At 45.9% G+C, this 72,089-nt stretch overlaps 1 protein-coding gene across 1 annotated transcript; it reads left to right on the forward strand.

The window, feature by feature from the left end:
* The first annotated feature begins 27,449 nt into the window (after positions 1-27,449).
* LOC122926155 (vomeronasal type-2 receptor 26-like) lies at positions 27,450-48,309 on the forward strand. Its single transcript, XM_044277812.1, has 2 exons — positions 27,450-27,466; positions 47,280-48,309. Exons 1-2 carry the CDS (start codon positions 27,450-27,452, stop codon positions 48,307-48,309), a joined length of 1,047 nt encoding a protein of 348 aa, XP_044133747.1.
* The last annotated feature ends 23,780 nt before the right edge of the window (positions 48,310-72,089 follow it).

Below are 72,089 nucleotides of genomic sequence, written 5' to 3' on the forward strand. Positions count from 1 at the left end.
TTAAATACTAATGAAAAAATTTAACATCTATTTGTAGAATTAAGACCATGAAAAGATCACTTAGATATAAAACAACTTTTTGAAAATATAAAAAGAAGATTACACATGAAAGTATGAATATAGATGAATATATACCAGAATATAATGAAGAACAGGAAGAATTATTATCTTTGATGACAGTACACCGTGAGAAAGAAACTATGAGTGAGGAGAGAACATCGTTAGAAAATGATCCAGAAAAAGAATCTGTAGCCCTTAGAACAAGAGAATCACTACCAACTATAACATACAATCGGTATAGCCTCCTTGAGGTTAGTAAGGAAGGAGATGGGGAAGAATCAAGAGTAAGTTTAAGTAGAAGGGGAGGATGTGAGGCAAATAGGAATGAGAATAGCACTAATAAAATAGGAGATACCCCAGAGAGAGTGGTTAGACACAAAGAAAAACGAGACACGGTAAAAAATAAAATCAGTGTCAAGAAAACTGTAAAACAGGATTTTTTCAGGCCCCAAAGAAAAGGAAATTCAAAAGGGGATGTAGAGGAGGGAAATTCACCAAAAAGAAGAAATCACAAAAAATAATAAAGCATATAGGCAAAGAGGGGGGAGATAACGTAACAACGAATCAAAACCTTGGGAAAAAAGCTATAATTTGAGTAATTATGTGTTAAATAAGGGGGAAGAAGAAATTTTAAAGAAAGGGCTAAAATTTGCTCCAACAACGTATTTTAATAAATTTGAGACCTTTATAGGGGTCCGTAAATTTATGAGGCGGATAGCATTGAAAAAATACTATATAAAAAATAATGCGAATAGGGGTTGTAGAGAAGAAACAGAAACCAACAATGACCCATTCACACATACTAGTCTCAAACCCAGGTCTCGGTTCGACCCAATAGATGAATATTCCACAGCATTGAATACTTTTATGAACCTGGTAACGAGAGACATCAAGAAAAAAAAACATATCAAAAAGATCAAAATATATGAGTAATATTACCAAAGCTGAAAAGGAAGAGATAATTAAAATGCAAGAGAATAACCAAATAATCATCTGCCCAGCGGACAAGGGGGGAGGGATTGTAGTACTAAATAAAGAGGATTATGATAGAGAAGCGTTAAACATATTAAATGATAGCAAAACATATACAGTAAATTATTGAAAAAAGACCCTACAGAAATATTCAAAAAAGAACTGAAAGAGCTGGTCCATAAAGCCAGGAATGAAGGTATTCTGCACAAACAGGAAAGTTTTTATATTGATAATAAGCACCCAAAAATGGCTATCTTTTCTCAAAATCCCCAAATACACAAAGATGCTAATAAGCCCCCTGGTAGGCCTATAGTGTCAGGGGTGAAGTGTCTAACTAGTACCTTATCAAAATATGTTGATCAATATTTACAACCTTGCGCACAGTCCTTACCCACTTATCTTAAAGATACGAAGCATATACTCCAAATTTTGGAGAAGTTAAAGTGGAAAGAGAGCTATATAATGGGAACGCTAGACGTAAAATCATTTTATACAGTGATTGAAAACGAAAAAGCCGCAAAGCGGCGCAATATTTTCTGCACTAAAAAGGAGAGCTACCAAATACCCAGATAGAAATATTTTACAAAATACCGGGGTTCGCAAATTTTTATGTTGGTCGGTGGGAATTAGAAGCCATACACCCCAACAACGAGCTCCAGGCGGGCCTCATCCTCTAGCGGCGTTTTATAGACAACGTCATTTATATTTGGGATTTAGGCGAAATTGGTTTAAAAAAGTTTTTACACTGATATTAATAAAATTAATTTTATTTGGATTTTACTCCTATTTATAGTTCTAGAGAAATCAATTTTTTAGATTTAACTATTTATATAAGGGGGGAAAAAATATGTACTAAAACATATGAGAAACCGACTGACTCCAATAGTTACATTTCAAGGAGTAGCTGTCATTTACTTCGTTGGCTGGACAATAAACCCAGGAGTCAATTTCTACGTATTAGGAGGAACTGTACAGAGATGATAGAGTATGATAGAGAAGCAGAAAAACTACAAAATAAATTTGAGTCAAAGGGATATAATGTGAATAAGCTTTTAGAACAGAAAGATGAAATTTAATCAACTGAGAGGGTACAACCTTTAGAAAATACGATGGCAGAAAAACGCCTCGAATGAAACAGGAAGAAAAAGCTGAAAAAATCCCACCTATCATCATCCCATATAACGCACAAACAAAAATTTTGGGGAATATTGTAAGGCGACACTGAAATATTCTAAAAGAAGACAAGGTAATAGGGAATTTTTTTTCCAAGGACCCCACATTTGTATACAAAAAGCAGCCAATATCGGGAATATAGTTGCACCCACAAAAAAATGTGCCCCATAATGAATAATAAAAAATAAAATGACAAGCATCTGTTAAAAGGATTTTTTCCATGCAAAAAATGCATGGTTTGTAAAAAAAAAAAATCGCTGAAAAATAATATTAAATTGAATCAAATAACAAATGGGGACGGTACTTACGAATATAAAATTAGGGACTATATAACATGCAGCACCAAAGGAGTCATTTATAAACAACACATAATGCAACAGCACTCTACAAACCAAATAAAGTACAAAGGTATATTATATTGCTCATGCTATGCTAATAAGTTAGAGATGCTTAGCAAATGCATTTTGTACAAAATTATTTGAGCCCGTCTGCCGCAAGCCAAGGCGATCTCTATAAGACGGGTCCTAACACTAAACTCACCTGTTGGGTGCCATAACAGCGACCATGAAATTCAGGAAGTGTAGGTCCCACATGCATGCTGGGTCCCTTTTGGTTTATATCTCTATGGCGCAAAATGGCCTCCAATGAATCCAGGGACTACAAATACCAGCATGCATGCTAAGCAAACTATGTACTCAAGCTAATTAAAATCAGCCCATGATGCAAAACAGGCCACAGGAGTGCACGACTAAATAGGAGTCAGCCACTACTCCCATACAAACTAAAACAGCACTCTACAAACCAAATAAAGTACAAAGGTATATTATATTGCTCATGCTATGCAAATAAATTGGAGATGCTTAGCAAATACATTTTGTACAAAATTATTTGAGCCCATCTGCCGCACGCCAAGACGATCTCTATAAGACGGGTCCTAACATTAAACCCAACGGGTCCTAACACTAAACCCAACTCGCCTGTTGGGTGCCATGACAGCGACCATGAAATTCATGAAGTGTAGGTCCCACATGCATGCTGGGCCCCTTTTGGTTTATATCTCTATGGTGACAAAATGGCCTCCAATGAATCCATCGTGAGGGGGTAGAATAAAAGGAAGCTACTGAGGGCACTCGAATGATTCCCTGACGAAGAGCAGCGCACTGCTCGAAACGCGTTGGGTGGTTTTTGGTGCTTTCAGCAGCCCGTAGCTGAAGAGGTGACGTCACTGGCTCCCTTTGCAAGCGTTAGTACAAGCGGAGTTTCGCTACCGGCCGGGGCGAACTCCAAACAGCCTGTTTTACCTGCTATAACCTCTGCGCAGAAGAATTTGTATATATCAAAATTCTGGAGAAAGTGGTCCCTTGATTCCACACATGAGAAGCAAGGTAATCTTGATAGTTGAAGCTGAAGTGGACAGGTCCACACAGTCAGAGCCAGAGGTTAATAAGGGTCAGGATTAATAGGCTGAGCGCAGTGTCATTTTACCTTTATACAAGCTTGAAATACTACAATCATTTTCAGAGTTTAAAAAAAACACCCATTTTTTGCAATACCCTCCTTCTGGGGCCTCTGCCGCATTAGTCAGTGTGCAATTTAAGCTAGAAATACAGCTTTAATTTTCTGGGTTTTAAAAAACACCCTTTTTGGGCAAAATACTCAATTTTACAGCCCTTGCTGCATCTGTTCGTGTGAAATTCAAGCTGTCATATTCTGTTATTAAAAAAACACCCTTTTTGGGCAAAGTACTTAATGTTGCAGCCTTTGATGCATCTGTTATTGTTAAAACAAGCTTTAAATACTTCAATAATATTCTGAGTTTAAAAAAAAAACACAAACTTTTTGCAATACCCTCCGTCTGGGGGCCTCTGCCGCATTAGTCAGAGTGAAATTTAAGCTAGAAATACAGCTTTATTTTTCTGGGTTTTAAAAAACAAATTTTTTTGGGCAAAATACACAATTCTACAGCCCTTGCTGCATCTGTCAGTGTGAAATTCAAGCTTTATATAGTGATGTCATATTCTGTTAGTCAAAAAACACCAATTTTGGGCAAAGTACTTAATATTGCAGCCTTTGCTGCATCTGTTATTGTTAAAACAAGCTTGAGTTATTTCAATAATTTCCTGGAAAATACAGCTATAATTACAGCTAGAAATACAGCTATAATTTTCTGGGTTTTAAAAAACACCCTTTTTGGGCAGAATACTAAATTTTACTGCCCTTGCTGAATATGTCATTGTGAGATACACGCTTTAGATACTGCTGTGCTATTCTGGTATTAAAAAAAAATAAACATTTTGGGCAAAATACTTCATTTACGGCCTTGTCAGCATCTGTACGTGTGAAATTCAAGTGTTATATACTGCTGTCATATTCTGGTTTAAAAAAAAACACTCATTTAGGGCATAAATCTTAATTTTGAAACCTTGTCTGCATATGTCATTGTGAGATAGACCCTTTAGATATTGTTGTTCTAGTCTGCTATTTAAAAAACACCTATTTAGGGCAAAAATAATAATTTTGCATCCTTTGCTGCATCTGTCATTGTGAGATACACCCTTTACATACTTCTGTGTTATTCTGGTATTAAAAAACACACATTTAGGGCATAAATCTTAATTTTGAAACCTTGTCTGCATATGTCATTGTGAGATACATCCTTTACATACAGTCGTTCTATTCTACTATTAATTAAACACCCATTTAGGGCAAGATTCTAAATTTGAGAAATATGAGAAGAGCGTCAAATAAAGGACGTGGCCCAGGTCGTGGGGCTGCTGGTGGAGCTCCTGTTGCAGGGATAGGACGTGATCGATCTGTTCCAGCTACACGCACAAGTGAAACCCCTTCCTTAGGTGCGAGTAGGCGACAGAACCTGCAGCGGTATTTGGTCAGGCCTAATGCGGCTCTACGAATGATAAGGCCTGAACAAGTACAGGCGATAGTAGATTGGGTTGCTGACAGTGGATCCAGTTCCTTCACATTGTCTCCCACCCAGTCTCCTGCTGAAAGACCACAGTTGGCACCTGCAGCCGATGTCCATCAGTCTTTCACCTCACCCCCTTGCAAATCAGCCAAGCAGTCTGAGCCCCAAGTCATGCAGCAGTCTCTTCTGCTTTTTGATGACTCTGTTAGCAGGGTTTCCCAGGGACATCCACCTAGTCCTGCCCCAGAAGTGGAAGAGATTGAGTGCACCGATGCCCAACCACTTATCTTTCAAGATGAGTAAATGGGAGGACCATCGCAGCACGTCTCGGATGATGACGAAACACAGGTGCCAACTGCAGACCGACAAGAAAGGCAGGGGTGAAGACTGGGTAGAATGATGTGGAGGACGATCAGGTCCTTGCCCCCACATGGAATCAAGGTCATGCGAGAGGCGGTGGTTGCACAGAACCACCAGCACAGCAGAAGAGGGAGCAGGGTGCGAAAGAGGAGCGGCCGTCCTCTAGACAGTACGCCTCCTACTGCCCACCACAGCAAGGGACCGAGCACACCAAAGCCAGCTCCAAGGAGTTCACTGGCGTGGCAGTTCTTCAGACAATGTGCTGACGACAAGACACGAGTTGTGCAATCAGAGCCTGAAGCGAGGCATAAACGTTCTCAACCTGAGCACAACCTGCATGACCAGGCATTTAAGTGCAAATCACAAGCTGCAGTGGAGTAGACACCTCAAAAACCAAGAAAGGTCTCTGGCTCCTCCTGCTTCTTCTTCTGCTGCAGTCGCGGCCTCTTCATCCACCTCTAGAGTGACAGTGCCACCTGCCACCCCGCAAACAGAGGATCTGCCAGCAACACTAACACCTGGGTCACCAAACATCTCCACAATGTCCCACGCAAGCATTTAGCTCTCCATATCCCAAACGCTGGAGAGGAAGAGGAAGTACCCCGCTACCCACCCGCGATCCCTAGCCCTGAATGCCAGCATTTCTAAATTACTGGCCTTTGAAATGCTGTCATTCCGTCTGGTGGAGACGGATAGTTTTAAAGGCCTTATGGCAGTGGCTGTCCCACAGTACGTTGTGCCCAGCCGCCACTACTTTTCAAGATGAGCCATCCCTTCCCTTCAAAACCAAGAAGGGGACAAAATCAGGAGTGCTCTGCGCAACGCCATCTGTGGCAAGAGGCACCTGACCACGGATACCTGGACCAGTAAGCACGGTAAGGGCTTCCCGCTCTACGCCTCATATGCGACGTGCCCACAAGGTGGAACTCCACCTTGCACATGCGGGCCAGACTATGCGAGCAGCAGCAGCATCGAAATTGGAGTTTCAGCTGCAGCACACACGGGTGAATCGCTCGGCGGAACAGCACCACTTCACCACCAATGACTGGGCCTCCATCCGAGACCTGTGTTCCTTGTTGCGCTGTTTCGAGTACTCCACCAACATGGCCAGTGCCGATAACGCCGTTCTCAGCGTTACTATCCCACTTCTATGCCTCCTTGAAAAAATGCTCCTGGCGATGATGGAAAAGGATGTGGCACAGGAGGAGGAGGAGGAAGAGGGATAATTTTGTAGGGTTTCCGAGCAGTCATTCCCAAGTGGCTCCGAGGGTGGGTTCCTGCACCTACAAACCCAAGGTACACAATTGTCCAGCCAGGGCACAGTTCTGGAGGATGAGGAGGTGGAGGATGAGGAGGAGGAGATGGAGGAGGAGGAACCATGTTCACAGCAGGGTGGCACCCAGACCAGCTAATGGCCATCACTGGTGCGTGGATGGGTGGATACAGAGGACACAGACGATACACCTCACACAGAGGACAGCTTTTCATTACCTCTGGGTAGCCTGGCACACATGAGCGATTACATGCTGCAGTGTCTCCGCAATGACCGCCGAGCTGCCCACATTCTAACTTATGCTAATTACTGGGTGGCCACGCTGCTGGATCCCCTTTACAACGACAACGTACCGTCCTTAATTACGTCACTGGAACGTGATCGTAAGATGCGCGAGTACAAGCGCACACTGGTAGACGCGCTGCTGGTGGCATTCCCATCTGACAGCGGGGGCACAGTGGAAGCACAAGGCGAAGGAAGAGGTCGCCAACGCAACTGGGGCATCGCCAGCACCTCAGAAGGCAGGGTTAGCATGGCCGACATGTGGAAAAGCTTTGTCGGCACGCCAGCTGATATGGAACGTCTTAGCAGGAGGCAGAATTTCACCAACATGGTGGAGCAGTATGTGTGCACACACCTACACGTACTGAATGACAGGCCTGCCCCCTTCAACTTCTGGGTCTCCAAATTGGGCACATGGCCTGAGCTTGCCCTTTACACCTTGGAGGTGCTGGCCTGCCCTGCAGCCAGTGTACTCTCTGAATGTGTGTTTAGCACGGCAGGGGGCGTCATCACAGACAAGCACAGCCGCCTGTCCACAGCCAACGTGGACGAGCTCACGTTCATTAAAATGAACCAAGCATGGATCCCTCAGGACTTGTCCGTACCTTCTGCAGAATAGACATGTATATCGGCACTAAGCAGCCATTGTTATACTGCAGCACAATTGCTCATGTTTGTATTTTGGATATTTCACACTCTTTTGGAGTGTACCTTAATGTTACAAAATTAAATTAAAACCAAAAACCTGTGTTGGCTATCTCGTCCTCCTCCACCGCCGCTTCCACCTACTCCGCTACGTCCACCGCCTCCTCAAACTCCTACTCCATATGGAACTCCACCTCATAAATCCATTTCTTTCTTTTTTTCGTGTTTTATTTCACTACTTTGTTATTTACATTTTCTTGTGAAATTCACACATTTTTGGGTGTATAATACCACTGCTATATCTAGTATGCAGGATAAAAATAAAAACAAATTGTCATTAACATTTTCTGGTGAAAGTAACCAATTTTTGGGTGTATAGTACCACTGCTATACCTAGAAGTCCGGTTAAAAAAAAATATAAAAATTATCACTTACATTTTCTTGGGAAAAAAACACATTTTGGTGTGTATATGTCACGGCGGACGTACACTTTGTACCAAAGATAACACACCAACCAGGCTCTGGACGAGAGACAAGGGAAGGGTCACCTCCTAGCTTATCCCTGACCTCTTTCCCTGCACTTCTCAGCCCACAGCAGGCCTTGAAGGTAGGTGTGCTAGTGTCCTCCAGCCTGGGCTAACAAAACCCTTGAACTCCCTAAGATGGTGAAGTGGGGAGATAGGAGCAGTCTGCTCGCACAGAACCTGGATGGACAAGAAGACACAAACAACCGAACTAGCAATGACACTTATCTCTGAGAGCAGGAACTGACAGCCAACCTTCTCTCCAAGCTTCCCAGACCAGAATGAACAGTATAATCCGCTCAGGACACTGGGCAGTGTGCTATTTAAACTAAAGACCCCACCCAGTGCACCTGAGAGAGGCGGATACAGCACGGCTCCAAAGCAATCACTAAACTCGTGCTGCTATCCTGGCTGACCTCCGCACATCGTCAGAGTGGGGCATGACAGTATAGTACCAATGCTTTACCAAGTAGACCGGTAAAAAAATATATTGTCAGTTACATTTTATGGTGAAATTAACAAATGTTTGAGTGTATAGTACCACTGCTATACCTGGTAGACAGGTTAAACAAAAAAACGTAAAAATTGTCATTTACTTTTTGGGGTGAAATTAACCAATATTTGGGTGCAGCCAGTGTATTGTCTGAATGTGCGTTTAGCATGACTGGAGGGGGTTATCGTGTTTTATGTAATAAGTCATTTCCCTATCCACATTTGTTTGCAGAGCACTTGCCATGCTCTTCACCACATTTTGACTACATTTGCAGCCCTCTAGCCCTTTCCATTACATTTTTTGAGCCATTTTAGTGCTCAAAAGTTCGGGCCCCCATTGACTCCAATGGGGTTCAGGAAAAAGTTTGGGTCCCGAACTCAAACGTTTTTCCGAAGTTCGGCCGAACCCGTCGACCCCGAACATCCAGGTGTCCGCTCAACTCTAGTTATCAGTTATTATCTTATTCACTGCCATAACACTTTTCATCCATTAGATTTCTTAGAATACTTCAAATCAAATATTTCACATACAACTGACGTCAAAAGCACAGGATGGTGGCTACTCGTTTCCACTATTGTACTTGTCTAAAATACAGGTGCGTAACTACATTGGTCATCAAACTTGACCCCGAACCCCATTGAAGTCAATGGGGACCCTAACTTTTGGGCACTAAAATGGCTCTAAAATAGTCCTGGAAAGGGCTGCAAAAAATGTGCTTAAGAGCATGACAACTGTTCTGCAAACAAATGTGGATAGGAAAATTACTTAAAATAACATAAAATACTGAAAAATTAAAAATAACAATCTGGATCTAGGAGTAGGAGGTTGAGGAGGCGGTGGATGGGTGGATGTAGCGGTGTAGGTTGACGTGGCGGTGTAGGTGGAAGCGGCGGTGAGGGAGGAATAGGTAGCCAACACTGATTTGTGTTATTTTTTATATTTAAATTGGGGTATCACCCAAAATATTGGGACATATAACAAAATAAAACATAGAATAAGAGCACTTGAGTACAAGAATGGATGGTTGAGGCTGGTATAAATGTCTATTCTGCACAAGGTACGGACAAGTCCTGTGGGATCCATGCCTGGTTCATTTTAATAAACGTAAGCTTGTCCACATTGGCTGCGGCCTGTGATAATGCTCTCTGCCGTGCTAAACACACGTTCACACCATACACTGGCTGCAGGGCAGGTCAGCACCTCCAAGGCTGACAAAGCTTTTCCACATTTGGGCCATGCTAACCCTGCCTTCTCAGGTGCTGGCGGTGCCCCAGCTGCGTTGGCGACCTCTTCCTCCTCCTCTGCCTTCGCCTTGTGCTTCCACTGTGCCCCCACTGTCAGGTGGGAATGCTATCATCAGCGTGCGCTTGTAGTCGCGCATCTTCCGATCAGTAACAGATATTTTCACAAAATTTAGTTCCCTGTCAGCAATGCAGAGCAGGGGTTCATTCACGGCAAAAGGGGGTTCATGTCACCCAACAATAGAACAGAGGATTTTGAGAAATTTAGGCCCCTGTCACCCAGGCACAGCAGGGGTTTGTATCTGTCAAAAATGGTAAAATGTCACCCGACAATTGAAAATAGGAATTTTTTTCAATTTAGGTCACTAAAATTGGTGGTCACTAAAATGGCTCTAAAATAGTCCTTGAAAAGGCTAGAGGGATGTAAAAGGCAGTAAAATGTGCTTAAGAGCATGGCAACTGCTCTGCAAACAAATGTGGTTAGGGAAATAACTTAAAATGAAATAAAATAACTAAAAATTACAAATTATTAACCTGCAACTCAGAGAAGGAGGTGGATATGGAGTTGGAGGTTGAGAAGACGGTGAATGTGGTGTTGTAGGTGGAGGAAGCAACGGAGGAGAAGGAGGAGGAGGAGGTAGCCAACAATATTTTATTTTTTATTTTTTATTGGGGTAGGTAGCCCCCAAAATATTGGGACAAATAAAAAAAAAGAAAACAAAGAATCATTGCACTTGACTTGAGTACAAGAATGTATGTTTGATGGTGGTATAAATGTATATTCAGCACAAGGTACAGACAAGTCTTGTGGGATCCAAGCCTGGTTCATTTTAATAAACTTGAGCTTGTCCACGTTGGCTGTGGACAGGTGGCTGCGTTTGTCTGTAATGACGCCTCCTGCCATTCTAAATACACGTTCAGAGAGTACACTGGCTGCAGGGCAGGCCAGCACCTCCAAGGCATACAGGGCAAGCTCAGGCCATGTGGACAATTTGGAGACCCAGAAGTTGAATGGGGCAGAACCATCAGTCAGTACGTGTAGTCGTGTGCACAGGTACTGTTCCACCATGTTGTTCAAATGCTGCCTCCTGCTAATACGCTCCATATCAGCAGTTGGGGACGGTTGTTGCGGCGAGGTCACAAAGCTTTTCCACATGTCGGCCATGCTAACCCTGCCTTCTGAGGTGCTGGAGCTGACATAGATGTGTTGGTGACCTCTTCCTCTTCCTCCTTCCCTGCCTTCGCCTTGTGCTTCCACTTGTCCCCCGGCATCAGTCAGGAATGCTCTCAGGAACGCGTCTACCTGGTGCGCCTGTAGTCGTGCATCTTCCGATCACGCTCCAGTGAGGGAATTAAAGACGGCACATTGTCTTTGTAACGGGGATCCAGCAGGGTGGCCACCCAGTAGTCAGCACACATTAAAATGTGGGCAACTCTGCTGTCGTTGCGCAGGCACTGCAGCATGTAGTCGCTCATGTGTGCCAGGCTGCCCAGAGGTAAGGACAAGCTGTCCTCTGTGCGAGGCGTATCGTCTGCGTCCTCCGTATCCCCCCAGCCACGCACCAGTGATGGGCCCGAGCTGCGTTGTATACCACCCCGCTGTGAACATGCTTCATCTCCATCCTCCTCATCATCCTCCTCCTCCTCGTCCTCCAGTAGTGGGCCCTGGCTGGCCAAGTTTGTACCTGGCCTCTGCTGTTGCAAAAATCCTCTTTCTGAGCCACTTCTAAAAGACTGGCCTGAAAGTGTTAGAGATGACCTCTCTTCCTCCTCCTCGTCCTGGGCCACATCCTCTTCCATCATCTCCCAAAGTGTTTTCTCAAGGAGACATAGAAGTGGTATTGTAACGCTGATAACGGCGTCATCGCCACTGGCCATGTTGGTGAAGTACTCGAAACAGTGCAACAGGGCACACAGGTCTCGCATGGAGGCCCAGTCATTGGTAGTGAAGTGGTGCTGTTCCGCAGTGCGACTCACCCATGCGTGCTGCAGCTGAAACTCCACTATGGCCTGCTGCTGCTCGCACAGTCTGTCCAGCATGTGCAAGGTGGAGTTCCACCTGGTGGGCACGTCGCATATGAGGCGGTGAGCGGGAAGGCCGAAGTTACGCTGTAGCGCAGACAGGCGAGCAGCGACAGGATGTGAACGCCGGAAGAGCGAACAGACGGCCCTGTGACGAAACCAACCTCGCCACGGTGTTTAGGAGGGGGCTGGTTGCTAGCCTCTTGCCTCAGGATTATGGCCCATACTAACTTTAAAGAAAACAGACCGGCCGCACAGCTTAAATCTGTCTTTGGAATTGTGTTTTATGTTATTATGCGTTCGGTTAAATTGTATGTTATGTGAGGGCACCCAGATAGCTAATATTATTGTATTCGTGTGGTCTGAGTGCCATTCACCTAATGATATGCACTCAGACTTGAGCTATCTGGGGATATGTTAAATGTCTGTGTTTGCTGTGGGGGTGTGACATTGTGTGTTTGGGTGGTGATTCCTGTCCTGTTGTCTCCACGTGTGTATTGGTGTTTTCCCTTTGTCCTGAGACATAATTGGATTGCTCCTCGGGTGTCGCCAGGCAGAGAGGAGGAAACCATGATGCATTGTGGGGATGTGTTGTGTCTGTGTATCCTGAAATTCTGCATATCTGTCCTGTGTCGCAGTCTCCATTCTGGTCCCCTAAGGGCGTGGCCACCAGATGGGGACCTGCATAAATACGGGCGGGTAGCCCTCAATAAAGTGTTCCTGTTTTATCCTTCATCATGCTGAGACTGGTGTTTGGATAACTGATCAAACAGGGGGATTGCTATACGCTGAAGATTTGCTATACTCCCCTGGCATAACTACGAGCTCTTGTAAGAGCTGTTCCTGCTCTCTGGCTGTAGGAGAGGTTCACCCACTGGAGCCTGGAGCCTTGTGGTAGGTCCAGCGTGGGTGGAGGACGGTGAGACCCCAACCAAGCTGCGGCGGTTCGTGGGGTCTGCAGGGCGTATGGTGTCAAGTGGCGTGCTTGGAGTCCTCGGAAAGCACTTGGAGCATCTATCGACGGAGGTACCCGGTCGGGGTGTTAGGCGTTCCGTTACAGGCCCGCACTTTATGCAGCAGGTCAGACATGTCGGGGTAGTTGTGAATGAATTTCTGCACCACCAAATTCAGCACATGCGCCAGGCAAGGGATGTGCGTCAAACCGGCTAGTCCCAGAGCTGTAACGAGATTCCGCCCATTATCGCACACCACCAGGCCGGGCTTGAGGCCCACTGGCATCAACCACTCGTCGGTCTGTTGTTCTATACCCCGTCACAACTCCTGCGCGGTGTGGGGCCTTTCCCCAAGACACATCAGTTTCAGAATGGCCTGCTGAAGTTTACCCCTGGCTGTGCTGAAGTTGGTGGTGAAGGTCTGTCGTTGACTGGATGAGGAGGTGGTAGAGGAGGAGGAGGAAGCCGAGTAGGAAGAGGAGGCAACAGGAGGCAAAGAATGATGATGCGATCCTTAGCGGCGGAAGAACATGCGCCAAACAGCTCTCCCCCTGGGGCCCAGCCGCCACTACATTTACCCAGTGTGCTGTTATGGAGATATAGCGTCACTGGCCGTGCTTACTGGTCCACGTATCTGTGGTTAGGTGGACCTTGCATATGCTGGAGAGACTGTGCGAGCAGCAGCAGGCCATATTGGAGTTTCAGCTGCAGCACGCACGGGTCAGTCGCACTGCGGAACAGCACCACTTCACCACCAATGACTGGGCTTCCATGCGAGACCTGTGTGCCCTGTTGCACTGTTTCGAGTACTTCACCAACATGGCCAGTGGCGATGACGCCGTTATCAGCGTTACAATACCACTTCTATGTCTCCTTGAGAAAACACTTTGGGAGATGATGGAAGAGGATGTGGCCCAGGACGAGGAGGAGGAAGAGGGGTCATCTCTAACACTTTCAGGCCAGTCTTTTAGAAGTGGCTCAGAAAGAGGATTTTTGCAACAGCAGAGGCCAGGTACAAACTTGGCCAGCCAGCAAGATCGTCTTTATTGGGGTGGCTATTCCGCTGTAGGACGAGCCATACTTAGTAATAGGGGTATTTCTGGTTAAGACCTCCATATCCTAGTTCTTGCTAAACCAAGTGGCTAGTATTAAGTTTGCCAGTAAATGTATGTTTTGCTGGATTAGCTACCTGTACATTGATGATTTTGTTATAGCTATGTGGAATTGCAGAGCCATTCACAGAGGTGAAACTTAAAGAGGTTGTGCAAAAATGGGATATGAAGGTTTGGCAAACTCCAAAGGGGGTGGAGGTTTGGCTGGACCTGTAAACGAAAAAAATTGTTTTGTACAGAGTGTAAAATGTACAGAACATTTAATATAAAACCAGGCATGCCTTTGACTTACCATCAAATTGTGCAGGGGTGGCAAATGGGGTGACACAACCTAAGAAAATTTAATTTCTGCTACTGCTAAAGGTTATTCGGAGCTCAATATTGTGGAGGTCTCTTCCTCCAGCTGACTCACACCAAGTTCAGTTACCAGTCCAGCCAATTCTTCTACATCTAGCAGGAAGGTTATGGAAGCCTCCGCACTAGGGATGAGCGAACCCGAACTGTATACTTCGGGTTCGTACCGAATTTTGGGGTGTCCATGACACGGACCCGAACCCGGACATTTTCGTAAAAGTCTGGGTTCGGGTTCGGTGTTCGGCGCTTTCTTGGCGCTTTTTGAAAGGCTGCAAAGCAGCCAATCAACAAGTGTCATTCTACTTGCCCCAAGAGGCTGTCACAGCCATGCCTACTATTGGCATGGCTGTGATTGGCCAGTGCAGCATGTGACCCAGCCTCTATTTAAGCTGGAGTCACGTAGCGCCGCCCGTCACTCTGCTCTGATCAGTATAGGGAGAGGTTGCAGCTGCGACATTAGGGCGAGATTAGGCAGTTATTAACTCCTCCAAAAGACTACATTCAGTGATCGATCTGCAGCTGTGGATGATTGAACTGCTGATATTCAATTGCTCACTGTTTTTAGGCTGCCCAGATTGTTTTTCATTCACTTTTTTCTAGGGTGATCGGCGGCCATTATGTGTCTTGTGGTGCGCCAGCACAAGCTGCCACCAAGTACATTTAACCATCAATAGTGTGGTTTTTTTTTTGGCTATATCCTACATCAGGGTGAAGCTGTCACCAAGTGCATTTAACCATCAATAGTCTGGTTATTTTTTGGCCATATATTGCATCAGGGGCAAGCTGTCACCAAGTGCATTTAACCCTCAATAGTGTGGTTGTTTTTTGGCTATATCCTACATCAGGGTGAAGCTGTCACACCAATTGCATTTAACCATCAATAGTGTGGTTATTTTTTGGCCATATACTACATCAGGGGCAAGCTGTCACCGAGTGCATTTAACCCTCAATAGTGTGGTTGTTTTTTGGCTATATCCTACATCAGAGTGAAGCTGTCACACCAATTGCATTTAACCATCAATAGTGTGGTTATTTTTTGGCCATATACTACATCAGGGGCAAGCTGTCACCAAGTGCATTTAACCCTCAATAGTGTGGTTGTTTTTTGGCCATATCCCAGTCTAATTCTGTCAGTAAACCTATATCTGTCACCCAGTGCCTAAATAATAGGCCTCAAATTTATATCCAGCTAAATCTGTCGTTACTGTTGTGGCTGGGCAAGTTATTTAGTGTCCGTCAAAGCACAGTTTTTGTTCTGGGTTGAAATACAACTCCCAATTTAGCAATTCTCTAAATTAGTGGTTTCTGCTGTATCAGGCCTACTTTAAATCCATCCCTAAAAGGGTATATCAGAATCAAGGTGCACATAGGGTCATTCTGAATAACTTCACACACACGCTACTGTGCATATCCCAGTCTAATTCTGTCCGTAAACGTACACCTGTCACCCAGAGCCTAAATAATAGGCCTCAAATTTATAGTCAGCTAAATCTGTGGTTATTGCTGTGGCTGGTCAAGTTATTTAGTGTCCGTCAAAGCACAGTTTTTGTTCTGGGTTGAAATACAATTCCCAATTTAGCAATTCTCTAAATTAGTGGTTTCTGCTGTATCAGGCCTACTTTAAATACATCCCTAAAAGGGTATTTCAGAATCAAGGTGCTGATAGGGTCATTATCAATAACTTGACACACACGCTACTGTGCATTTCCAAGTCTAATTCTGTCCGTAAACGTATACCTGTCACCCAGCGCCTAAATACTAGGCCTTAAATTTATAGTCAGCTAAATCTGTGGTTACTGCTGTGCGTGTATTAGTGTTCTGCCACATCCACACGTCCTAGTGTACCAACTACCTCAGGTCCCAGTAGCCACCAGAATTTACAGCGATATTTGGTGGGGCCCAATGCCGTTCTAAGGATGGTAAGGCCTTAGCAGGTACAGGCATTAGTCAATTGGGTGGCCGACAGTGGATCCAGCACGTTCACATTATCTCCCACCCAGTCTTCTGCAGAAAGCGCACAGATGGCGCCTGAAAACCAACCCCATCAGTCTGTCACATCACCCCCATGCATACCAGGGAAACTGTCTGAGCCTCGAGTTATGCAGCAGTCTCTTATGCTGTTTGAAGACTCTGCTAGCAGGGTTTCCCAAGGGCATCCACCTAGCCCTTCCCCAGCGGTGGAAGACATAGAATGCACTGACGCACAACCACTTATGTTTCCTGATGATGAGGACATGGGAATACCACCTCAGCACGTCTCTGATGATGACGAAACACAGGTGCCAACTGCTGCATCTTTCTGCAGTGTGCAGACTGAACAGGAGGTCAGGGATCAAGACTGGGTGGAAGACGATGCAGGGGACGATGAGGTCCTAGACCCCACATGGAATGAAGGTCGTGCCACTGACTTTCACAGTTCGGAGGAAGAGGCAGTGGTGAGACGGAGCCAACAGCGTAGCAAAAGAGGGAGCAGTGGGCAAAAGCAGAACACCCGCCGCCAAGAGACTCCGGCTGCTACTGACCGCCGCCATCTGGGACCGAGCACCCCAAAGGCAGCTTCAAGGAGTTCCCTGGCATGGCACTTCTTCAAACAATGTGCTGACGACAAGACCCGAGTGGTTTGCACGCTGTGCAATCAGAGCCTGAAGCGAGGCATTAACGTTCTGAACCTTAGCACAACCTGCATGACCAGGCACCTGCATGCAAAGCATGAACTGCAGTGGAGTAAACACCTTAAAAACAAGGAAGTCACTCAGGCTCCCCTGCTACCTCTTCTGCTGCTGCCGCCTCGGCCTCTTCTGCTGCTGCCGCCTCGGCCTCTTCTGCTGCTGCCGCCTCGGCCTCTTCCTCCGCCTCTGGAGGAACGTTGGCACCTGCCTCCCAGCAAACAGGGGATGTACCACCAACACCACCACCTCCGTCACCAAGCATCTCAACCATGTCATACGGCAGCGTTCATCTCTCCATCTCACAAACATTTGAGAGAAAGCGTAAATTCCCACCTAGCCACCCTCGATCCCTGGCCCTGAATGCCAGCATTTCTAAACTACTGGCCTATGAAATGCTGTCATTTAGGCTGGTGGACACAGACAGCTTCAAACAGCTCATGTCGCTTGCTGTCCCACAGTATGTTGTTCCCAGCCGGCACTACTTCTCCAAGAGAGCCATGCCTTCCCTGCACAACCAAGTATCCGATAAAATCTAGTGTGCACTGCGCAACGCCATCTGTGGCAAGGTCCACCTAACCACAGATACGTAGACCAGTAAGCACGGCCAGGGACGCTATATCTCCCTAACTGCACACTGGGTAAATGTAGTGGCGGCTGGGCCCCAGGCGGAGAGCTGTTTGGCGCACGCCTTCCGCCGCCAAGGATCGCAGGGCAACATTCTTTGCCTCCTGTTGCCACCTCCTCCTACTTAGCTTTCTCCTCCTCTTCTTCCATCTGCTCATCCGGTCAGCCACACACCTTCACCACCAACTTCAGCACAGCCCGGGGTAAACGTCAGCAGGCCATTCTGAAACTCATATGTTTGGGGGACAGGCCCCACACCGCACAGGAGTTGTGGCGGGGTATAGAACAACAGACCGACGAGTGGTTGCTGCCGGTGACCCTCAAGCCCGGCCTGGAGGTGTGCGATAATGGGCGAAATCTCGTTGCAGCTCTGGGACTAGCCGGTTTGACGCACATCCCTTGCTTGGCGCATGTGCTGAATTTGGTGGTGCAGAAGTTCATTCACAACTACCACGACATGTCAGAGCTGCTGCATAAAGTGCGGGCCGTCTGTTCGCGCTTCCGGCGTTCACATCCTGCCGCTGCTCGCCTGTCTGCGCTACAGCGTAACTTCGGCCTTCCCGCTCACCGCCTCATATGCGACGTGCCCACCAGGTGGAACTCCACCTTGCACATGCTGGACAGACTGTGCGAGCAGCAGCAGGCCATAGTGGAGTTTCAGCTGCAGCACGCACGGGTCAGTCGCACTACAGAACAGCACCATTTCACCACCAATGACTGGGCCTCCATGCGAGACCTGTGTGCCCTGTTGCGCTGTTTCGAGTACTCCACCAATATGGCCAGTGGCGATGACGCCGTTATCAGCTTTGCAATACCACTTCTATGTCTCCTTGAGAAAACACTTAGGGCGATGATGGAAGAGGAGGTGGCCCAGGAGGAGGAGGAGGAGGAGGAAGAGGGGTAATTTTTAGCACTTTCAGGCCAGTCTCTTCGAAGTGACTCAGAGGGAGGTTTTTTGCAACAGCAGAGGCCAGGTACAAATGTGGCCAGCCAGGGCCCACTACTGGAGGACGAGGAGGACGAGGAGGTGGAGGAGGATGAGGATGAAGCATGGTCACAGCGGGGTGGTACCCAACGCAGCTCGGGCCCATCACTGGTGCGTGGCTGGGGGAAAACGCAGGACGATGACGATATGCCTCCCACAGAGGACAGCTTGTCCTTACCCCTGGGCAGCCTGGCACACATGAGCGACTACATGCTGCAGTGCCTGCGCAACGACAGCAGAGTTGCCCACATTTTAAGGTGTGCGGACTACTGGGTTGCCACCCTGCTGGATCCACGGTACAAAGACAATGTGCCCACCTTACTTCCTGCACTGGAGCGTGATAGGAAGATGCGCGAGTACAAGCGCACGTTGGTAGACGCGCTACTGAGAGCATTCCCAAATGTCAGAGGTGAACAAGTGGAAGCCCAAGGCCAAGGCAGAGGAGGAGCAAGAGGTCGCCAAGGCAGCTGTGTCACGGCCAGCTCCTCTGAGGGCAGGGTTAGCATGGCAAAGATGTGGAAAAGTTTTGTCAACACGCCACAGCTAACTGCACCACCACCTGATACGCAACGTGTTAGCAGGAGGCAACATTTCACTAACATGGTGGAACAGTACGTGTGCACACCCCTGCACGTACTGACTGATGGTTCGGCCCTATTCAACTTCTGGGTCTCTAAATTGTCCACGTGGCCAGAGCTAGCCTTTTATGCCTTGGAGGTGCTGGCCTGCCCGGCGGCCAGCGTTTTGTCTGAACGTGTATTCAGCACGGCAGGGGGCATCATTACAGACAAACGCAGCCGTCTGTCTACAGCCAATGTGGACAAGCTGACGTTCATAAAAATGAACCAGGCATGGATCCCACAGGACCTGTCAATCCCTTGTGCAGATTAGACATTAACTACCTCCCCTTAACCATATATTATTGTACTCCAGGGCACTTCCTCATTCAATCCTATTTTTATTTTCATTTTACCATTATATTGCGAGGCAACCCAAAGTTGAATGAACCTCTCCTTTGTCTGGGTGCCGGGGCCTAAATATATGACAATGGACTGTTCCAATGTTGGGTGACGTGAAGCATGATTCTCTGCTATGATATGAAGACTGATTCTCTGCTGACATGAAGCCAGATTCTCTGTTATGGGACCTCTCTCTTCTGCCTGGGTGCCTGGGCCTAAATATATGACAATGGACTGTTACAGTGGTGGCTGACGTGAAACCTGATTCTCTGCTATGACATGCAGACTGATTTTCTGCTGACATGAAGCCAGCTTCTCTGTTACGGGACCTCTCTCCTCTGCCTGGGTGCCTGGGCCTAAATATATGACAATGGACTGTTACAGTGGTGGCTGACGTGAAGCCTGATTCTCTGCTATGACATGCAGACTGACTCTTTGCTGACATGAAGCCAGATTCTCTGTTATGGGACCTCTCTCCTCTGCCTGGGTGCCTGGGCCTAAATATATGACAATGGACTGTTACAGTGGTGGCTGACGTGAAGCCTGATACTCTGCTATGACATGCAGACTGATTCTCTGCTGACATGAAGCCAGATTCTCTGTTACGGGACCTCTCTCCTCTGCCTGGGTGCCTGGGCCTAAATATATGACAATGGACTGTTACAGTGTTGGCTGACGTGAAGCCTGATTCTCTGCTATGACATGCAGACTGATTCTCTGCTGACATGAAGCCAGATTCTCTGTTATGGGACCTCTCTCCTCTGCCTGGGTGCCTGGGCCTAAATATATGACAATGGACTGTTACAGTGGTGGCTGACGTGAAGCCTGATTCTCTGCTACGACATGCAGACTGATTCTCTGCTGACATGAAGACAGATTCTCTGTTACGGGACCTCTCTCCTCTGCCTGGGCCTAAATATATGACAATGGACTGTTACAGTGGTGGCTGACGTGAAGCCTGATTCTCTGCTATGACATGCAGACTGATTCTCTGCTGACATGAAGCCAGATTCTCTGTTATGGGACCTCTCTCCTCTGCCTGGGTGCCTGGGCCTAAATATATGACAATGAACTGCTACAGTAGTGGCTGACGTGAAGCCTGATTCTCTGCTACGACATACAGACTGATTCTCTGCTGATATGAAGCCAGATTCTCTGTTATGGGACCTCTCTCCTCTGCCTGGGTGCCGGGGCCTAAATATCTGACAATGGACTGTTCCAATGTTGGGTGACGTGAAGCATGATTCTCTGCTATTATATGAAGACTGATTCTCTGCTGACATGAAGCCAGATTCTCTGTTACGGGACCTCTCTCCTTTGCCTGGGTGCCGGGGCCTAAATTTATGACAATGGACTGTTGCAGTGGTGGCTGACATGAAGCCTGATTCTCTGCTATGATATTAAGATTGATTCTCTGCTGACATGAAGCCAGATTCTCTGTTACGGGACCTCTCTCCTCTGCCTGGGTGCCGGGGCCTAAATTTATGACAATGGACTGTTACAGTGCTGGATGACGTGAAGCCAGATTCTCTGCTATGGGACCTCTCTCCAATTGATATTGGTTAATTTTTATTTATTTTATTTTTATTTTATTAATTTCCCTATCCACATTTGTTTGCAGGGGATTTACCTACATGTTGCTGCCTTTTGCAGCCCTCTAGCCCTTTCCTGGGCTGTTTTACAGTTCGGGTCCCCATTGACTTCAATGGGGTTCGGGTTCGGGATGAAGTTCGGATCGGGTTCGTATCCCGAACCCGAACATTTCCGGGAAGTTCGGCCGAACTTCTCCAACCCGAACATCCAGGTTTTCGCTCAACTCTACTCCGCACCTGAGTATGTGAATGATACCTTCCTTTTTTTATACATGGATGATCTACACTGTGGTTTTTGCTTTCTAAAGACCATACAGATTGCAACCTGGTGTAAATCATGACAGGGGTATTGGTTATCTGCCGCTCGACCCCCAACATTCTCTTTCACTTACCCACATCCTAAACCTAACTCCACCCATCACTCGACTCCACCTAACCCCACAATGACACACGGACACCGATCTTGGAATAAATCGGCCACAGCAGCCGTCTTTTATTAACAAATAAACATAACAATTTATAAATAACAATTCCCCCCCCGAGGGGAGGTCCTTGAAGCCCCCAAATAACTGCAAGAAACTCCACTGAATGAGCCATCTTGCTTCCAGCCGTTGCCCTCCAGCTCGGAAGCACCACTGAATGGCCCCTTTAAAATCCGTCACCACTGGGAGTCCAGCCCTCACCATGGAGCCCTCCCAGCATCCTCCTCTGTGAATATGACCAACTTCAAGGACCTCCCCCCGCCGTAGCCACCGTGACACTTACACAACCCTGCCTTCCTACAACACCCTAAAACTCACTCCCCTAACCCTATAACCACATAAAAAAGGGGAGGGTGGGCGGGATTCTCTCTGACTCTCCACAAAATGGCCCCTGTCTTCCACAATGCTTCCCTATTTAACCCCTTGACCCCACCCCTACACTCAAACCACCCAATCCCCACACCAGGGGTCTCCCTAAACCAAACCCCTGTCATGATGCCCTCCCCTAAGGCTACGCCCTTCAGTCCGGCCACAGCTTGACAGGGGTATTGGTTATCTGCCGCTCGACCCCCAACATTCTCTTTCACTTACCCACATCCTAAACCTAACTCCACCCATCACTCGACTCCACCTAACCCCACAATGACACACGGACACCGATCTTGGAATAAATCGGCCACAGCAGCCGTCTTTTATTAACAAATAAACATAACAATTTATAAATAACAATTCCCCCCCCGAGGGGAGGTCCTTGAAGCCCCCAAATAACTGCAAGAAACTCCACTGAATGAGCCATCTTGCTTCCAGCCGTTGCCCTCCAGCTCGGAAGCACCACTGAATGGCCCCTTTAAAATCCGTCACCACTGGGAGTCCAGCCCTCACCATGGAGCCCTCCCAGCATCCTCCTCTGTGAATATGACCAACTTCAAGGACCTCCCCCCGCCACAGACGCGAAGACTTGACCGCCTTAAGACTGAGCGTTCCTCCACAAACGCAAGGCCACCTCAATGCCCTCCTGAATAGCCAAACACCACATGTCCAAACCAACCGCATTCAAGTGCACTCCATCAGCCCGCCAAAAACCCCCCACACCCTTCTCCAGCTCCAAATGCCTCACTGCCACCGCCCCATTCCTGGCCATGAACCTACCCATCGCCCGGTTCACCTTGACACGGGCCCTGTTTACACCCTCCACGGACCTCGCATCCCTCCACACCATCCTGGGCACTATATCAGACCATACTGTCACCATCCGTGGGAACAACGCCCATATCCTCAGCAAGTCAAACTTCATGCCCTGCAACAATTCCCTAAATGGCCGCGCTACCAGGTCATTACCCCCCACATGCAAAACTAATACCTCGGGTGCCCTATCCTGCCTCACAAACCTGTGAATCTCCGGCAACACCCCGGCCCAAACCATACCTCTCCGCCCTAGCCATCTCACCACCGCCACGGACCTCGAGAACCCCAGCTGCTGACCATCCGGCCGAACCGCTGCCCGGACAGCCCCCCAAAAGACATAAGAATGTCCGAGGATCCACACTAGGGCCGGCACTGCATCTGTAAAGAAAAAACAAACCAAGACCAACCAATAATAACATTGCATACAGAAAAACCCGTTCCCCTACCAGCCCCCCCGGCCGTTCCCTCACAAGCTATGCAAACGAATATATGATCTGAACCGAACAGATTCCCATCGCCCAATCCTTTTAATGATCTCATCCCCCAACCCCCACCTCGCCGCTTCTGTTGCCGCCCCGATTCTAAATGAATGACTCGAATACCCGTCAGGCCCCAAACCCAACCGAACCAGACATTTCGAAAAAACCGCCGCAAACTGAAAGCGCGACAAAAAAGAATCATCCCCATGCACTAACAACGGCAACGCATCGCTCCTCCTACCTCCCCAATATGCACGCAAGCTCAATACCGGACACATAGCGCACTCCGGGACCCCAAACAACACTACCCTGCGCCCCCGTCCCTCCGCATCAGTCTTAGACCGGCGAATCACGAACTCCAGCCTGTCCTGAAATAACTCCACATCCGACGTCTGCAACCCCCCTGCCTTGCGCACCGTTGGACTAACCAATTCCCCCACCCGCAATGCCCCAAAAAACGCCAATGAAAAAGCTAATCGGAACAAACGCACCTCCGAGGCGGAAGTACATAACACCCCCAGCTGCTCACCCAGTCTCAACAACAACCCAAAGGACACAGGTCTCCTGCTATCCTGCCCTGTACCCGCCCTGCGCCACCCCTTCAACGCCCGCATCACCAAAAATGACTTAGTCGCATCCGGCCGCTGTCTACACTTAAAGCCGAACGCCAATCCGGCCATGCAACTATTCATTTTCGCTATAGATCAGCCCTCCTCCCTACAGTGACCCACAAACAACAACATAGGAACCTCAAGGTCCCCTTCCCCAACCCCCAACCGACTGCACCAATCCTCCCAAAACTGCCACGATTTTAAATACAGCTCCCACGTCCTAGGCGCCAGTGATGCCCGAATGAGACTAGCTACCGTTCTTCCAGTACCTCCCATAGACAACTCGGGCATTCCCTCCCAAACTCCTCCGCGTCTGGAGCCAACTGCCGGAACCGGTCCCACTGTGAACGAGAAAGAGCGTCAGCTATACCATTCTCCACACCAGGCACATGCACCGCCACCACCCACGCATTGATCAACAAACACTCCAGCACCAACTGTTGTAACAACCGCACCACCAACCCTGACGAGGCCGACAATCCATTGATAGCCTGCACCACTCCCAAATTATCACAGTGGAACCGAACTTTTCTGTCACGGAACACTTCCCCCCACAACACCACCGCCGCCACAATAGGAAAAAGTTCCAGCAAAGCCACGTTCTTCACCCAACCTCTTTCCACCCAGCTATCAGGCCACTTACCCGCACACCACTGCCCCCGGCAATAAACCCCAAAACCCTCACTCCCCGCCGCATCCGAAAACAACTCAAAATCAAAGGAATCCACCACATCACCCATAAACAGAGAGCGACCGTTATAACAATCCAAAAAGGAACCCCACACCTTCAAGTCCGCTCTCAACTCCTTCCCCAGGCGAACATAATGATGTGGTGCGACCACCCCCGCCGTTGCCATAGCCAACCTCCTACAAAACACCCTCCCCATAGGCATAATCCGGCACGCGAAATTAAGTTTCCCAAGCAGCGACTGTAGCTCCTTCAACCGCAGCTTTTTTAAACGACACGCCCTCGCTACCTCTCCTTTCAGATCCACCAACTTATCCAAGGGCAACCTACACTCCATCCTAACCGTGTCGATCACGATACCTAAAAAACTCAACTCCGTGACCGGCCCGACCGTCTTCTCCGAGGCCAACGGGACCCCAAAAACCCCAAACAACGACTCTAACGTATGCAACAACAATGCGCACACCCTGGACCCCGACGGACCAATACATAGGAAATCGTCCAGGTAATGAATGATAGACTCACAACCCGCCGAATCCGCCACCGCCCATTCCAAAAAAGAGCTAAACGCCTCAAAGTACGCACAGGACAGGGAACAGCCCATAGGCAAACATCTATCCACAAAAAACTCCCCCCCCCAAAAACACCCCAACAAATGCAAACAATCCGGGTGAACCGGCAGCAACCGAAACGCAGCCTCGATGTCAGTCTTTGCTAATAGCGCCCCCCTTCCAAATTTCCTAACCCACTGCACTGCCGCATCAAATGAGGTATAAACCACCGAACACAAGGCGGGGTCTATACCGTCATTGACCGACGAGCCCTTCGGAAAAGACAGGTGATGAATAAGCCTAAACTTATTCCTCTCCTTCTTCGGCACCACCCCTAACGGCGACACTCGCAAATTCGGCAAAGGTGGATCCACGAATGGTCCCGCCATCCTGCCTAGTCTGACCTCCTTGCTAAGTTTCTCCGCTACCACCTCCGGATGCTCCAACGCCGACCTCAAATTTCTCGTACTCAACAACCCATCACCCTGAACAAACGGTATCCGAAAACCAACCGAAAAACCTTCCCGCAACAAAGCTGCCGCCTCCCTATCCGGGTATCTATCTAGAAACGGGCCCATCCTTCCCAGACGTACTGGCGTCTCCCCCTTTGCTATTAACATCCCCCCCCCTCTGTCTGTTACCCCTAAAACACCGCGCTGCCCCATGCGCCCCCCCACACACCGAGCACTCGTGTTTGAATTTACACTTCGCTCCGAATTTGCATGTCCCATCATTGAATCCGAAACAAAGCCCTTTCGCTGCTGCCGCCGCGACATTGGACTGCCCTCCACCTCCTGCATCCCCCCGAAAGGACTGGCCCTGTCTCGCCGGCGCCGTAACCTTTAACCACAGTGCGATATCCTTATGGTCCCACTTGATTTCTGGCCGCACCGCCTTCCGCTGCCGGAACTGTTCGTCATACCGCAGCCATGCTACCCCCCCATACACCCTGTACGCCTCCCCTACGGCATCCAAGTAACAAAATAACGCCGAACAGCACTCCGGCGCCTTCTCCCCAATCACGCTCGCTAATATCGCGAACGCCTGCAGCCAGTTTGCAAACGTCCGCGGTATCAGCCGGTACCTCCGCTTCTCCTCCTCCTCCTTCTTACCATCCTCCCGTCTCACCCTGTCCAGGTTAAACTTGTCCAAGGGGAGCAGAGAAAAAATCTCCACATACTCCCCCTTCCAGATCTTTTCCCTCACCTCCTGCTTCAAATGCGCCCCCAAAGGGCCTTCAAAGCAGACATAAACCTCACCTCTCGCCCTATCATCCATCCGCACCGTCTCGTCCTCCGCCGCCCCCCCCCGCCTGCGTCTGCACCGACATGCCCCCCGACCCTACCCCCGAACTGGCTCCCCCAAACCCACTCGCGCCACCAGAAAAACCAGACACCCCCCACGCTGGTAACGGAGACGTACCCCCCATCCCCCAGCCCGCAAGTAAACCTGCTAGCCCGCCTAACAACTGCCCCAAACCCCTGCTAACATCTACGGGGGGGCCCCCAACACCCCCAGCCCCCCCCATAATCTGCGCTAAAGTTCCCCAAGAGGCCTCACCTGGCTGCCTGGGTGCTGTGTCCCCACCAGCCGAAGATCCGGAATCCAGCAGATCATTCCTCCGCGACGCCGCCTCTTCATCCAGTCTCCTAGCCAGCCCCAGGCTAGAGACGTCAGGACCGCCATCTTCACCGGCTACAGCAGAGTGGGCGGAGCTTCTTCTCCCCTGCATCACGACCACCGAAGACAGGGGCCTGCTGCCGGCCGTTGCAACTGCAGCAGCCCCGCTCCTCACGCCGTCCTGCGCACGCCGGGAGGCCTCAGCCCCCGATCCTGGGCAAGAGGCCCCCGCACCAGGTCCTTCTCCCCCGGCGTCCACAGCTGAAGGCCGAGGTGACCGGGCCCGGCCACCTCGCAGGCTCCGCCTCACGACCGGATTCCTCCCACGCCGGGAGGCACTCGAGGAAGCGGTCCCCGCCGACCCCCGGCGTGGAGGGTCCCTGGAGGGGCTCCGCTTCCGGCGCTGAGCCTTAGTGGGGGGCTGAGACGTACGAGACGCCTCCGGGCTGTAGCGCGCCGGCGGCCCGGCCCGCCGCGGCCGGACTGATACTGGCTGAGGCCCAGCTGGAGCCTCCGCCGCCCCCCGGAGCATCTGCTGCACCTGCGCCTCGATCCATTCGGCGCCGCAGACCTCCGCCGCTGCCCGCAGTCTGGAGATGGTCTCCTCAAGCTGATCCATGCCAGTAGAGTACAGGTACCAGTTCTCTCTGACTCTCCACAAAATGGCCCCTGTCTTCCACAATGCTTCCCTATTTAACCCCTTGACCCCACCCCTACACTCAAACCACCCAATCCCCACACCAGGGGTCTCCCTAAACCAAACCCCTGTCATGATGCCCTCCCCTAAGGCTACGCCCTTCAGTCCGGCCACAGCTTTATTGCAAATTTGTCAGATCATTTTGCCAAAACTCTCCATTTTCCAGCTTTAGATGTAGGACTAGTAGTTGCTCAGTCAGCACTGAATGTGTCCTCCCAATGCTGTAACTTGATGAGTCACTATATGGGAGACTATTGCTTAATTAATACTGTTGTATGTGGCCATGTAAGTATTCTGTGTGACCTTTAAGCTTCAGAAGACCTCTGAAGATATTGCTCTTTTCAGCAATTAGTGATACAGTAGCTTGTTTGTGGGATCACAAGCTAACCTTTGCTCCACAGGTACTTCAGTAAGTTTTAGGTGTACTAGTTGCTCTTCCTTGCACCACTTTTGTTCGGTATTTACCACTGAATACAGGAAACATTACCCATTAGACCGGCCATATTCTAGATGCCCTGACCCAGTTATCTAGCCATCACAACTGTACTTTATTATATCCAAATGTTTTAAATGTTTTTATAAATTTAGCAAATCTTTTGGTTGACTGTGAGCAAAAAGCAACGGTACTGTTGTGAGGAGGCATAACTTTCCCACTAAACCCCATACTCCCTCTTCCTCTAAACCCAACCATTTTTCTTGCACCTTAATTGTTTTATATACATTTTATTATTATAGAAAACTAGAATACATTGATATGCTCCCACAAATGCCTTAGTTATACAATCTGGCAATTCAAAATGGAAACATTATAAAAAGTATGTTGATTGTAAAGCCAAGCTCTAGAACACATTGAAGTATCACAATTTGCTAACTTGTTATATAATAATTTTCTTAGGTTTCATACGCTGACTGTATTTTATTTACTATCCCAGATGCCACAGTCCCGGTGTAATGAGCCGTGTTCTCCAGGACACAGGAAAGCTTCTAATGAAGGATATCTGGCCTGCTGCTATGACTGTGTCCCATGTTCTGAGGGAGAAGTGTCCAATACAACAGGTAAATTAAGGACACATTCATTGATTCTACTAGTTAGGAATTTGTCCAGAATTTCCCGAAAACTTCTAACAAACTTGTTCTATGAGAATGAGAGAGAACCTAGAATGCTAATTTGGGTTTTCGAGCAACAAATATGCGTTGTCTGAGGGGTCATCTTTCTGCAGCGTTTGCCAACACTAGGGGTCTCTTTAAGAGGGAAAAAATGACTTGTTTTGTCGTGACTCCAGTTGCAGTGAAGCAACAAGGGCACAAGGCCCCTTTTAGTGATGTTGTGGATGGTACCCAGGTGTAGGAATGAAAGAGTGGTGCAGGGTGGCCCAAATGTCCTTCAATGGTGTTGCATGTGTTATGGTGCTCCTACCTGGATATGCTGGAACCTCAGGCATTGGCTCCGATGCTGAAAAAAGGGGGGTAGTAGTAGTTGGGGATTAAGAATAAATTGAGTCCAGACCTTCTGATGAGGTTGATAACAGCTTTACTTGAATAAACTTTTCTCCAAACGATTTACAGGCTTTGTCTTGGTTTCCAGTAGGTTTTGGCATTAGCTGTGGCAGGCAAACTCCTCTCTGCTACGTCTGTTGCTCTCTGGCTCTGATGTGCTAACAGGATAGCTGTAGCATTTAGCTTTCTCTGGGTGCTGTACTTCTCTCTTGTAGTCTGGTCTGGCTCTAACTTTACCCAGGGAACACTTTACTCCTGGTTTATGAGGCTTCAGACTTCGCTCTCCAGATCCATCTGAGCTGAAAGTGCTCCAGTTGGCCTGGGCAAGGCTCGTCCAGCAGGGACGGGCTCCTACTGCCTTCCCCTAGTAGGAGGTAAACTGAACTAACTAGTCCCTCCCTCTCTTAGAGCTAGAATGGAAATAAAGGTTCCAGTCTAGGTAAAATAGCTCTGCCATTTATGCTGCCATCTGCGGGTGAACAAGGCATATTACACTTAATAAACAGTTACAGAATAGAGAATGCACATAGTGAAGACCCTGCAATAAATACGTATGATGACATGAGGTTAATCATAGGAGACAGTAGCAGGATGCAGAAGTGGTAATGCACCTAAAAAGATAGCATTTAGGAATTATAAAAAAAAAATGAGGATGACAGACAAATTTATAAGATTAGGCAGAGAGAGGCCAAACAAGTTATAAGAGCTTCTAAAGCACAGGCAGAAGAGAAATTAGCTCAGGCAGGGAAAAAAGGCAATAAGGCATTCTTCAGATACATAAATGAAAAAAGGAAACTAAAACAAGGAATTACCAAATTAAAAACAAAAGAAGGAAGGTATATGGAAGAAGATAAAGAACTAGCTGACTGCCTCAATGAATACTTCTGTTCAGTTTTTGCAAAGGAAAATGAAGGAAAAGGACCTCAGTTAGGAAGGAAGACTAATAAATCTTTTGATGCATGTGTCTTTACAGAGGAAGAGGTTCTAAGTCAACTGTCTAAAATTTATAAAAAATAAGTCACAGGTGCCTGATGGGATACACCCAAAGCTATTAAAAGAGCTCAGCGGTGAACTAGCAAAACCATTAACAGATGTATTTAACCAATCACTGGCAACAGGAGTCGTCCCAGAAGATTGGAAATTAGCAAATGTTGTGCCCATTCACAAGAAAGGTAGTAGGGAGGAATCGGGCAACTATAGGCCAGTAAGTCTGACATCAATGGTGGGGAAATTAATGGAAACCATACTTAAGGAGAGGATTGTGGACCATCTAAAATCCCATGGATTGAAAGATGAAAAACAGCATGGGTTTACTTTAGGGAGATCATGTCAAACTAATCGTATAGATTTTTTTGATTGGGTGACTAAAATAATAGATGGAGGAGGTGCAGTAGACATCGCTTATCTAGACTTTAGTAAGGCTTTTGATACTGTCCCACATAGAAGGCTTATCAATAAAGTGCAGTCATTGGGCTTGGACTCCCATATTGTTGAATGGATTAGGCAGTGGCTGAGGGACAGGCAACAGAGGGTTGTAGTCAATGGAGTATATTCAGACCAAGGTCTTGTTACCAGTGGGGTACCTCAGGGATCTGTTCTGGGACCCAAATTGTTTAATGTCTTTATCAGCGAAATTGCAGAAGGCCTCGATGGTAAGGTGTGTCTTTTTGCTGATGATACACAGATTTGTAACAGGGTTGATGCTCCTGGAGGAATACACCAAATGGAAAAGGACTTAGGAAAACTAGAGGAATGGTCAAAAATCTAGCAACTAAAATTTTATGTTGATAAATGCAAGAAAAATGCACCTGGGACGTAAAAACCCAAGAGCAGAATATAAAATCAGTGATACAGTCCTAACCTCAGTATCTGAGGAATGGGATTTAGGGATTATGATATCAGAAGACTTAAAGGTAGGCAGACAATGTCATAGAGCAGCAGGAAATGCTAGCAGAATGCTTAGGTGTATAGGGAGAGGAATTACCAGTAGAAAGAGGGAGGTGCTCATGCCGCTCTACAGATCACTAGTGAGACCTCACTTGGAGTATTGTGCGCAGTACTGGAGACCATATCTCCAGAAGGATATTGATACTTTGCAGAGAGTTCAGAGAAGAGCTACTAAACTGGTACATGGATTGCAGGATAAAACTTACCAGGAAAGATTAAAGGACCTTAACATGTATAGCTTGGAAGAAAGACGAGACAGAGGGGATATGATAGAAACTTTTAAATACATAAAGGGAATCAATAAGGTAAAAGAGGAGAGAATATTTAAAAGAAGAAAAACTGCTACAAGAGGACATAGTGTTAAATTAGAGGGGCAAAGGTTTAAAAGTAATATCAGGAAGTATTACTTTACTGAGGGAGTAGTGGATGCATGGAATAGCCTTCCTGCAGAAGTGGTAGCTGCAAATACAGTGAAGGAGTTTAAGCATGCATGGGATAGGCATAAGGCCATCCATTATATAAGATAGGGCCAGGGGCTATTCATAGGATTCAGTATATTGGGCAGGCTAGATGGGCCAAATGGTTCTTATCTGCCGACACATTCTATGTTTCTATGTTTCTATTACATTTCTCCTTATGCAAAGCATCTAGTACTGTATGTGGAGTACATGTGCTGTAAATTGAATGCCAGGCAACACCCCTCTGGGTTTTTGGATAAGATGTTTGAGTTGGCTTTCCTAAAAATTTCTGACGGAGGCAGATGTGACATAAGCTAATTTTTATATATTTTTCTCTGATAACCAGAAGAGCATTGACTGGCTTACTCCTTATGCTCACTGAGCACCCCCCAAAATAAAAAATAGTACCCCAACCAAGGCCTCTTAGGCATCCAAGCAAATGTTTATTGGTCTTCTCTAAGGATGAGTGAACCATTTCGTGCCAAATCAGGTTTGGTCCAAACTTTGCTATTTTTTGGATGGCAGACGAACCAGAATCTTTTCAGGTTAGGTTTGGATGAATATATTAAAATGGAGCATAGAACCATTTTATCGAACATGTCAGCAAGAAAAAAGCACTAGAGAGGAAGAAGAAGGGTTCTAGTATGACCCTTAGAGGAAGTAGGGGGAGGGCTTGCCTTGATTTGCTCCTAGGCTGACAGACAACCTGGTTGAGCCAATCAGTGCTGCATCAGGCAGGGAGGAGCCTGAGCACAACGTCATTCTGTGCTGGGCTGTGAATGATGGTGGTTGGGTCTTACAGTGTCTGCCAGAAAACAATCATAGGAGGTCAAGTACAGTCAGAAATCAATCAAGCTTGAAGGGAAAGGTTAGAATAGGGAGGTAGGGAAGATTTCAGCCATGGAGTGAGAAGAGAGGAGCCTTTGTCTTCTAGCAGAACTGCAGCTGCTGCAAACCTCAAAAGCAGCTAACTTTTTAGTTTGAAAAACTGTATACATCAGTGATTCAGAACATAATATTTGGGCTAAATCTTTTTCTTCTCTCCACACAATCCTCAATTGTTCATTTCTGTTTATTCTATCTCCACACAGTTGGAATCTCATCTTCTTTGGTGAGTTCAATTGAATTAAACCAGCATATAGGTCAGTGATGTCGAACCTTTTAGAGGCCGAGTGCCCAAACTGCAACCCAAAACCCACTTATTTATCGTAAAGTGCCAACACGGCAATTTAACCTGAATACTCTAGTTCAATATAGTATATATTCCATGTACTTTATCATTTAGCTATTAAAGCCTGCCTACATTCAGTGCCCTGCCTGTGCTGTTCATAGTGCACCCTGCGCTGATGAATGGCAGGAAAAGCGTAAGGCATATTGGTACACCATAGACTTTTTTCACAGTGCGGGTGCCCACAGAGAGGCTACCCGTGCCATAGGTTCGCCATCACTGATATAGGTGATTAGTACTCCAATACACAGGGCAGGGCAACAATTTACCTGTGACTGATAATATGATATTAAGGGTCAGGCCTGGCCCTTAGTCTTCTGTTTCTCTTCATTTATCTCTCCACATTGTTGGAATTTTTTGGAGAGTTGTTCAATCTAATTTAAGCAGGATATGGGTGCTTAGTACAACAAAACCCTGGGTAGCGCCAAAAAGTATCTGTGAGTGATAACAAATTTAGGCCTTAATCTGTTTCCTTTATTTCTTTCTCCACCTGTTTCCAAATTTTTTATATTTTTTTGGAGTTGTTGTTTATATTCAAACCAGCATTTACTTGATTACGACACCAATAGGGTAGTGCAGAACATTATCTGTGATGCCCAAAAATCTCAGGGCTATGGAATGTTTCCAAACAAAAGACCCAGAGCCAGAATGTGGGTAGTAGCAGCACCAGCTATCCGGCAAGAAGTAGTAGTAGTAAGTGCAGTGTCCCACTCCGTGCTAGAAGTGGACCCTTAAACAACCGGATCCTTTCTGTAGTTTCACTGTCCAACCAGTGACCAACTCCACTGTCCAACTAGTGTAACTCCGGGACAGAGTTGCACAATACTAATCCTTCATCTGCAGGGCTTTGACAGGTGAAAGATAGGGTTTAGCCACCGCTCCACTCCTTTTAGGCAGGGGTAGCTTCAGGAAATAGATGGAGATCGTCTTCCCTTTGCTCCCGACCTCACTGCTGTAACCCTCCCTCTGCCTGTGGTCAGCAAACCGTAAGTTACAAAATAGTTACACTATATCCAATTTTATTTTAAACAGCCCGCTAGGGTGTATGAAATTATTTTCTTTTGATTATATATTTTTTAATTCTATGTTTTGGGATGAATTTATATTTTTATATGCTAGTATTATAGGTTAAGTTTTAGCGAAAATTGTCATTTCACAATGATAATAATACATCAAGCGATCAGAACATACGGAGCATAGCAAATTTGAACAGCAGGTGGCGAAAGAGAGCAAAACAAATCCAAAAAAATATTAAACAAGGTTAGAGCAGGTAGGTCCCCTGAATATTGGTAAATGGGGGATGGTAGGTCCCCTGAATATTGGTAAATGGGGGATGGTCACTGAAGATAAGGAAATGGCAGAGTTACACTGGGGGACATTTACTAAGCATGTTGCAGAATTATGCAGAATAATTTTTGCGCTAAATATATTAATTGGCTTCTCAGGGAATTAAGAAAATTTACATACATAAATATTGCTTTATTATAAATATATTCCCATATACCTTTCATTAGTTATATGGCACGTTTTATCTAGGGATTAGTCATTAGGAGAAATAAAATGGCCTCAGTCCTATTAGTACACACTAATCACTAGTGATGGACGAATATCTGCCGGGACGGTTCGCGAACGCGATCAAATGTTCACGAACCGCAAGTTCGCGGCGGGTCCCATTCATTTTAATAGCAGGCGAACCTGAAAAACCTTCAGCTCATATTTGCAGCCAAGAAATAATTACTAGAAGTGCACAAATTGTCCCACAACATGGACAGTGACACCAGATGTATTATTTGAATTTGCGATCTCCGTTCATTATTTTTTTCAATGCAAAATATCGGCAATGTACCAGTGAAAATGTGGCAAATATGCATCAAAAGTCACAACTGTGGTCTATTAGGGGTGACTTAAGCCATTTCCCAAACTCGGTTTCCGTTCCAACCGAATCCTAGTTCGGGAAAAGTTTTTTTACCGTACAAATTAATTTATGAAGTTATTACCCGAAGTCTCGTGAAACTTAGCGAAGCAATAACTTCGGTTCATCTGAGCCAATACATTCAAATTCTATACGGAACTTCTGCTCCATACAGTATTGGAACAAAGTTTTATGCGAATCGACTTTGGATGTCTTATCTGAAGTCAATTCGCTCATCCCTATTTATATATACTACAGAGTTATATATTATACAAAATAAGAAAAATGGCAGCACAGACAATAGCAATGAGCTGGTGCAATGCCCTATGGAAACAAGCAATTAACCACTACTTAAAATACAAAAAAGGGCAGCACTCCGTAGTAAAAATGAAAAACCTTTTATTCATCCATGTGGTACAGCAACGCTTCAGCTCAAAAAAGGCTCTATTGATGAGCTGAAACGTTGCTGTACCACGTGGGTGAATAAAAGGTTTTTCATTTTTACTATGGAGTGCTGCCCTTTTTTGTATTTTTTATATATTGTGGGGTTTTGCTCTGGTAGACAGGCTAGCCGACGCAGTATAGAGACAATCACAAAGTCTTTAACTTAAACAGTTCGGTGTTTATTCACACATAAGGAAAAACAAAAATGACCGTTCACAGTCTTAGTGTTTGTTCACACCATGCAATGTCCATAGAACAAAATCTTTACCTGGTTAACAGTTTTCCACATCAGGCTTTAGGGGCCTGTTTCACGGAATGCGACTCTTAGCCCTTTAGCACGGCACAACTTTACAGGTCCCAAAACACAGAGACTCCCAGCTTCTCTGTCAGATGGAGGATAAACCACACCCAGCTGAGACTACTGGCTGGGTTTTTTATATAGGCCAAAAAGGACTTGTCCGTACCTTGTGCAGAATAGACATGTATACCGGCCTTAACCAGCCACTGTTATACTACAGCGCAATTTCTCATTCTTGTATTTAGGATATTTCACACTATTTTGGAGTGTACCATATAAAAAAAAATATTTAATGAAAACAAAAAAACTGTGTTGGCTACCTCCTCCACTGCCGCTTCCACCTACACCGCTACGTCCACCGCCTCCTCAAACTTCTACTCCATATGGAACTACACCTCATAAATAAATAAATAAATACAAAATATTTTTTTATATTTGTACGCATTTTATTTTATTTTATGGCATTTCACTACTTTGTGTGTTACATTTTCGGGTGAAATTCACCTATTTTTGGGTGTGATGTACCAGTGCGATACGTAGTAGACAGGTTAAAAAAAAAAATTGTCTGTTACATTTTATGTGAAATTCTACAATATATGGGTGTGATATAACCCGGCTGTACCTATGTCACGGCAGACGTGCACTCAGACTCACAGGTAAACCACCAACCAGGCTCTAGGCGAGAGGCAGGGGAAGGGTCACCTCCTAGCTAATCCCTGACATCTCTCCCTGCACTGCTCAACCCACATGCAAACCTTGGTGGTAGGTATGATGTGTCCCCGTGCCTGGGCTGAAACACCCTAAATTCCCTGAGATGGTGAAGAGGGGAAATAGGAGCAGCCTGCTTGCACAGAACCTGGATGGGAGAGATGACACAAAAAAAAACAAGACAGCAAACAACAAAACTTGAAACCACACTTTTCTTTCTGAGCTGGAACAGACAACCTTCCTTCCTAGCTTCCAAGACCAGTTATTCCTATAATCCGCTCAGAGCACTGGGATGGAGTGCTATTTAAACTAATGATCCCACCCAGTGCACCTGAGGCGGATCCAGCACAGCTCCAAAACAAAACACTAAACTCGTGCTGCTATTCTAGCCGACCTCCGCACATAGTCAGAGCTGGGCATGACAGCACCCCCCCTTCTACGGGTGACATCCGTACACCCCGGACCAACCTTATCTGGATGGGACCTATGAAAAGCCTTCACCAGTCGGCTGGCGTTGACATCCAGCGCCAGAACCCACATCCTCTCCTCAGGGCCGTAGCCCCTCCAGTGCACCAGGTACTGAAGGGAACCCCGAAGAATTCTAGAGTCGAGAATCCTGGAGATCTCGAACTCCAAGTTTCCCTCGACTAGAACAGGAGGAGGAGGAGGCAATGGCGATGGTTCCACCAGTTTCACATATTTTTTTAGTAAAGACCTGTGGAACACATCATAGATCCTCCAAGTCTGCGGAAGATCCAGTCGAAACGCTACAGGATTGATCACGGCAGAAATTTTATACAGATCAATAAATCTTGGACCCAGTTTCCAAGATGGCACTCTAAATTTGATATTTTTAGTGGACAACCACACCAGATCACCCACACACAGGTCCGGACCAGTCACACATCTCTTGTCAGCCATTTGTTTATACCTCTCACCCATCTTCTCCAAATTCCCTTGAATCCTCTGCCAGATGGAGGATAAGGCAGAAGAGAATCTCTCCTCCTCTGGCATCCCAGAGGAACCTGTCCCAGAAAAGGCACCAAACTGAGGATGAAAACCGTATGCGCCAAAAAATGGCGACTTACCCGTGGACTCCTGCCTACGGTTATTCAACGCAAATTCTACTAAGGACAAGAATGAGGACCAGTCCTCCTGATTCTCATCCACAAAGCACCTCAAGTAGGTCTCCAGGTTTTGATTAGTACGCTCCGTCTGACCATTCGACTTCGGATGAAAAGCCGAAGAGAATGATAGTTGAATGCCAAGCCAAGAGCAGAATGCCCTCCAAAACCTGGAGACAAACTGCGTGCCCCTATCAGAGATCACATCCGATGGAATACCATGCAATTTCACAATATTATCCACAAAAATCTGCACAAGAGTCTTAGCGTTAGGCAGACTAGTTAGTGAAATAAAGTGAGCCATTTTACTGAAACGGTCAACTACCACCAAAATCACTGTTCTCCCGGAGGAACCCGTCAGATCCGTAATAAAGTCCATAGACAAGTGCGTCCAAGGACGAGACGAAAGAAGTGGAAGAAGTGAAGAAGTGAACCAGCCGGTCGAGTATGAGCAACCTTTGACCGAGCGCAGGTTTCACAAGCTGTCACATAATTCTCAATGCTCTTACGTAACCCTGGCCACCAGAACCTCCGGGACACCAGATCACAGGTGGACTTACCACCAGGATGTCCAGCAATGACAGTATCATGATGTTCCTTGAACACCTTGTATCGCAGGCCCTCAGGAACAAACAACCTCCCTGGGGGACAAGAACCAGGAGCCCCCTCCTGGGCTCCCAACACCTCCATCTCCAATTCAGGGTACAGAGCGGAGACCACCACCCCATCCGCTAAAATCAGCGCAGGATCCTCTGAATCACCTCCCCCAGGAAAGCTGCGAGACAAGGCATCTGCCTTGACGTTCTTGACCCCTGGGCGAAAGGTAACTACAAAATTGAACCTGGTAAAAAACACTAACTACCCTTCTAAGTTAATTTCCGCTCTTTATAAGAAACTTGCCCTCTCCACTTTGAGTGTCAAACCGGCAATAATAGCACTATGGGAAAAGGACCTGGGAAGACAATTCTCTCAATCGGAAATGACCAAACTCTTCATTAATCCACACAAACTCTCAAGATGTGTCCGAGTGCAAGAGAACGGTTACAAGGTTTTATCTAGATAGTATAGAACCCCAGACAAGGTTTCTTTGTACTATCCTAAGACACCAAACAAATGTTGGGGATGTGAGGGGAACAAAGGCTCTTATTTCCATATTTGGTGGGATTGTCCTCTGCTAAATCCCTGGTGGAGGAAAATATTCAGTTTAAGTAACAATATATGCAATACCAACTTCCCTATCTCCCCTGAGATTGCCCTATTATCTTTCGGCATAAGTGGGGTAGACATTCACAAAAAAATCCTCTTCTCCTTCCTGATTTCGGCGGCACGACTACTTATCCCCATAAATTGGCGTAGCCCAGTCATCCCCACTATTGATCATTGGATAGCTAAAGTGGACCAATTTTATCGCCTTGAAGAACTCTTACATTGGGAATTAAAATCCAGAAATACATTCCTACGTATTTGGTCTTTATGGAAATCGTATAGAAATTTTGCTTTTGCTTAATACCTCATATGCCATATCCAGGTATTCAGGCGTTCAAGTCTCAGGTTTTTGTTCTATTCATAAAATAATATCTGTAATTGATATTAATATTATGTCCTTATACAAATGTAATATTTGTAACTTAAATGTTACATTGTTTTTGCACTATGATGTAAAATTTTCACAATATTCATATGTACGGATATTTTAAAACAATAAAAATTGTTTATAAAAAAAAACACAAAAAAAAAAAACTGTGACCATCTGGCCTGCCTAGGGTTCAGACGCTTGGCAGATTGCAGGTAAGCCAAATTCTTATGGTCTGTATATACCGTAACGGGGTGAGACGCCCCCTCCAACCAGTGACGCCATTCCTCAAAGGCCAACTTGATAGCCAACAACTCTCTATCTCCAACATCATAATTCCTCTCGGCGACCGAGAGCTTCTTGGAGAAAAAGGCACACGGGACCCACTTGCCAGGGGATAAACCCTGTGACAGCACCGCTCCAACCCCCACCTCTGATGCATCAACCTCCACTACGAATGGCTGAGACACATCCGGCTTCACCAGAATGGGAGCAGACGCAAAACTCTCCTTAATAGCCGAAAAAGGCCTGCGATGCCTCATCCGACCAAACAGAGACGTTGGCAGTGGCACCCTTCTTGGTCATATCAGTGAGAGGTTTTACTATGGTGAAATAGTTCGAAATACATTTTCTATAATAACTCATAAACCCCAAGAACCGCATCAAAGCTTTCTGAATCTCTGGTCGGTCCCATTCCAGAACCGCCCGGACCTTTTCGGGGTCCATACAAAAACCAGAATCAGAAAGCAGGTATCCCAAGAATGGAAGCTCTTGCACCGCAAACAAACATTTCTCCAATTTGGCATATAATTTATTCTTCTGAAGGATCGTCAAAACCTGTCTCACATGATCCTGATGGGTCTTCAGATCAGGAGAATAAATTAAAATGTCATCCAGGTAAACTACTACGAACCTCCCCACCAAATGATGAAAGATGTCATTGACGAATCGCTGAAATACTGCTGGCGCGTTCGTCAGCCCAAAAGGCATAACCAGGTTCTCAAAATGACACTCGTGCGTATTGAAGGCCGTTTTTCACTCATCCCCCTCCTTGATTCTAATCAGATTGTAGGCCCCTCTCAAATCCAACTTGGAGAACACCTTGGCTCCAATAATCTGATCAAAAAGATCAGAGATCAAAGGCAGGGGATATGGATCCCGGACTGTAATGTGGTTCAATTCCCGGAAATCCAAACACGGTCTCAGTGATCCATCCTTTTTCTTCACAAAGAACAAACCTACTGCCACTGGAGACTTAGATAGTCTAATATGACCTTTTGCCAAACTCTCGGCGACATACTTTCGCATGACCTCTCTTTTGGGTTGAGAGAGGTTGTAAAGCCGGGACTTTGGCAACTTAGCCCCCGGAATGAGATTAACTGGACAATCATAGTCTCGATGAGGGGGCAATTCCTGAGCCCCACCCTCCGAAAAGACATCCGCAAAATCTGAGAGATACTGAGGTAAAGCCGTAATGGACAAACCAGAGATAGATGTGCCAAGACAATTATCCGAACAAAACTTGCTCCAACCAATGATTTGTCTCGCTTGCCAGTCTATAATTGGGTTATGTTTAGTCAACCATGGCAACCCCAAAACTATAGGAGCTGGCAAATCCTTCATGACAAAACAAGAAATAATTTCAACATGTGAATCACCCACCCTTAAGTGAATACCATGAACAATGTGGGTAAGGCTCCTTTGAGAAAGAGGGGAAGAATCAATTGCAAAAACACGAATCTCGTTCTCTAAAGTGCAAGTACTTAGTCCTAGATTTTGAAGGAAAAGAAAGTCAATTAGGTTTACCCCAGCACCACAATCAAGGAATACTTCAACAAAAAAAATTCTTGACTCTAGCGCCACCATGGCTGGAAGGAGAAAACGGGAACTGCATGGAGCTTGCATACCTGCCTGCTCCACCACACCATTCATGCTACCAAGTGTCGGTTGTTTTTTTTTTTTTCTCTTCCACCTGCGGTTTAACATAAGGACAAGCAAAAATAAAATGACCACTCTTTCCACAATAGTAACATAGATTGTGCAATTTCCTAAAGTCTCTACTATCAGAATGGCAAGAAACCTGACCCAACTGCATGGGTTCCTCCGCTACCCCAGAGTTACCTGTAACATCACCGGGGGAGCCAGTAGAGACAAAACCACTCACAGAAGGGATCCCTTGCACGAAGGGAGTCTACACCTCTCTCTGATACGTCTATCTAGCCGTACTGCTAAAGACATGGCGTTCTCCAAAGAGTCTGGGTATTCATAAAAAGCAAGGGCATCCTTCAATCTTTCAGATAACCCCTGACATAACTGACTACGTAACGCAGGATCATTCCACTCTGTTTCAGTAGCCCATCTCCTAAACTCAACACAGTAAGCTTTATGTTCCCCCTGAAACAAATTACGTAATCTCGACTCTGCCATCGAGACCCGATCTGGGTCATCATAGATTAATGCCAGAGCCTTAAAAAAATTCTCCACTGTCCGGATGGCCCGAGAACCAGGTGGTAGAGAAAAGGCCCAGGATTGCGCGTCCCCTTTAAGCAGAGAAATAATTATACCTATCCTCTGACTCTCATCACCTGACGACGATGGACACAGCCGAAAGTACAATTTGCAGGACTCTCTAAAACGGATAAAGTCATCCGTACCCCCTGAAAATCGATCAGGAAGAGCCACTTTAGGCTCCACACAAATTTGACCTGCACCAGATGCCAGAGCATTCTGACACTGTGTGACCGAACCACGTAGCTCCGAAACCTCTAGGGATAGCCCCTGCATGCGGTCAACTAAGGCTTCAATTGATGCCATCACAAAACCGCTGAGCAATGACAGTCAAAGTTAGGGCGGATTATAATGTCACGCCGGACGTGCACTCAGACTCACAGGTAAACCACCAACCAGGCTCTAGGCGAGAGGCAGGGGAAGGGTCACCTCCTAGCTAATCCCTGACCTCTCTCCATGCACTGCTCAGCCCACATGCAAACCTTGGTGGTAGGTATGATGTGTCCCCGTGCCTGGGCTGAAACACCCTAAATTCCCTGAGATGGTGAAGAGGGGAAATAGGAGCAGCCTGCTTGCACAGAACCTGGATGGGAGAGATGACACAAAACAACCAAGACAGCAAACAACAAAACTTGAAACCACACTTTTCTTTCTGAGCTGGAACAGACAACCTTCATTCCTAGCTTCCAAGACCAAAGTGATTCCTATAATCCACTCAGAGCACTGGCATGGAGTGCTATTTAAACTAATGACCCCACCCAGCGCACCTGAGGCGGATCCAGCACGGCTCCAAAACAAAACACTAAACTCGTGCTGCTATTCTAGCCGACCTCCGCACATAGTCAGAGCGGGGCATGACAACCTAGTAGACAGGTAAAAAAATTAATTACATTTGTTACATTTTCGGGTGAAATTCACAAATTTTTGGGTGTGATGTACCACTGCTATACCTACTAGACAAGTTAAAAAAAAATTGTCTGTTACATTTTCAGGTTAAATTCACCAATTTTTGGGTGTGAAGTACCACTGCTATACCTAGTAGACAGGTTAAAAAAATTATAATTTGTCTTTTATATTTTATGGTGAAATTCTAAAATTTTTGGGTGTGATACCCCGGCTGTACCTATACACAAACAAAGGATGAACTGAGACTAGATAGGTATAGTAGCAAAATATACATATACTTTATTAGACAATACATAAAAAAGTTTAATTATATGTGATGTATCACATCAGATAAAAAGGTGGACTACACCTGAGGGGACATAACATAATTGATTACAATTAGAAAAATAGGGCAGTGAGGCTAACACTCAGCTAAAATTCACAGATGTCCAGAAAAAGTGCAAATGCATATCTCCGAACTTGTACACATATATACACGCACATAAGACCTATTTCACATGTAAAAAGTTTTTTATATATCACAAGTATCCACAATTTTACTGGTGTACACATATGTATCTCCGGAAAAAAGGCTGCCAGTGCATCAAGTTGGGACATACACGTGTATAGCAGCTGGACAAACAAAAAGTCCCATGCCTCAATCACAGCAAAAAAGTGCGTATGTGCATATTATCATCCATCATAAAAATAGAGATACAAAACCAGGTCCCATAGAGATGAGTGAACATATACAGTACAGACCAAAAGTTTGGACACACCTTCTCATTCAAAGAGTTTTCTTTATTTTCATGACTATGAAGGCATCAAAACTATGAATTTATGAATTAACACATGTGGAATTATATACATAACAAAAAAGTGTGAAACAACTGAAAATATGTCATATTCTAGGTTCTTCAAAGTAGCCACCTTTTGCTTTAATTACTGCTTTGCACACTCTTGGCATTCTCTTGATGAGCTTTAAGAGGTAGTCACCTGAAATGGTCTTCCAACAGTCTTGAAGGAGTTCCCAGAGATGCTTAGCACTTGTTGGCCCTTTTGCCTTCACTCTGCGTCCAGCTCACCCCAAACCATCTCGATTGGGTTCAGGTCCGGTGACTGTGGAGGCCAGGTCATCTGGCGCAGCACCCTATCACTCTCCTTCATAGTAAAATAGCCCTTACTTTCAAAGTTTTCCCAATTTTTCGGACTGACTGACCTTCATTTCTTAAAGTAATGATGGCCACTCGTTTTTCTTTACTTAGCTGCTTTTTTCTTGCCATAATACAAATACTAACAGTCTATTCAGTAGGACTATCAGCTGTGTATCCACCTGACTTCTCCTCAATGCAACTGATGGTTCCAACCCCATTTATAAGGCAGAAAATCCCACTTATTAAACCTGACAGGGCACACCTGTGAAGTGAAAACCATTTCAGGTGACTACCTCTTGAAGCTCATCAAGAGAATGCCAAGAGTGTGCAAAGCAGTAATGTGTGTGTTTGGGGTGTTTGGGCTCATTGTCCTGTTGAAAAATAAATGATGGTCCAACTAAACGCAAACCGGATGGAATAGCATGCCGCTGCAAGATGCTGTGGTAGCCATGCTGGTTCAGTATGCCTTCAATTTTGAATAAATCCCCAACAGTGTCACCAGCAAAGCACCCCCACACCATCACACCTCCTCCTCCATGCTTCACGGTGGGAACCAGGCATGTAGAGTCCATCCGTTCACCTTTTCTGCGTCGCACAAAGACACGGTGGTTGGAACCAAAGATTTCAAATTTGGACTCATCAGACCAAAGCACAGATTTCCACTGGTCTAATGTCCATTCCTTGTGTTCTTTAACCCAAACAAGTCTCTTCTGCTTGTTGCCTGTCCTTAGCAGTGGTTTCCTAGCAGATATTCTACCATAAAGGCCTGATTTACACAGTCTCCTCTTAACAGTTGTTCTAGAGATGTGTCTGCTGCTAGAACTCTGTGTGGCATTGACCTGGTCTCTAATCTGAGCTGATGTTAACCTGTGATTTCTGAGGCTGGTGACTCGGATGAACTTATCCTCCGAGGTGACTCTTGGTCTTCCTTTCCTGGGGCAGTCAGCATGTGAGCCAGTTTCTTTGTAGCGCTTGATGGTTTTTGTGACTGCACTTGGGGACACTTTCAAAGTTTTCCAAATTTTTCGGACTGACTGACCTTCATTTCTTAAAGTAATGATGGCCACTCGTTTTTCTTTACTTAGCTGCTTTTTTCTTGCCATAATACAAATTCTAACAGTCTATTCAGTAGGACTATCAGCTGTGTATCCACCTGACTTCTCCTCAATGCAACTGATGGTCCCAACCCCATTTATAAGGCAAGAAATCCCACTTATTAAACCTGACAAGGCACACCTGTGAAGTGAAAACCATTTCAGGTGACTACCTCTTGAAGCTCATCAAGAGAATGCCAAGAGTGTGCAAAGCAGTGATCAAAGCAAAAGGTGGCTACTTTGAAGAACCTATAATATTACATATTTTCAGTTGTTTCACACTTTTTTGTTATGTATATAATTCCACATGTGTTAATTTATAGTTTTGATGCCTTCAGTGTGAATCTACAATTATCATAGTCATGAAAATAAAGAAAACTCTTTGAATGAGAAGGTGTGTCCAAACTTTTGGTCTGTACTGTATGTACATGTCACCTTAAGGGCAAATGAGATTACTGCCAGTGCCCTAAGAATAGAGTCATGTATGGGTACATATGCATATACATATACATATACACAGGAATCGATCACCTAAATAACTGTATCTAAATAGATAGAATCAAAAAATCACAGAGATCGATCCCTGCAACCAATCCAAGAGTAACTAAATTATATTACAAAGACATTGGTTTGCAGAGCAAAGAGAAGCCTCACACTATGAAATTACATACCCATATAATGTGAAACAGTCCAAACTCAGGCGAGCCACGTACCCCGACGCGCGTTTCGGCTGGAATGCCTTCTTCTGGGGGATGTGGCTCAACCTGCAATGTGTCTATATTTAAAGTGCCTAGCTCACCTGTGTATAATCTAGATTGAATTCGCAGACTGCTACATTTGCCAATAATTACATCACTGGAGGGGAAAATTCTAAAATTTTTAGGTGTGATATACCCCGGCTGTACCTAGTAGACAGGTTAAAAAAAAATTGTCTGTTACATTTTCGGGTGAAATTCAACAATTTTTGGGTGTGAAGTACCACTGCTATACCTAGTAGATAGGTTAAAAAATAAAACAAATTTGTCTATTACATTTTCTGGTGAAATTCAACAATTTTTGGGTGTGATATACCCCGGCTGTACCTAGTAGACAGGTAAAAACATTTCACTAATTTGTCTGTGATAACCGTGATCAACATGGTAGGTGCTTTGATTCCGTGTGGCGGATCATACTGGTGGTGTGGAGATTGCTAGTGTTCCCACCCCTACTCATTTAGCCTCCAGTGTACAGTCTTCCCCCATTATGTTCCCATGTTTGAGTTTCTATTGTTCTGGTTTGAGGTAGTTTATTAATAGGATGTAAAATATGTTATGTTTTTTGTTATTTATGAAATGTTGAGTTCTTATTTTGGTATGGCACAGTTTGCTATTTAAAAATCATTTTTCGGCCCTACTTTCCTCAAAAAAGCCCCAGACTGCGGTACACCTACTGCTTGGCAAGGGAGATTTGCGCAAGGGGGAACAGTTTGTTGTGGCCCGCCTTCTCCCTTTCGCCACCCCACAGCCTCTTCCAACCTGTTACGGTGCTGTGGATCCCTCCCCCTCTGTCCTGCTGTCCACCCTTGGCTTTCCACCTTCCCAGGTTGGGTCAGTAATGTCATCGTCCCCCATCTCCAAATCCACTTCCTCACTCTGGTCATCCTCCTGACTTGTGTTGACCTAACAAGACCCTACTTATTGACAACTGTGTCTCATCCCCATCATCCACCAAGTGAAACACTAATTGCCATTCCCCCTCTTCATCTTTTTCTGACTTTGGAGACTGAAGAGTTTGGGGATCAGTGCATAAGATATCCTCATGTCCCTCTTCAGGGAGGGTCAGCTCACCTGCAGGCCCTCACCTACAATTTTTGGTGGGTCAGCTCACATGATAAATTCTTTTTTCTATGTTTCAGACTTGGAAGGAAACATAATTTGCTTTCCTTCGGTGGTGAATCTTTCACACATGTTTTTTTTTGTTGCAGGATTCGGGTTTTTATATAGTTGCACTGGGGTAAATATTTCAAACTAGCCGGTGCTGAGCGACATTCCCTGCGCTCAATCTGCAGAGTAACGTTAGCACATCCAAAATCTAGGTGTGAAATGCAAGGTAATTTTTTCGTAGCCGGTGCTGACCGCCATTCACTGCGCTAAGGGTGGGTCCACACTAGCGTTATGGAGTCTGTTACTGGAAAGAATGTTTCCTAACAATTTTTCTAATAATTTTTTTTTTTGGGGGGGTTTGTACATATTTTTGTCAGTCTGTAAAAGGGTCGTACAACTCGGACAACATGGTTCCCAGCAGCGATATTGGAGTCCAAGATGCATCCAGACATGGTTCCCCTGCTGTTCCTGATCGATTTCAGAGGTGTTCCCATCTCTTTCAGACCTTTTCCTATGAACCAGGCAGCCTCTCCTCATCCGAGCAGGTGGTGCCTGGTTGTCTCCAATTGACTTCCATTATACTCGGGTGCTGGGCCTATGTGTTCGGACCGAGTACCCGAACACCCGAACACTTTGGTGCTCGCTCATCCTTAGTCAGTATGATTATGGAGAGATCAAATAAATATATTTTTATGTAATACTAAAATCTAGATGATACTGATCTTGTTTTGTACCATATGAAGCTTATCTTAGGATGTCCCATCACATAGTGTGCCTGGAGGGTCCTTAGAAGTGATAATGACACTATTGCAGTGTCCTATGTTACTCCATGTTGCTGGCCAGTGAGTTGTAGAAAGTTATTTGAATAATCTTTCTTAGTGAGCTGTTAGCCTTCTTGTGCCTGGTGATTCCTATAGACAAGGTAAGTCATCTAAGGCTGGTAGGAGATCCGATGGCCCAGATCAAATATAGCTAACAGCCACAGACTTCAGGAAGCTCATATATGAGGCACTGTCTTTAATGTGTGCATGTACGTTCCCCTAGCATTCTTTTTTCAGAGTGGTGGATTATTTCCTGCATTCCTTGTATTTATCCTATTTTATTACTTTACTAAACATTTTAGCATACTATACAGGTAACAATATTATTCACATTTCTATTTTAATTTTTGATATTGTAGACAGTGAAACCTGCCATAAATGTCCTAAAGAAGATAGGCCCGATGAGAAGAAAGTGAAATGCATTCCCAGAATATATGAGTTTCTTTCCTATGAGAAGGACATTCTATCTTTCATATTTTTAGGAATAGTTGTATTTTTTTCTGCTTTGGCATTGATCATATTAAGAATCTTCATTTATTACTGGGACACACCGATTGTTAAAGCCAATAACCGAACTGTGAGCTTCATCCTCCTGGTCTCCATCTTGATGAACTTCCTCAGTGTCCTCTTATTCCTTGGTCGTCCAGTGGACATAACTTGCTTACTGAGACAAACATCATTTGGCATCTTCTTCTCTATCGGTGTCTCTTCTGTTCTGGCCAAAACTATCAAAGTTTGCATTGCCTTCAAAGCCACCAAACCTGGAAGTATCTGGGTGAAGTGGATCTCATTCAATGTGTCAGATTATGTGGTCTTGGTGTGTTCTTCTGTACAAGTTCTCATATGTGTTATTTGGTTGTTGATGTCTCCTCCGTATGTAGAGTTTGACCATCACTCTTATCCTGGGAAGATCATCGTTCAGTGTAATGAAGGCTCGGTCATCGCCTTCTACTCCATGTTGGGTTATATGGGGTTCCTGGCAGCTGTGAGCTTTGTTCTGGCTTTCATGGTGAGGACATTACCGGACAATTTTAATGAGGCCAAGTACATCACCTTCAGCATGCTGCTGTTCTGCAGTGTCTGGATCACCATGATACCAGCCTATCTGAGCACTAAAGGGAAGTACATGGTGGCTGTGGAGATATTTGCCATATTAACCTCCTCTGCAGGCATTCTTGGTTGCATATTTCTTCCAAAAATATATGTTCTCCTTTTAGAACCTAGTTTGAACTCTAGAAAAGCAATTTTGGAGAAAAACAAGATATAATGCATTACATGGTGTATATTAGTATCAGTTTAACTTATTTTCCTTTTTTTAGTATTTGTCGTTTCCGTTTTAATAATTGCCATAATTAAAAATAAAGTAGATTTGTCTAGATTCCTTCTTAAATGGTTGAAATACTTCCTAAAGCGCTAGCAATAAATTATATTAAGACATCTCTAAAACTGTCACCATTCCTGACCAGTGATGAGCGGCAGGGGCAATATTCGAATTTGCGATATTTTGCGAATATTTGGGCGAATATTCTTCATATATTCGCAAATTCTCGAATTTGCGATCTCCAGTCATTAATTTCTTGAATGCGAAAGTCGGCAATCGGAAAATTTGCGATAAAAAAATCGCGATACGAAAATTCATGATGCGAAAATTTGTGATCAACACTACTCCTAAAGTCAAAGATATTGAAGCCTTCTCAATGGCCCACAAGCAAGAAGCAGTAAAGGATCATGGGTACTGATGAAAAAAAAATTAGAATATTTGCGATTACAAAGATATAGCACTATATTCTAGATGTTCGCGAATTCTCGAAGTCCCAATATTCCCGAAAAAAAATTTGCGATTGGAATATTCGCAATCAACACTATTCCTGACAGATCTGTGTTAGTAACTATTTATATTATCAATGATTAGAGATGAGCGAATCAAAGTTGATGAAGTGGAATTTTATCTGAATTTCAGGAAAAATTTGATTTGTCCTGAAGTCAAATTTCCTTGCAATTCGTGGTAACGAATCACATTTTTTCTAAAATGGCGGCTGCCCATGTTAGAATGAGGAACTAAGAACTCTGGGAACGAGGGATCACCCACAATGCCATGCATGCACCCAATCAGCAGCCAGCCCTGTGATGTCACAGCCCTATAAAAAGCCTGTTCGTGCCCAGTCTCCGCTATTGTACAGTAAACTTGGTGCAGGGAGAGACGTTACAGGCACTAGGAACAGTGTTTAGGAAAGACTTTATAAAAAATAAAAATTAAACTATTGAGCAGTTCATGGAAAGATTATTCACAGTGAAGGGAAAGGATAGGAAGGCATTATCCACACTGTAGGGAGAGAGCAGGGACCAATAGGAGAGTGTAAAGCTTGGGACAACCTAAAAGCAGTAGTCTAACATCAGTTTAGATGCTAAATTAGTGCAGCAAGATGTAATAGAATAATAGTACTATTCTATTACATCTTGCTGCACTAATTTAGCATCTAAACTGATGTTAGACTACTGCTTTTAGGTTGTTTTAAACAGTAATAGCAATAATTTTAGCATCTGTTATTGGGTTGAAAGTGCAGATAAAAAACATTTTGAGGTGTATTTATTTTGAATATTTAAAAGTAGGTCCATTCATCCTTGCTTTTGGGGTGAATGTGCGGTCTGATAGTATTGCTCTTTTCCCCTTAGAATTGTACAAAATGTTTCCGAAGCAGGTGGAAGTAGCAGCAGAAGAAGGGGTCGTGGCAGCAGCAGTCGCAGAGACGGGCCAGAGCTGACAGTGTCATCTAGCGGTCGTGTCTTGACCAGCAACCAAGCGGTCCTTGGTAAACCGAAACTAACAAGTGGGGAATGGTATAAAAATGTAAATTTATTAATAAAAATACAAAAGATGGAGCTGCTACAGAATTACAAGAATGCAGAGAAGCACAGGGTCACGGACGCCACAATACACCAAAGTGTCAATGAATAATGACACATATTACAGGTACCAGAATAAAGTGCTGATGTGCATTTAAAGGTGACCAAAATGGTCCAATATGCAGTTGCTACACGATATCTTCAAACAAATAATGCAATTTGCCCTGTTAGTAGCAGGGAAAAGGCACAGCGTATCCACACATGGCGTTGAAGCCGGAAAGCAACAAACCATGGAAGTGAGATTCTCTGGTGAAAAACACTATGTAAACAGTAGTTGACATGGATGTATGAAGAGACTCACTATGGATACGTGCAGAGTCACTAGCAGGGTTAAGACAGGGAGATATCAATGTAGAACGTACCTGAAGACATGGTGGTGAGTGGGCGTGAGGACCCTGAGCGCACAACCTCGACGCGCATATCTCCCTGTCTTAACCCTGCTAGTGACTCTGCACGTATCCATAGTGAGTCTCTTCATACATCCATGTCAACTACTGTTTACATAGTGTTTTTCACCAGAGAATCTCACTTCCATGGTTTGTTGCTTTCCGGCTTCAACGCCATGTGTGGATACGCTGTGCCTTTTCCCTGCTACTAACAGGGCAAATTGCATTATTTGTTTGAAGATATCGTGTAGCAACTGCATATTGGACCATTTTGGTCACCTTTAAATGCACATCAGCACTTTACTCTGGTACCTGTAATATGTGTCATTATTCATTGACACTTTGGTGTATTGTGGCGTCCGTGACCCTGTGCTTCTCTGCATTCTTGTAATTCTGTAGCAGCTCCATCTTTTGTATTTTTATTAATAAATTTACATTTTTATACCATTCCCCACTTGTTAGTTTCGGTTTACCTTGGATGTTATACAAGTGGTTTTTGTTAACTGTCTAGTCGACGGGTGGCCTTTTGTAGGTTAATACCAAGCGGTCCTTGAATGGTTGACTTGTTCTTCTACTTTGTAGCAAGTGACATCAGACACCCGCAGCCAGGAGTTCCTCTGACACAAACCTTAGTTGGCATGGACTGAGAAGAAGCTCTGTGCCCCTACATGTGCTCAACTTGCCTCTTTTATCAAGAAGTATTACATGTCGTCGGCTCGACTCCACTTTTCAGCGAGGACGAGATTCTAGAGGACAGTCAGCAGCTACTGCCCAGCCAAGATCTGGAGGAGAGATCCGCTGCTGCTTCCACATCGCTAGTAACCCACATCCCCTGAAGAAGCCACCTCTGTGGCGAAACATGTCGGGAGGGGTGTAATAGTGCTGCGCTCCAGTTAGACAGTTCACAGCTAGGAATCCTAGGGAGCGATGGGAGTAGCTGAGGTTCAATCAGTCAGATCTATGTGTGTTCACTAATGTTTATACTTTCAAGGGAACATCTGATACTGTTTGGTTGAGACAGAGGACAGACAGGGGCAGCACCCAGACAGCTTGCAGTAACAGTTTTTCTAACTGAGCTCTGATGCTCAGAGCATATTTTTACATTCTCAGGGCAATCGATATAAGTGCGAAGCCTATGACATAAACAGGCAGAAATTAACTGCGAATGAGTTGTGCAGTTCAATTTCGGTACTATTAAATCACTAACAGTGCATGCCCGATACCGAGATAGGTTGCATGCATGTGCTGATTGCCAATGGATTAAGTATAGACAAACTACTGCAGTGTCTGCCTGACCCTCATTGTCAATAAAGCTCAACACTGTTGCCAACAGTTTTCACAGACTTTGATATATTAGGGATACGCTATACCCTTATTAAAATTAACAACAATTTAATAACACAGACTGTTACGATCCTCTCGGCAGGAGAGGGTGAAACCGCCGTTTAGAAGAACTCCCCCCCAAAAATGATACCAAGCTCTGTGTTGAGGGTAAATCAGAATCACCTTTACTGAGGGCTACACGCCCGTATTTATGCAGGTCCCCATATGGTGGACACTCCCCTAGGGGACCAGATGGAAGACTGTGACACAGGACAGATATTCTGCAAATCAGGATACACAGACACAATGCATCCCCACAATGCATCATGGTTTCCTCCTCTCTGCCCTGGAGACAACCAAGGAGCAATTCAGTTATCTCTCAGGACAAAGGGAAATCACCAATACACACATGGGGGACAACAGGACAGAAATCACCATTTAAACATAAAATGTCACAACCATTACAGTAAACACAGACATTTAACATATCCCCAGATAGCTCAGGTCTGAGTGCATTTTATTAGGTGAATGGCACTCAGAATACACAAATACAATAAAATCGCCATGGAGCCAAAGTCTTTAATTTCACGAACAGGCTCCATGGCGTAGCTATCTGGGTACCCTCACATAACATACAATACAATTCCAAAGACAGATGGTTCTGACACACCGACCATCTTACTTGTCCCCAAATATAGTGCACAGAGCACTTGGCTGTGCCCATATCAGTCATCAGAGGTGACATCAAACCCCCCAGTTACCGCTAGCAGACACTAGCAGCTACTAGGTTAACAAGTACCAAACCCTACTGTGGACTGACATTTTTAACAAATCCTTTCTTCCGGACACTGAATGTTTTAAATGATGAAATAAAGATATAATTTTTATTCTATACTTATTTAGTAGAGACCCCTAAAGGGATATTTTTTGTCTAATGACCGTTGGGTGTTTGTATGTCGTTGGCTCGACTCCACTTTTCAGCAAGGACGAGTTTCTAGAGGACAGTCAGCAGCTACTGCCCAGCCAAGATCTGGAGGAGAGAGCCAGTGCTGCTTCCAGTAGGCAGGTAAGTAGTGATTATTTGAGTTTCATGGGAGCTGGTGTTGCGAGTGGTCAGGCATGTGGCCGTGAGACTGGTAAAGGTGACATCAGTGATCTGCAGACAGTAGTAGATGATGATGTGGCAGATCACACGTGGAAGCCAGGTAAAGAGGAGGCTTCATAGTCATCAGGAGAAGAGGGTGGCAGCTTGGGCTTAAGGCAGTGGCTGAGCCAGCAGGCTGGTAGCGTGGCCGTGAGTTAGCAGCATGACAGCAGTGGGAGGTCGAGAGCCAAACATGCCCGGATTAAAATGCCCTCTACACAGGAGTCTACTTGTCCGGATAGAAGTATCGGTGCAGGGCTTCACGGAGGAAGCGGTAACAGGCAGTAAGTAAGAAGTGGTGGGGGGGAAAATGCCTTACTCAACGGTATGGGAATTTTTCTTCAAGCCGCCAGAGGACATGAGAATGGCCATTTGCAGAATCCGTGGACAGGAGGTAAAGCAGGGGCCAGGGTGCCAAAATTTGCTTCGGTCTGAATTTATCTGTGGCGAATCACGTTAAAAAAAACTGGTATTTCCTGGCTGCACAAAGCCTTTATAGTGGTGTAGAACACTGAGCCTTGCAGTAACATGCATAGGGAGTCTGCTGTGGTAGTGAAATAATACTGTTAGTCAGTATGACATGCAGATGACAGGCGTCACTCTTAGAATCACTGCACACTTCAATTATTTGGGCAGTCACGGGGCCAAAACTGAACAAACAACTCAAGTATGAACTCAGCCTTACAGGTCGGTGTTAGCGCCAAGAAGAAGCGCAGTCCTTTTACACCGTCGTCAGATGATTCCACATAGATGTCTACAGAACCTGTTCTATTAAACGCTTATACAAGTAGAGCCCCCCCGACAGAGTGGAGAGGGTGTCAGCAGTAAGTTTGTGTTTACGTCACTGATTATTCTGATCCGTCAGAACAATAACCCAAAAAAAATGGATCCTGGCTGTGGAGCATCCGCCTTCATTCGGTCAACATTTGGTCACTAATTCATCAGTATTGCTAATGCCCCCCAAAAAATGGAGTGGATCCACAACAGAGATGACACATGAATTGAATATTTGCATGTATTCTATGTTTTGAATCCACTCCTGCTTTTGGCTACCAAATCATTAGCCAATGGGACCATACAGGCCTTACAGCTGCTACACAGACAGGATTTGTTGTGGGTCTCATTTTTCCTTCCTACAGATCAGAAGAAGGGTCAAATAAATAATGATGTCAGCCAGGCCGAAAGGCAAAATAGTAGCCCAGTCATGAAGTGGGGAGGGTGGGAACAGCATGAGAAGTCCACAGAGTGGCCCTATGACACAGTGGTGTGGTGGAAGCAGCAAAAGGAGACCACAGAGTGGCCCAAAGACACAGTCTGGAGGTGGCGGCAGCATCAGTAGGAGGCTACAGAGTGGCACAATGACAGTGTGGAGATGGCAGCACCATCAGGAGACCACAGAGTGGCACAATGACAGAATGTGGAGGTGGCGGCAGCAGCAGCAGCATCAGAGGTGGCAACAGAGTGGCACACTGACAGTGTGGAGGTGGCGGCAGCATCAGGAGACCACAGAGTGGTAAGGTGACATAGTGTGGAGGTGGCAGCAGCATAATGAGACCACAGAGTGACCCAGTGACAGAGTGGGGAGGTAGCAGCAGCATCAGGAGACCACAAAGTGGCACGGTGACATAATGAGGAGGTGGCAGCAGCATCAGGAGACCACGGAGTTACTTGGTGATATAGTGGGGACGTGGGTGGCAATACGAGTACCAGCTCAAGATGGTGCTTGGAAGAAGGAGCACTTGGCATCAGATGTGTGGCATCAGGAGGGTGGCAGAATCAGAATAGTAGCTGAGGCAGGTAGCCAGAAAAAAACGGTCTCTTTTGTCAAAGTGTTGGTGTGGCACCATGGAGGATATAGTTAGATGTATCAGGCATTGGTGGGTGGAAACCCTGGCTGATCCATGCCTGAGTTATCTTGACAAAGGTCAGTCTCTCCACATTTTGGCCCCCTTCTGCACTAAAAACCCGCTATGATTCCACATTAGTGGCTGGGCAGTACAGCTTTTTCAGGGCAAACTCTGCTACTTGCATCCACAAATCCAGTTTGGCTGCCCAGTAGTTCAGTGAATCTTCAGTGTGGGGTGGCAGGGTACTGTCCAAATATGCCACCACCTGCTGGTTCCGGTCCTGCTCTAGGTCTAGCTGCTGATGCTGGTGAGTGGTCTCTTCACTAGGTGGGTGAAGAAAGCTGCTCATTAGTATTGATCGAGCATGCTCGGCCGAACACCAGTTCGGCTCGAGCATCTCGATGCGTGGCAAATGGCGGTATTCGGCCGAATACCACATGTGCTTGAGTGCAATACTAGAGTTTCCTCCCCGCACGTTTCTTGGCTGCTATGCACTGTAATACCATAGCCATGTTGGTTACTGGCATTACAGTGATTGGCTAGCCGGAACGCGGCATCTGCTGCTAAATAGTGTTCGGCTCAGTGTTAGTCAGGGAGAGATATGCTGAGGAAGGGAAAGATAGTGTAGGGAGAGACAATTTTTTTGGGGAAGTTGAAAAACTTGTCAGAGACCAGCAATATATATTTTTAGCGCAACCTGTGCTAAATTGTTAAAACTTTACAGACCCAAAAGTGCTTCTAAGGACTATTGTGTGTGGCAGAAATATCTATTTTCAGCGCATCCTGCACTAAATAGCATGCGATAGTTAGGCCGCTGCAGACAGCGACATTATCTGCACTACATCTGCTGTATAACGTGTGGGCATTCCAAAAATATCAGTGACATCCAGTGTACTTTTTCCGTAGACGGTGTCCGCTGCGGACAGTGACATTTGCTGCGCTACATCTCCTGTGTAACGTGTGCACATCAAAAAAATATCGGTGACATCCAGTGTACTTTTTCCGTAGACGGTGTCGGCTGCGGACAGTGACATTACCCGGGGTACATCGACTGTGTAACGTTTCCACATCCCAAATAACTGTGACAGTCTCTGTAATTTTATATTAGCCGCTGCTGACATCAGCGACATTTTCTGCGGTATTTCTCCTGTGTAACGTTTCCACATCCAAAATACCTGTGATATTCCCTGTAATTTTATATTAGCCGCTAGTGACATTAGCAACATTATCTGCGTTATTTCTCCTGTGTAACGTGTGCGGATCCCAAAAATATCAGTGACATCCAGTAAACTTTTTCCGTAGACGGTGTCGGTTGCGGAAAGTGACATTACCTGGGGTACATCTCCTGTGAATCGTTTCCACATCCCAAATACCTGTGACATTCCCTGTAATTTTATATTAGCCGCTGCTGATATCAGCGACATTATCTGCGGTATTTCTCCTGTGTGACGTTTCCACATCCCAAATACCTTTATTTATTTTTTTGCGCATACACTTACAAATCCTACACTACTGTGTGACATACTTTCAAGCATATATAACATTTAATATGAAGAAGGTGAGCAGTAAGGGACGGGGAAATGGCCGTGATGCTGATGGTGCACGCAGAGGCCGTGGCCCTGGGCGTGTTGAAACTGTGCCTGCTGCCAGAGCACAAGAAAAACAATCATCCATCATACCTAGCTTCATGTCCTAGAATACAGGGGCGGCGCAGGACAACACTCTTGAAGTCCGACCAGTGCCGGGTGGTCGGTTGGATTTTAAAAGATAATGCTTCCAGTTGGTTAAGCACCACCCTGTCTTCCACCAAGTCCAGTCTCAGTAGCCAAGAGTCTGGTCAACCCAATTATCACCCTGATCCTCCTTCCTACCACCATGGAGAGTCTTGCTAAACAAGTGTTCCGACACGCGGATATTCAGAGGAACTCTTTTCAGCGTCATTCCTTCATTTGGGCCTCTCGACAAGCCTGCTTGAAGAGGGACATGAGATCTTGTGCCTTGATTCCCAAACTCTTGAGCATCCACAGTCATAAGAAGATGATGGTGGGGAACGGCAATTAGTGTTTCACAAGGTGGATGATGATGATGAGACACAGTTGCCAATAAGTCAACGGCAATTAGTGTCTCAAGAAGTTGATGATGAGGATGAGACACAGTTGTCAATAACTGAGGTTGTTGTTAGGTCAACAAATCAGGAGGATGAGCAGAGTGAGGAAGGGGAAAAGGAGGTGGTGGACGATTAAGTCACTGACCCAACCTGGGAAGGTGGCAAGCCGAGCGAGGACAGCAGGACAGAGGGGGAGGGATCTGCAGCACTGCAGCAGGCTGGAAGAAGCAGTGGGGTGGCAAAAGGTAGAAGGCGGGCCACACCAAACAGGCCCGCAACTGTTTCCTGGAGCACACCCTTGCGGAAATCTCCCTTGCCAAGGGGTAGGTGTTCAGCAGTCTGGCGCTTTTTTGATGAAAGTGCGGACGACAAAAGAATTGTAATTTGCAACCTGTGCCATACAAACATGAGCAGGGGCGTGAAAACTAGCAACCTCACCACCACCAGCATTATCCGCCACATGGAATCCAAGCACTGCAATAGGTGGGCTTAACGCCTGGGTCCACAATCTGTGTCTGCGGGTCACACCACTGCCTCCTCTTCCCCTGTTTAACGTGCTGGCCAATTTCCTGTCCAAGACGCAGGCCCGGATGCCTCCCGCCCTGCACCTGGACTTTTGCAAGCACCATCAGTGTCCACATCCACTTCCCTGCCAAAGAGCATCATCCAAATGTCATTACCCTAGGCATTTGAACGCAAGCGTAAATACCCAGCCACCCACCCACAGGCCATAGCACTAAATGTGCAAATTTCCAAATTACTGGCCCTGGAAATGTTGCCATTTAGGCTCTTGGACACTGAGGCCTTCCGCAGCCTGATGTCGACGGCCATCCCTCGTTACACAGTCCCCAGCCACCACTATTTTTTATGGTATGCCGTGCCCGCCTTATACCAGCATGTGTCCCGTAACATCACCCGTTCCATGACCAATGCAGTTACTGGGAAGGTCCACTTAATCACCGACCCATGGACATGTGCTTTCGGCCAGGGACGCTACATTTCCGTGACGGCACACTGGGTGAACGTTGTGGAGGCCAGGAGCGACTCGTACCTTGGGATGGCACAGGTGCTACAGACGCCAAGAATTGTAGGCCCTAATTCCATCAGGGTTTCCGCCACAACCTACGTTAGTGGCTCCAACCCCCACTTCTCTTCCTCTGCCTCCTCCTCCACTTCCACCTCAGAATTATCCTCTTGCAGCGCCAGTCAGCATTCAGTCGGTAGCTGGAAGCAGTGTAGCACTGCAGTGGGGAAGCATCAACAGGCCGTGCTTAAGCTGATCTGCTTAGGTGAAAAACAGCACACCGCTGCACAGCTGTGGCAGGGGATAAGAGACCAGACTGAGCTGTGGCTCTCGCCACTCAACCTAGAACCAGGCATGGTTGTGTCTGATAATGGCCGTAACTTGGTGGCGGCTTTGGAGCTCAGGAAGCTCACACACATCTCATGCATAGCCCACGTCTTCAATTTAGTGGTTCAGCGGTTTCTCAAAACCTACCCTAATGTGCCTGAGCTACTGTTGAAGGTGCGCCGCGTGTGGTGCCCATTTCCACAAGTCATCGACAGCTTCCGCCAGTCTATCAACGCTGCAGCAGCGCTTACAATTGCCAGCTCACTGACTGTTGTGCAACGTGAGCACGCGCTGGAACTCCATGTTCCACATGTTGGCCAGGCTTTGTAAGCAGCAGAGGGCAGTTGTGGAATACCAACTGCAACATGGTCATCGCCTTTCCAGTCAGCTTCCGGTATTCACAAGCGAGGAGTGGGCATGGATGTCTGACCTCTGTGAGGTTTTAAGAAATTTTGAGTAATCAACACAGATGGTGAGCGGTGATAACGCTATTATCAGCGTCACCATTTCACTTCTGTGTCTACTCAAACGCTCGCAGCTCACAGATAAGGCTGATGCTTTGCATGTGAAAGAGGTGGAAATGGGGGAAGACATTACACAGGGTGATAGCCAGACCACCCTCAGTTTGTCGTCTCAGCGCAAATTAAATGACGATGAGTAGTAGAAGGAGGAGTAGTAGCCATGGAAGTTTAATTCCATCTGTTCAGCGTGGATGGGCAGAAGAGGAGGAAAAGGATGAGGAGATTGAGAATCATCCTCCTGATGACGACAGCAAAGTATTGCCTGTTGGGACTCTGGCACACATGGCTGGCTTTATGTTAGGCTGCCTCTCTCGCGATCCTCGCGTTGTATGCATTTTGGACAATACTGATTACTGGTTGTTCACCCTTCTTGACCGCAGCTATGAAGAGAACTTCTCATCTCTCATTCCTGTGGTGGGGAGGAGGAGCAAAATGGTGCAATACCAGAAAGTCCTTGAGGGAAAATTGCTCCAAAAATTTCCAGCTTACAACGCTGGCAGAAGAGTACGTAGTTCCTTGGACAACCGAGGAGGGGAGATGAGGGAAACACACAGCAGTTCCAATAGGGGCAAGGCAACAATCTCTAAGGACTGGGACAGTTTCATGACACCCCGCCAGCACCCTCATGCTGATTCGCGGCCTAGTGTCACAAGGAGAGAAAAGTTTTGGAAGATGGGGAAGGAGTACATAGCAGACCGTGTCAGCGTCCTCAATGATCCTTCTGTGACTTTCAACTACTGGGTGTCCAAGCTGGACACGTGGCACGAACTGGCGCTCTACGCCTTGGGGGTGCTGGCCTGCCCTGCCACTAGCATTTTGTCAGAGCGAGTATTTAGTGCTGCTGGGGCATTATAACAGAAAGGCGTATACGCCTGACAACTGAAAATGCTGACAGGTTGACTCTTATAAAAATTAGCAAGGCCTGGATTGCCCCTGACTTCTCTACTCCACCAGAGGAAAGTGGCTGAACATAAAGGCACTTTAAATGTGTTTTTTATAATGTACTGAATACACTGTATTCCCATGCACCCCTTCCACAACAAACAAGGGTATATGGTTGAATATTCCTTTTCTTGTCCTCCTCCTCTTCCATCATATCAACATACTTATTAGTCTGCCCCCGCTCCTGATGTTGTAGAGGGTTAGCTCATCTCAGGCCCTCGCATATAATGTTTTATAGGGTCAGCTCACCTATAGGCCCTCACCTACAATCTTTTAGAGAGTAAGCTCACCTGCAGGCCCTCGCATATAATGTTTAAGAGGGTTAGCTTACTAGCAGGTCCTCACCTACAATCTTTTAGAGGGTCAGCTCACCTGATACGTAATAGGGCTGTTCAGTCTGTGGGTGACTTGTAGGCATTTTTGTTTGATGCAATCCTACTCCTTTGCACCAGTGACAGGGAAATCCAATAGTTAATCCGTCTGGTAATTGTGTTGGTGACACAAATCTCTTTTTTTTATTGATGTGCAAAACCCTTTACTAGCCACCAGGGAAATATAATAGTTAATCATCCTGGTTTTTGGGTCGGTGAGACAAAACTATTTTTTGTGGTGAGATACACCTCCTTTGCATCCGTGACACAGAAATACAATTGTGAAAAAATATCACAAAATGGCGGTATGATTAAGATGATGGTTCAACTGTTTAATCTTGTCATTCAACATAAAATGGTGGATATATTTCTCTCCAGTGTCTGTACTCTCACTTTGTTATTTAAGCACTTTATGATCTCACTGAGAGGTATATCTGGGGTCTAACTAATAGTTCTACTTGCTGAATTTGGTTGCAATTTGCAGTATGCAGTTAGCAGTAACTGTTTGCAGATTGGTTGAGTATGATCTGGTATGGTTGTATGCAATTTGGATTGCAATATGGAATTTGAATTTGCAATTAAATTTGTATAGCTCAGTAGTTGGTTTGTTTGGTGGAACTGTAAGTAAACATACATATATATAAAATAATCATCAGGCACTCACCATCTGAATTTCACATATATAACACATTTAATAAATGATTAGATACAATACTATGAATAAAATATTATAAATAAAATAGATAAAATATTATAGATAAAATGGATGTTAGTACAATATATCTTAAACTTTACACACAGTATACGAAAAGAATTAACAACCATATAACCAATTGCAAATTAATAAATGTCCTATGTGGTAGAATAAATTATAAAAAAATCGATTAAAAAATTGGATAAAATTTAATTTGAAAATCAGAGAAGCATCACCTAGGATTGTTTGCATGGAATTTTTTCGAATAATATTTGAGTGTAATTTCGAAAGTTCACTAGGTGTGCTTGTCTATTTATCCTTATTGACAGTCCAATACAATCCAATGCTAAGTTTATTGCAGAGTATGCACATTATAGTGTATAATAGACCAAATTTCGATCGGTCATTTTTCGCGAATATCCTTGATTTATGCCCTGAAGTGTCTGGTATTCTCAATAGGACACTAAGGCTGTGCAGTTTTATCAATGGGTGACTTTCGAATTAATAGTCCCTCTCACAGTTAGGCTACATTCACACGTCAGTATTTTTCTATATCCCGAATTTCGGTCCGTTTTTTGCGGATCCGTTGTTCCTGAAAATGTTTCCGTATGTCATCCGTTTTTTGATGTCATCCGTTTTTCCTCAGTGGCGAAGAGGTGAAGTCACCTCGAAACGCGTCTGGCGGACTAAAGGAACCAAACTACTAACTAAATCATCCTTCAGGACTAAGAACTACAGATCCAAAAAAGCAAGAATCATACAAGATTATCAACAACTTTGTCTTTTTCATCTATTACCACGTGGGACGCCGACAGCTGAGCGCCATAACCACACCATACAAAACGAAAACACAAGAGTTCTGGGTCTGGGTGAGTAGCTTAACTGTGAGAGGGACGCCTCTACAGTAAACGCAATCGAATTTTATAAGAACAATTGACTATTTAAATCTTATGCAAGATATATTGAACTATTAATTCAAAAGTCACCCAAAAACGGACCGAAATTCGGGATATAGAAAAATACTGACGTGTGAATGTAGCCTAACTGTGAGAGGGACTATTAATTCGAAAGTCACCCATTGATAAAACTGCACAGCCTTAGTGTCCTATTGAGAATACCAGACACTTCAGGGCATAAATCAAGGATATTTGCGAAAATTTGGTCTATTATACACTATAATGTGCATACTCTGCAACAAACTTAGCATTGTATTGTATTGGACTTTCAATAAGGATAAATAGACAAGCACACCTAGTGAACTTTCGAAATTACACTCAAATATTATTCGAAAAAATTCCATGCAAACAATCCTAGGTGATGCTTCTCTGATTTTCAAATTAAATTTTATCCGATTTTTTAATAGTACTAATGACCACATAGGACATTTATTAATTCGCAATTGGTTATATGGTTGTTAATTCTTTTCGTATACTGTGTGTAAAGTTTAAGATATATTGTACTAACATCCATTTTATCTATAATATTTTATCTATTTTATTTATAATATTTTATTCATAGTATTGTATCTAATCATTTATTAAATGTGTTATATATGTGAAATTCAGATGGTGAGTGCCTGCTGATTATTTTATATTTATTTAAATTAAGAGATTAGGTGAATCACTTGCAGCAGGGCACCATTACCACGGTGACAAGCGGAGTGAGCCACTATAACCTACAATTTAAGTAAACATACTTATAACCAGTTCAGTATACAGTTTTAATCACTATATTAAAAATAGAAACATTATATAAAGGTTTTAAATACCTATTTTGGCCTCTCTGCTTCCATAAAACACAGCTCTTAGTATAGTGAATGTCTGTTCAGCTTCTCTCTCTGGTGAATAATGATTCTAGCAGCTCCTGCTAGGGGAATTTCCCTCACAGGCTGTGTGTGAGACTGGCTGTGATTGGTCAAGACTCCTGCCCAGCAACAACAGTTTAACTCTGCGCTTTCTGTTTTTTCTGCTGTGTCATTGAGCTTACCTTACATTAATTAATAAATCTTAAAGGCATATTATCTTTTCTGCTTCTGTGAACACAATATATAACAGTTATATGACATCCAAAACATGAAGTCACTGTAAATATCTCTGCTTTTGTGCACCACCAACTTCAGCAAAGCCAGGGGGAAACGACAGCAGGCTGTTCTGAAACTCATATGTTTGGGGGAAAGACCCCACACCAGGCAGGAGCTGTGGGTGGGCATAAAAGAACAGACCGATGAGTGGTTGGTACTGCTGAGCCTACCTAGTTTGAAACACCCCTTGCCTGGCGCATGTGCTGAATTTGGTGATGCAGAAGTTCCTGAAGAATTACCCCGATACGTCAGAGCTGCTGCAGAAAGTGAGGGTCGTCTCTGTGCACTTTTGGCGTTCTCACCCAGCTGCTGCTCGCCTGTCTGCGCTGCAGCATAACTTCGGCCCTCCCGCTCACTGCCTCCACCTTGCTTATGCCCGAGAGACTGTGTGAGCAGCAGCAGGCGATACTGGAGTGCAGTGTGTTTTGCTATCAATATAAATGTTTTTGTTTGTGGTGAAAACACAAAGGTAAAAAGTTCCGTAGGCTGCGCTCACCTGATCAGTGTTACGATGGAGGCACGGACTGTGCTTGGAAAAGGCACCAGTTAGGACCATATAAAAATAAGATGGGATGTCCAGCTTCCAAAAAAGACGTAGTTCTTTATTCCAATATCACACAGAATAAAAAAATCCAACACGGCAAGCAGGTCTACATGTTTCGGATGCTCTAATACTGATCCTTATTCATGACAAGTTTGTTGCTGAATGGCTACAAACTTAAATAGCTGAACTTCCTGGCACTCACAGATGATTCAGATTAGCAGGAACAAACACACAAATTGGTTTCCGCCTACTATCCAAGTGCCAGGTGAGTATGAAAGCAAAGATGCACATAAAAAGAAGGATATATTAAAAAACATAAACTTAAAAAAAAAAAAGTAATATGAGCAAAGATCAATAATGCAGGATTAGATCATGTTTACAATTCAATCCCGCTGGGACTCGAGAACCCATACGAAAGATCCAATAGGACGCCCTATTCAGGAGCTTTCGCTTGTAGTCCCCACCTGTTGCAGGAGGATTAACCCTTTCTAGGGCCTGAACTTGGAAACCTGCGGCATCGCCCTGGTGAGAAACCGCGAAATGTAGACTGGCTGCTGAAACATTTCTCACTCTGGTATGTGGGATGTCTGAAAGGTGTTTACAAATTCTTACTTTTAAACTATTGGTTGTGCATCCAATATATTGCAAACTGCATATAGAACAGGCAATGCAATACACCACATAGTTCGTGTTGCAATTCACATATTGTTTGTTATAAAAAAAAGTTCTGAGTGACTGTCGAAAAAACAATAGAGCCCGTTTTTATGTAGTTGTAACATGTACAGATGCGGTGGCCGCATTTGAATGTACCCTTGTGCCTCAACCAAGCACTTTTTTCTTTTTTATTGGTGTCACTATCAGTAAAAAGACTTGGGCTGATATTTTGCGCAATGGTAGGTGCGCGACGTGCAATGCATCTGACACCTGCAGAGCTGATGTCAGACCACTGCTTGTCACAGTTTAGAACAGATAGGTGTTTAGTAACTATGGCACAGATTTGTGAAAATCCAAACTGTAGTTAGTAACAAAACAAGGAACATTTTTTGCAGCTGCATTGGATTTCCAGTTCATGCATGATTGTTGGTCGGGTTGTGCTGTGTCCGGAAAAGCAAGTCTGTCTCTGGGTCTATTCAATACATTAGCCCTTGCTCGATTTAAGGTTCAGGGGGGGGGGGGGTACCTACGCTCCGCAAGTCTCATGGTCACATGTCTGCATCCGCATTTCCGGAGCACGCCGACAATCTTTCGGTCCGCGGCTCCGGAAAAAAATAGAACATGTCCTATTCTTGTCCGCAATTGCAGACAAGAATAGGCATTTCTATGAGGGGGCTGGCCAGGTGTATTGCGGATCCACAATGCACTACGGACATGTGAATGGATGCTTAGTATTCGCGGTTCTTATATACCAGCAGATTGCTAACAGTGACCCCACAATACAGCTGTTCTGTAAGGCCTCCTACACACGAATGTGTGCGCCCCGTGGCCGTGCTGCGGCCCGCAAAATGCAGGCGGCAATGCACGAACACCGACCGCGGGGAAGCCGCAGCGGATTGCGGACCCATTCACTTTATTGTGGAATAAATGGAAGAACGGGACGAAACCTGATTCGGTAGTGCTTCCGTAGGGTTCCGTTCCGTGCTTCCGTTCTGCAACATTCCGCATTTGCAGAATGCCCACAGAACTACACCCGTGTATCGCGGATCCACAATGTGGCCACGAAGCACACATGTTCGTGTGCAGAAGGCCTAACTGTGCCCCCACAATACCGGTGTTTTGTAACAGTGCCCCCACAATACAGGTGTTCTGTAACAGTGCCCCCACAATACAGGTGTTCTGTAACAGTGTCCCCACAATACCGGTGTTCTGTAACAGTGCCCCCACAATACAGGTGTTCTGTAACAGTGCCCCCACAATACCGGTGTTCTGTAACAGTTCCCCCACAATACAGGTGTTCTGTAACAGTGCCCCCACAATACCGGTGTTCTGTAACAGTGCCCCCACAATACAGGTGTTCTGTAACAGTGCCCCCACAATACAAGTGTTCTGTAACAGTGCACCCACAATACAGGTGTTCTGTAACAGTTCCCCCACAATACTGGTGTTCTGTAACACTGCCCCCACAATACAGGTGTTCTGTAACAGTGCCCCCACAATACAGGTGTTCTGTAACAGTGCCCCCACAATACAGGTGTTATGTGACAGTGCCCCACAATACAGGTGTTATGTGACAGTGCCCCCACAATACAGGTGTTATGTAACAGTGCCCCACAATACAGGTGTTATGTGACAGTGCCCCCACAATACAGGTGTTATGTAACAGTGCTCCCACAATACAGGTGTTATGTGACAGTGCCCCCACAATACAGGTGTTCTGTAACAGTGCCCCCACAATACAGGTGTTATGTGACAGTGCCCCCACAATACCGGTGTTATGTAACAGTGCCCCCACAATACCGGTGTTATGTAACACTGCCCCCACAATACAGGTGTTATGTAACAGTGCTCCCACAATACAAGTGTTATGTAACAGTGCCCCCACAATACCGGTGTTCTGTAACAGTGCCCCCACAATACAGGTGTTCTGTAACAGTGCCCCCACAATACAGGTGTTCTGTAACAGTGCCCCCACAATACAGGTGTTCTGTAACAGTGCCCCCACAATACAGGTGTTCTGTAACAGTGCCCCCACAATACAGGTGTTCTGTAACAGTGCCCCTACAATACAGGTGTTCTGTAACAGTGCCCCCACAATACAGGTGTTCTGTAACAGTGTCCCCACAATACCGGTGTTCTGTAACAGTGCCCCCACAATACAGGTGTTCTGTAACAGTGCCCCCACAATACCGGTGTTCTGTAACAGTTCCCCCACAATACAGGTGTTCTGTAACAGTGCCCCCACAATACCGGTGTTCTGTAACAGTGCCCCCACAATACAGGTGTTCTGTAACAGTGCCCCCACAATACAAGTGTTCTGTAACAGTGCACCCACAATACAGGTGTTCTGTAACAGTTCCCCCACAATACTGGTGTTCTGTAACACTGCCCCCACAATACAGGTGTTCTGTAACAGTGCCCCCACAATACAGGTGTTATGTGACAGTGCCCCACAATACAGGTGTTATGTGACAGTGCCCCCACAATACAGGTGTTATGTAACAGTGCCCCACAATACAGGTGTTATGTGACAGTGCCCCCACAATACAGGTGTTATGTAACAGTGCTCCCACAATACAGGTGTTATGTGACAGTGCCCCCACAATACAGGTGTTCTGTAACAGTGCCCCCACAATACAGGTGTTATGTGACAGTGCCCCCACAATACCGGTGTTATGTAACAGTGCCCCCACAATACCGGTGTTATGTAACACTGCCCCCACAATACAGGTGTTATGTAACAGTGCTCCCACAATACAAGTGTTATGTAACAGTGCCCCCACAATACCGGTGTTCTGTAACAGTGCCCCCACAATACAGGTGTTCTGTAACAGTGCCCCCACAATACAGGTGTTCTGTAACAGTGCCCCCACAATACAGGTGTTCTGTAACAGTGCCCCCACAATACAGGTGTTCTGTAACAGTGCCCCCACAATACAGGTGTTCTGTAACAGTGCACCCACAATACAGGTGTTCTGTAACAGTGCCCCCACAATACAGGTGTTATGTGACAGTGCCCCCACAATACCGGTGTTATGTAACAGTGCCCCCACAATACAAGTGTTATGTAACAGTGCCCCCACAATACCGGTGTTCTGTAACAGTGCCCCCACAATACAGGTGTTCTGTAACAGTGCCCCCACAATACAGGTGTTCTGTAACAGTGCCCCCACAATACAGGTGTTCTGTAACAGTGCCCCTACAATACAGGTGTTATGTGACAGTGCTCCCACAATACAAGTGTTATGTAACAGTGCCCCCACAATACAAGTGTTATGTAACAGTGCTCCCACAATACAAGTGTTATGTAACAGTGCCCCCACAATACCGGTGTTCTGTAACAGTGCCCCCACAATACAGGTGTTCTGTAACAGTGCCCCCACAATACAGGTGTTCTGTAACAGTGCCCCCACAATACAGGTGTTCTGTAACAGTGCCCCTACAATACAGGTGTTCTGTAACAGTGCCCCCACAATACAGGTGTTCTGTAACAGTGCCCCCACAATACCGGTGTTCTTTAACAGTGCCCCCACAATACAGGTGTTATGTAATAGTGCCCCCACAATACAGGTGTTATGTAACAGTGCCCCCACAATACCGGTGTTCTGTAACAGTGCCCCCACAATACAGGTGTTCTGTAACAGTGCCCCCACAATACAGGTGTTCTGTAACAGTGCACCCACAATACAGGTGTTCTGTAACAGTGCCCCCACAATACCAGTGTTCTGTAACAGTGCCCCCACAATACCGGTGTTCTGTAACAGTGCCCCCACAATACAAGTGTTCTGTAACAGTGCCCCCACAATACAGGTGTTCTGTAACAGTTCCCCCACAATACTGGTGTTCTGTAACACTGCCCCCACAATACAGGTGTTCTGTAACAGTGTCCCCACAATACAGGTGTTATGTGACAGTGCCCCACAATACAGGTGTTATGTGACAGTGCCCCCACAATACAGGTGTTATGTGACAGTGCCCCACAATACAGGTGTTATGTGACAGTGCTCCCACAATACAGGTGTTCTGTAACAGTGCCCCCACAATACAGGTGTTATGTGACAGTGCCCCCACAATACAGGTGTTATGTGACAGTGCCCCCACAATACAGGTGTTCTGTAACAGTGCCCCCACAATACCGGTGTTCTGTAACACTGCCCCCACAATACAGGTGTTCTGTAACAGTGCCCCCACAATACAAGTGTTATGTAACAGTGCCCCCACAATACCGGTGTTCTGTAACAGTGCCCCCACAATACAGGTGTTCTGTAACAGTGCCTCCACAATACAGGTGTTATGTAACAGTGCCCCCACAATACAGGTGTTATGTGACAGTGCCCCCACAATACCGGTGTTATGTAACAGTGCCCCCACAATACCGGTGTTATGTAACAGTGCCCCCACAATACCGGTGTTATGTAACAGTGCCCCCACAATACAGGTGTTATGTAACAGTGCTCCCACAATACAAGTGTTATGTAACAGTGCCCCCACAATACCGGTGTTCTGTAACAGTGCCCCCACAATACAGGTGTTCTGTAACAGTGCCCCCACAATACAGGTGTTCTGTAACAGTGCCCCCACAATACAGGTGTTCTGTAACAGTGCCCCTACAATACAGGTGTTCTGTAACAGTGCCCCCACAATACAGGTGTTCTGTAACAGTGCCCCCACAATACAGGTGTTCTGTAACAGTGCCCCCACAATACAGGTGTTATGTGACAGTGCCCCCACAATACAGGTGTTCTGTAACAGTGCTCCCACAATACAGGTGTTCTGTAACAGTTCCCCCACAATACAGGTGTTCTGTAACAGTGCCCCCACAATACAAGTGTTCTGTAACAGTTCCCCCACAATACAGGTGTTATGTGACAGTGCCCCCACAATACAGGTGTTCTGTAACAGTGCCCCCACAATACAGGTGTTATGTGACAGTGCCCCCACAATACCGGTGTTATGTAACAGTGCCCCCACAATACCGGTGTTCTGTAACAGTGCCCCCACAATACAGGTGTTCTGTAACAGTGCTCCCTATAACACAGCCGGCCTGTAAGGCTGAGTTCAAACGGGTGAGATTTCCGCGGGTGCAATGCGGGAGGTGAACACATTGCACCCGCACTGAATCTGGACCCATTCACTTCTATGGGGCTGTGCACATGAGCTGTAATTTTGACGCATCACTTATGCGTTGCGTGAAAATCGCAGCATGCTCTATATATTGTGCGTTTATCACGCAACACAGGCCCCATAGAAGGGAATGGGACTGAGTGAAAATCGCAAGCAAGTGCGGATTCGGTGCGATTTTCACGCATGGTTGCTAAGTGACAGTCTATTCACTGTATTATTTTCCCTTATAACATGTTTATAAGGGAAAATAATAGCATTCTTAATACAGAATGCATAGTAGGTGGTCAAGTGTTAAGGCTGGCCGCAGGCTAGCCTGGATTTGTGGGAGGGGCCAGTACCTGTCTTAAGCAGTCCGGCTCTCCCAGGCAGCACGTCTGCATTCGGACGTCTGCTACTTCCGGGTGTGACGTCATCAGCAAGCGTCCTGCACGAGTGGGTCCTCAGAGAAGCCGGGTGTACCTTTCCCTTCAGTCTGCAGCTGTTAAAGATCGTTGTCCAGGATAAACTGGTTTGTTTGGGCACTGTGGCAACGTGGGGGAGGGTAGGAGGGTGTGTAGAGAGGGGGAAGTGTGCCGGAGGATCGCTTCTCCTCACTACGTTCAGGCACATGCAATTCAAGTTTTGGCACCAGGGGGCAGCATTGTCACATGGTTGGAGCTCACTGCCTTTTCAACATAACCTGCATTTAAGTTTACACAGGGGCTGCGAGTCATCTGGGCTCAGCAGGTTAAAACTCTGGTAGCTGGGTCCTGGTGCCATTACTGGGTTAATTACTTACAAGGTTGCTGGTGGTGCACATGTTTGACACTCTTCACATACACTACATACATACCTTAGACACATAGTTTGCACATCAGCCAGTTTGACGAAAAAAAAAAAAAAAAAAAGTGGGTTGTTAAATAAAGAAGAAAAAAAAAAAAAAAAAATAGGTGGATTGTTTAATAAAAAAAAAAAAAAAAAAAAGGGGTGGGAACCTTTTTCCACCAAACTTCGTGCATACACCACTAGCATAGGTACATTCGCTAGTACAGCCACACTCTCGCACGACAGACAGAGACACCTCGCATCATCTCGTAGAATAGTGTCATACGTCATACGGTCTGTTTTCCACAAATCCTATACTTACATACATCACCTACCACGTCTGTAGGTTCGTTAGCCCGCAGTGTTCGTTTTTAATGAATCTGCCACGTCACAGATTCAGACAAACTCGGGCTCGTCTCATACGTCAGTGGAAACGACTATCATACTCCCTGTCAGCCTCGTCGGCTTCTCGTCAAAACGTTCCACGCTGCTGGGGGGGGGGGTTTAGATTCTGTCACCTTGTCCGTCGGCTTATGGGCAGCAGGTCGTAGGGTTAACAGGTTGTTTTTGTTTTCTTTTTCCCCTCCTCTCTCCCTTTCTCTGTTGTTGTTGTGTGGTTGCAGTCGTCATGTCTCAGCCTTCAGACATTGAAGAGTTTGTGTCCTTGCCTCCGTCTCCAAGAGGGTCCGAACACGGCAGCACTCCATCCCTCAGGGCTTGGACTGTGCCTAGGTTGACGGCTGAATTGCTCAGGAGAGGGATTCCGTTTGCGGCTACTGCCAGAAAGGCGGAATTATTCAGTCTGCTCTTTCCCGCTACACCACAAGCCAGGCCGGCTGCTTCCGGCGGCAATACCACCATCTCCAATTCCTTGGTACAGATCCACGCGGTATTAAACACGCTCACTAGTTCCATCCAGGATTTACAAGCCCGGATGGAAGTAATGGAACAGCGTCGCGACCCCCCCCCAGCAGTTGGGCCAGCTGGTGGCGCGGCACCTCCGGCTGTGGTCACAGGTACCGTGCCTACTCTTCGTTCAACAGCCAACCTGTCACAGGGCGGGGGAGTGCCTTCTGTGGCGCCGGTGTATTTCGTCAGGCCCAGTATTAAGAAGGACATCCTAGAGGGCAAGGATGTCAACTTGGCATCCTTGTTAATTACGTCCCACGACGTTACAGAAAATAAGTCCTTCGGCTGCAGCGAGTTGTCAGTAGTACTCAAGGCCAAAGACCCCAGGCTCAGTCGCAAGCTGACCCTGGCTGAGTTCGTCCTGGCTTTCAGCCTGTTCAGAGACGTTGTGTGTTCCGCCAGCCCCAACAGGAGAGAGGAGTTGGACATTTACCTCTACAGGGTGGTAGATTTGGCGCACAAGTACGGGGGCACAGCATTCTATGATTATCATAGGTCCTTCTCGGCCAAAGCTGCAGCCATTTGGGCCCAGTTCCAGGTAGTCACGGACTGGAGCAATATTGACATGGAGTTATTCTGTAGGCACTTCGCCAGTTTGAAGTCCCCGGTGTGCGCCACATGTCAGTCTCCTGCTCATACTACCGCCTGGTGCCCATTGGCTGACCTCACAGCTGCCCCCAGTACCTCCAGAGGCGGGATCAACCCGGGTCCCAGCCAGCAGGCTACCCAGTTTGACAAACTGGGGAGACCCATTCATTACTTGGGGAAAGCCCAGCTCTGCAACAACTTCAACTATGCTGTCTGCAATTTCAGCCAGTGCAGGCTCCTGCACATCTGTGCCACATGTTTTAGGGCACATCCGGTCACAGTCTGCACCGTGAAGCCGGCATGACTGAGCCGGGTGAATGTCGAGGTTCTAGACCAGCTGCTGCGACTTCATCCGGTGCAGTCGTTCCGCGTTTTTCTGGTGGAAGGATTTTCACGGGGGTTCCACACCGGGCTCATCGCCTTACCTCAGCAGACTCATGAATGCCCCAACCTGCAGTCGGCTTCTAGACGTCCTGACCTGGTGGATCTGCTGTTGGCAAGTGAGCTGGAGAAGGGCTTCATAATTGGTCCTTTCCAGTCCTCTCCTTTTTTCACATGGAGGGTGAGCCCGGTGGGGGTGGTACAGGGGAAATACTCCAATAAATTTCGTTTGATTTATGACTTGTCTGCTCCACATTCTTCTCACGTTCCTAGTCTCAACTCATTGATTCCGTCTGAGGAATTTTCATTGAAGTACACTTCCGTGGACCAGGCTATCCAGGTCATTCTACAGACAGGCAGGGGTGCTTGGCTG

Source organism: Bufo gargarizans, chromosome 1 (assembly GCF_014858855.1).
Source record: "Bufo gargarizans isolate SCDJY-AF-19 chromosome 1, ASM1485885v1, whole genome shotgun sequence".
Taxonomy (NCBI): Eukaryota; Metazoa; Chordata; class Amphibia; order Anura; family Bufonidae; genus Bufo; species Bufo gargarizans.